Here is a 72,089-nt window from a genome sequence, read left to right on the forward strand (position 1 = left end):
ACGTAATCGATATGTGTCAAAACTGGCACACAAATATTGTTCCTCTCTCTCTCTCTCTCTGAAAAATTGTGGGCCAAAATTCTTCAGGAAGGACAGCCCAGAATATTTTTCTCACCCTATTGAGCTGGTCAGCGTGTTTGTCCAGGACGTTGCTGACTTCACCTGGGTTGTTGGAGCCGTAGGAGTTTGCAACCTCCTGGTAAAGCTGGCTCAGCGGCTTGACAGAGGGAAACAATAATATGGTTGTCATTTCTACAGTTCATAATCACAGCACACAAAGTTTTCTTTCTCATAGTTATCTCTAGTATTCAAGCACAAGAACGAAAGAAAACATAATCATACATTGTATTTTCTTCATACTGTCTTCATATCGTGGTTCATGCCTGATGTCACAGAATAATGTAGTCTTCTCACCAAATGATGACAGCACCGAAACTTCAAAAATTCATAACTTTTCAATGGATAGTCAAATTTTCCTCAAACTTTGCTTATGTATTCTACCGATATTGCTACATTCTCTCAATCCACATATCAATTTTGGTTTCATTCTCTTTTAAAGAACATTTTACATTAAACTATAATTTTAACAAAGCTAGTTTTCTTCACCCAAACATGACATTTTTCGTATTCTTCCATTTTCTACCCCTGGTGAAACAACATTTTGCTTCAACAAAGTGTTTTTTATTGGTCCCAAGGCTGTGCAGCAACGAGAATCTATCTGTGCCTGGAAAAGAAAAGATTCCTTACCTTGATGAAACGGTTGACCACTTGTGACGTGTACTTGGGCAGGGTGGGGACCTTGCCATGCTGTATGAGACAAACGAGGATGAACTTCTTGTAGGCCTCCAGCATGATGTGGCTTACTGCCATAGAGGGCGTCGTAATGGCCTGTCAGAACATAAAGTAGATTGAAGAGTGTAGTTTGTTAATAGAAAGGACCATATTCATCAATCACTTTGTCTCTGCAAAAAGGGTTAAGAAAGAAAATCAACTAACTCAGCTGACAACATATACATTTACTTTCTTTCATACATCTTTGACATCAAAAGATTGAAAGGCACACATGCATATTTATGACTGACATTCTTGTTTTCTGAAATATAACCAACATATCTGAAAAAAAAAAGCAACGGCAGAATGTCTGGACATGATAACTACTTGGTATGCTTCCATCAGACAAACTTTTATTTTATTTTTTTTTCAATACAAATGTACTTCCTTCAGATCACACTTTTTCTTGTCTCCTGTACTACGTGCTGTAAACATGACAATGTGATATGAGATATGAGATATGAGATAAGCCAAGTCCTGTAAACTTCACCAAATTTAATGCCAAACTCCATGAGTCTCAGACACACTATGGACCAGGCATGGGAAAACTTCAAATAATTGATCTGCTCACTACTGCTGTCACACAGTGCTTGCAAACAGACTCCTATTTCATGCAACTAAACCATCCACCATAGAAAATAAAACCAAAACTGACAGAAGTAGACAACTTGACCGACATATACGAAAACCAGAATCATTAAAATCTTTGGCAATTAACATCAATGTTTGGAATGGTCACATACTTGCACACATTGAGGATTTTTGCTCTTCACCCTCGTGCACGTATGGAGGGATGTAAAGACATTTATGGCACCTGTAAGAATATATACATGACCATGTGACAACCTGTTACTTACCACTTCAAAGAAATACGCTGCTCTATCCCAGTTCTTTAGCGCTGTGTAGATCATGCCACCGTAGTAGTAGAAGCACAGGAAATGTGTAGCATCGAAATGCCCGCCCTGGAGTAAAACAATGCCAGAATTGATGATCACTGCAAAGTCATCTTCTCTATAACATTATCGAGAGCTAAAAGGGTCTAAAGCAGTGCGCAATGGGAGCATATGTGTGCTTTCAATGTTCTCGCAAGCTAAATCCTGAATTCCGAATTCAGCTTCCCCATAGAGAGTGCACATGCAATCAATGAACTTGAAAAAACTTGAAAAATCCTTATGGAATTCACTCACCTCTTTACTAATTTCAGTGATGTCTGTGTCCAGAATGGGTAAGGCAGGTTTCATACATTTGGCCACCAGACAGAGCTGTCAGGAAGCAGAGACAACAATGACATAGATACAATCTATTCAAGAATCACAAAGGACATTTCACTGCTAGCTGTTATCACATCTTTAAAAAAATACACATGAACAGTCAGCATGGATCAGTTTGATGATGATGTGTGTGGATAAGTACAATGCTCAGCATTACTCTTAAGTGGTGACTTTCTTGACACACTGTAATACTAATGATACTATCTGATGGCTGTCGTATCAAACTGTACTCTCTGTTGCAGTATCTACGCCTTATGACTGCAAACATTCTGAGATGCTAATATTCCAACACAAGACACGGCCATTATTGTTGTATACAATTACAGTCAGTTTCAAATTTAACCTAAAGTGAACTTCACGGTGATTATGTAGTAAATTCAAGCACAGACAGTGTTTAAGTTTAAAAGTTTCCACACATTTCTTCCACTCCCCTGACCCTGTCACTTTTTTACTTTCAATAGTACAAGTGCTGTCTACAACATGCTTTATATCATCAGCATCATATAGGCACCCTACATCAATTATCAAATGCTTCAACATTGTATATTTAGACTAATTTTGCACATATGTTGTATGTGTCAGGGCTCGCCACTAACGTCTTTTCCTAGTGGCCCCTTTGGGCCACTAATATCTTTGAATTTGGAATTTCGGTGGCCTGAATATTTTAAAGAAATGTGGTGGCCTGATATAAAATGTTTTATGGAAAAAATTAATTCTGAATTTTGTCTGCCCAATCATGGGCCTCTAGTGTGGTAAGACTTAGGACTGAGCAGGCAGTAGGGCAGCTTTCTTCTCACTCACCTGGCAGAGGTCTGCGTGTAAGGATGTCAGCTGGCCCGGGTGGATCTGGATGCGGGGGATGGCGTTGCGCAGGATGGCGATGCCCCGGATGGCCTGGTTTCTCTGGATCAAGCCCTTGGTCAGATGGTGAGCCAGTGATGCATCTACAACCACCATCACCATCACCACAACAACAACAATGCAGTTACAGTGCACTCCAGTTATAACAAAAGTTCCTTCACAACAAAGTAAGCTTCTGGCCCCAAAATAATCATCTGTATATTTCATATACTTTATCTCTTCGGGTCCAGCAAAATTTTGATACAATCAAAGAAAACTGCAGGTCCCAAGGACTTAGTTATAACGGAAGTTGTCTGTACTTATTGCTACTATATTTTGATCCTGTTTTGGTTTGTCATATAAAGTTTTTTATATCAGTTGGTGAATTGCGTGTTTGAGGCACCTGCTTGTCTTGGTCAAAAATTCAAATATCATGACAGACCTTGTTTCAAACAAGAATTTACTTGCCCCTTGATACGCTTGGAACTGTGAAACTTAATATGTGCCATGGAAATGCTTGTTGCAAAGACAGAGGTTTTACAATACAACAAATATCATCATGAACAACAACAACCATTTGTATCTGAGGATTCCTTGTTGCTGACATGGCATATGCCAACATAGTCTTGTTCTACTTCCTTCTGACACCAGCACTAGAAAATATCCTATGTTAGGCTTAATCCCATCTGATCAAGACAACAACAACAAAATATTGAAACCATGTATTACATTCTGTTAGTAGAGATAGCTGGCCTTACTAAATTAATAACTATACCTTGCTTATTATGATTATGCCAGCTCATGAAGTGCTCATCAACATTTTTTTTTTTTTTTTTAAATCTACCAATATGCCAACAGTATTTATTTTTGTAATTTTGCAACATGGATTTGAGTATGTACCACAGTCTATGACAAAATGATCACTAACAATGCAATCCATGAATAAGTTGCAAGTTGAGGAATCTTTTGAGTGAACAAACTTACAATTTTCTGTCGTGAACCGCACTTGTTCTCCATTGCATGTTGAGAAGAAGAGTTGTGTCTGAGAGAAGAGGGTCTCAAATTCTGTAACTGAGGGCGATGTGGCTACCTGAAACTTGACATTACTGTCATAAAAAGAAAAAAAAAAGGAAAGGCAATAGACGGTCACAGTTGTGATACTGAACATTCAAAGGGGAATAAAACCACAATATGTGGATTGCGTGAATGCAGCAACATCAGCAGAACACATCAGTGACATTTGAGGGAAATCACATAATCCGATGGTAGATCTTTAGTTGGTACACCAAGGCATCACATACTGCATCATGTGATGGTCGCTCAACAATAATACAAAAATTTGGTATCAATGACAATATCTGTATGGTACTGAAATGTACTGAATTTGCTGAAAATCGATTACGGGCAGGGTAAAGGGTTACTCATCTTAGAAGATTATGAAAAGTAATGAATCTCAGATAGCATGATACTTAACTTAGCTACTTCATTTATCCCTGCATCTCCTTTTATTCGTTATTCAGTAATGCATTAATTTATTCATTTTGTGTGTTGGATTTCTTATCTCAGTACATATCTATCCATCCATCCTAAATCTATCATGTACTTACATTTGAGACCCTGCACCATAAAATCAACCAAAAGTCGCCAGACATGTTTTTTCAGTTAAGGGCATATTCTGAAAGAGCAGACTGCAAGCTTTAAAGTGGTGTATAACTCAATTCAAATGGACTCTCCTAACCTATCTAAATCTTGGAAAGAAAGCACATACTCTGTAAATGTGTGAACTGAGAACAGAGGCTCTGAAGTACAGGGTCTGCTCAAGCGCTTAATCTTTATCAAGCCATGCCAGCTGTGCGATGAATGAGACTAAAAACAGAATGTAAACCATCGGAGCGACAACAATGAAGAGATTATCAGATTAAGCTGAAATTATACATGCTTTATTAACACATTCTGTCCTTGATTAATGCCAACTTACAATACAGTAGCATTATCCTTTCAGAAGCTATATAAGAGCTGAAAGTGAACAGCGTGCAAAGGATTTCATTAAGAAATGAAAAGGGCCTCTATGACATACCTGATCACACTTAACTCTGACAAAAAGGGTTGTAGAAAAACTGCTCATGATCAATTTTCCCATTCATTTTATGATCCCAATCTTACGACTGATGTAGAGGAAGAATAGCTCTTTCAGAAAATACTAGTAAAACTCAAAATTGACTTGGTTGACCCATTTTACCCTTTCTGAGTCCTCATGAGAAATCAAGGGGTGTGACTTTTAGTTGGTTTTGTGATGCACAGTCACGTGTATGATTACTCATCAACTGAATACTAATTTAACTGATTACTCACTAACTCCTACAATGAAGACGATAAACTTACAGGATAGCTAGAACTCCGATTGAGTGAAGCTGCGGGTCAAGTGTTTCCAGGATAGTGTCAAGATGTGCTGCATTCTTCCTCAAAAGGTCCAAGTATTTTGTGACCTCCTCACAAAGCTGTGAATAGTTTCCTGGTTCAAGCCATTGCCATTTAAGACAAGTGAAAAATCAAATACAGGCATGATTATGCTTGCAAAATTCAACAGACACATACAAAACAAAAAATAAAGACAAACAAACAAACAAACAAATCTCCAGATTTCCAAGATGTGCCTTTACTGTAGGATCTACGATACGGTATACTATTGACGCAAATCACCCATGATTTGACCATAATGCCATCCAAAATTTGAAAGCATGCTACATGTAGAAACCTACTGTATACGCCCTTATTTTCACGAATTTCGCGAGCTTCGGGCTGATCGCGAAATTAAAGACACGCGAAAATATTACCCCGTCATACCTTATGTACAAATTGATGACAAAATGCATCCAACGCTGGCTGGACCAGAACGCGGCTGTTACACCGCCCAATACGTACGCTACGGTGCGACCGATTGTGGAAGTGCAGTACAATGCTAAACATGCAAAAAAATGTGCAATCTCTGTGCTATATTACCCTACGCGAACGAACACCTGCTCAATGTGGTTGGGTACAGTGAGGCCTAGGGATGCCTGTAGCCCGACCAGACGCTGTGTGTGCAGGGCCGTGTATTGGTTAGGATGCATGTTAGCCCGACCAGACGCCGTGCGCTACTAGCGCGAAACTTGTGTACAGCGACAGGGCCGTGTATAATAGGATGCATGTAAAACTTTCGCTAGCACTAGCGCAGCTTGATCTGAAACTTTGTCGTCTATTTGTTGCGAACAGGTAGGTACTGAGTACTTGCGAATGCCATAATTGTTTCGTTTTTATAAATCTTGTACTGTGTCTTTTCTATTTTCATTGAAGTCACAATGCGAATGGAAAAACGTTACGAGTACATTAGCAAGTGTTTCTCGGGCTTGGCAGTAGACCCTACTGTACTAATACTAGTATCAATCGCGAATTTAACAACACGCGAAAATGCCACTGATACCGTGATTCGCGAAAATATCTGTACGCGAAAATATTGGCGTATACAGTACTTTGAATGTGATTTCTGCACACGGTCAAGCCTAGACAGAAAAATCCATCTGTCCTCCTGAGTCTCTTATTTTGTTGACGTTATCGGCTCTCCTCCGTAGACAAACGGAATCAAGTCCCATATATGTCACTGTACTTCTACTTCTACTTCTATGGTGCTTCTCATCAAAGCCTGTTCAGCAACTGGATGAGGGTTTGTGATGTGGTGCTTTAAGACAGTGGATGCCATTTGTGCTTTGTGCTCTTTCAAATGTATACAGGTGCTCACTGTGCAAGTAAAAACAATCTCTGCCATGCTTAGTTGGCTTCTATGGCTCTCTTGAACAGCTCGACAGAGGGCAGTTCAATGATGTAGTGAGACTCTTAAACACTGTTCCTAATAATCCTAATATGGAGAATTGGGTGAGGGTGAAATACCTCACCCTTCTTGATTGCATCTTATGCACACTAAATCACAGCCACAGATCGGCAAATTTAAGCTTTTAAAGAACTAGTAAAATCAAACTTTCATGAATACAATGCCCTCACCAGTTGTTTGAAATATTAAAGACTTGAGTGGAATCTTCATGGAAAAAGACACGGGTCCCATCACCAGCTCATCGCCACGCTAATATTAGACCTCTAAATACAACAATGAAAGCTAAATTTATATAATTCAAGCAATTGTGTGCACTTCTATAAAATTACCGTACTCTTTCTTTGGTGATAACTGAGCGTGGCAAATCGGTTTCCGTGATAGAGCATCCCTTGCTTGCACAAATTTGAAACATGCTACTGTAAAAGTGGATATTTTCGCGTGCCTAATTTTTCGCACTCAGCGGGCTGAGAAGAGTGTCACATGTTTTTAATTCCGTGGAATCAAGACATCAACTACTGGAACATATGGCAAGCAAAAATATTTGCGTGCTTTTATTTTCGCGCTAGTTTCGGGAAGCGCGAAAATTTCAACACCGTGAAAATTTCCACTTTTACAGTAACATAAATAAATATGTGGTGATAACCAAAGGATATAGAAGTGCACGCACTTTATGTGCGCGTGCGCTTTTGTGCATTTTGGTGATAACTGACTTGGCTGATCACTGCGAAACACTGGCGAATCTGTTTCTGTGCCGTAAAAGTAAATAATCTCCCTACACACGCACACTCTCAGGCTACAGTAGACAGAAAGATCCGTCTGTCCGAAGGACTCTTTTATACTTTGCCATTAACGCTGTCCTCCATAGACAGATGGAAGGTTTCAGTACCCATTGCTGTGTGGATATTCTTAACCACTGTCTCTATGGAAAATTGGGTGAGGTACCTCACCCTTCTCGATTGCGTCTAATTCACGGCCCAAGGTCGGCAAATTTAAGCTTGTATAGTTATATCAACTATCCAAGAATAGACTACACTCACCAGATTAATAAATAATCCAACATTTTAGTAGAATTTTCAACGTAAAACACAGCCTGTCGCGTCGTCACGTTCAAACTGCAGAAACATACACTATGAATCTATTAGCCAATCACATGCGAGGTAGTTTCTACAAGTTTGTTTTACTAAAACACGTACCTCGCATGTGATTGGCTTACAGATTCAAAATGGCGACTTACTGCTTGCGAACGGCGATGTTGCAATATTGATACAATTTCTGCGTTATAACCGAGTTTATGTGAGTTTTTCGATTGCACAATGTGAGAAATTTATCCCAAATATTGCTGCATAATCTGTAATGTCATGTCAAACTTGTTTGAATGTAAAAAAGCTGTCTGAAAATTGGTCTCGTAACGTTTGATCTGAGCGCGACTGCTCCACACAGGAGCCGCAATCATTGACTTCGGTCTGTATACGGAGGGGATCCGTGAAGCCAGACGCAGTCTCCGCGGAACATTCCCCGACGGACAGATACAGACCGATCTTTCGGTCAAAGGCTACAGTAACAACCCATGCAGCGTAGGACAGCATGAATGTCCAGCTGAACTAATTTGTGTTGACTATTGTTGGCTGATGACACCATGTTTTCTACTAACAGTTAGTACAAAGCAGCTTTTTTGCTCAACACAACGCACATCAGGTGATCAGGAATGCCGACTAACCAGTTAAACTACAGTACAAAATATATAGGCACAAGAAGCCATCATAAATGTCAGTAGATGGGACTACAATATCCATTTCGGGAGGGTAATGGTTCTTATAGAAGAGTTTATTTCAAAAAGACACTCATAATCTGCTTTTCAAACCCATACATGCGTTTATATTAGATGCTATGGAAATGAAGACATATTCTCACCATCTGTAGAACACGAAACGACAGAATTGACAAATCCTTCGAGTTGTGAGGCCATGTTTCACTAAATTCGTAACTTCTTAAAAGCGCCCTCTACAGTTGCAATCTCCAAATTGTCCCATTATCTTCACATCCCATTGCTATCCACCTCCCATGCATACATCACACCGATCACACTAATGATGATGCAGACGATCCTGGATGATCTGCATCACAGGGGTGAGGTCAAAGAACTATGGTAGATGATACCAGAGGATGTTGGGAGATATTGTCAACTCTCAAAGTTACTGTGCTGCCTTGAATTCAAATCAAGTTGTTGTTGGGTTTTTTTTCCCTCCAAGCTGTCTGTCGAGAGAAGATTCCATATTGCGGTGTGTAAAGTATTTCCACACCTTTTCTTTTAACGTGCGGTTAAATCTTTCCACTATACACGCCTTGGTGGTATTCTCTCGTGCAATGTTCATTTTTTTTTTCTGCCTCTTAAAAAAGATTGGAATACCCTGTTGGTAAACTCAGTCCCTTTATCAGTTTGAATGTGATAAGGTTCTCTGTTCGATTTCTTCATTATGTTATCGAATGCTTTGATCAAACTCTTCCCAATCTTATATTTCTAATGGGAACGGCCCATGCATATTTTGACAAGACATCGATACACGTTAACAAGTATTTATATCCCTTATTCTGCTTGGCTAAGGAAGACAAATCTACCAAATCCATCTTCCACACATCATCCATACCGTACACAGCAACTCTACTCCTAGAAAACTTACGCCTTACTGGTCGATGCAAAGTGTATGTATCATTTCCCTCTAACCAACGCTTAAAGTCAACTGCTTAATTCCTCGCCGAGTTGCATTTTGCACACCATCACTCTTTGCACTCTGATACAACTTTTCAACACCGGAAAAACTCGATTCGTGCGATGGATCAAAAGATATTTCACGCAGATATTCATCCATCATCGCATTAATCTATACGACAGTCGGACAAAACCAGTCACACACGCAAGCACGCGCAAATCTGGAATGAGAAGTCACACACGCATACTACCTGTAATATAAGACGCGACAATTAACATTTTTTTTGACGAATTTCCAATTGTGATTTCACTCCGCACGATTAAACTTTAATAAACTCAATACATGGTTGAGATAGATTCAAAACATAGCGTAACTTCAAACGAATTCGAAACATATTGACAAAGTTATAGCAAAAAAACAAAACAAACAAAAAACTACAAAACGGTATAGACAGTAAATGTACAAGTTTAGCCATTGGATTGCCCCCCTCCTTCTCATCTCATCTCTCCCATTACTGTTTTACTGCGTTTCACAATGTTCTTAACTTCCCTTTTCGGAAGACAGAGATGAAAAAATTCTGATGCCTCCGCCAAGTAAACCATTTTTTCGTCTTCACACATTTCTCTGACATTATAAACGCAGTCCAAAAAGTGGAAAAATCGTTCTTGCGTTAACCTGTCCAACGATGCCTCAAAATACTTGTCTACAACTTCGTCCCACAACAGCCACAAACAGTCCTCGTGGTCAATTTGGCTGTTATACCCTAACTGACAGCCGATGCATGACTCTCTCACAAGTTCGTTTATAGTTCATGAAAGGGCCTGGATGACCATACACAAATCTAAGGGGCTTGGTTACTTAAGTTAAATTGTTGATTAACTAGCATCTAATAGAAAAGCATAATCATGTGATCTTGTGACTCATTATTCAGGGAGCCTACTTTCCCCACCCTCCCCAACATCTCAACGTGATCACATGTTGAATTTTGTGCAGAAAAAAAAAATCACGATGATGCCTGAACGGTGCAGGATTATCATAAGACCATATTTGGATCATATGGTCTGATATAATTTCGGTATACATGTACAATACTCATTAACAGGACGCACTGACTTCTCTTTAATAGCGATGATGCAAGATGTTGAAATCTAGAACATCTGACTAAATTCTAAAATAACATAGACCTAATAATTGTGAAATCAGTGTTAAAATGAATTATATATGGGAGTGTATTACAGTACCTCGACGTGTGTTGTACTTGTTTATATCTGAGCGGTTGTTTGCGAAGCAATAAAGAGTGTTTTCTTTTTTGCCTCCGTATTGTTTGTTGCCTTTTTCTTTCCAGCATGATAAAAGATGATCCAATCAAACTTAAAATTTATGTGAGATGTAATTGTGAATTCTATAGGTCTTTCAAAAAGCCCCTGATTTTTTTTTTTTTTGTTTCGACGATGTTTTCATACATTATGTGTTTTTTTTTGAAGGATGATTGTGGAAGACTATGGACTTCCTGTCGAGATGGGATCAGGAAGTGTTCTCCTATGTAAAGAACCATTTTGAGGTTTTTTTCGGGTTTATGCTTCGTACTTCAAGCTTTCTGTGTCGGTGTGTGTGTGCTTGAATTGAGTGTGTGTATGTGTGTGTGTGTGTGTGTGTGTGTGTGTTTGAGTGTATGTTTCTACAGAAATGCCGCTGACGGTCTCTCTTTAGCTTAAACATGTTAAAGGACAAGTTCACCTTCATAAACATAAGGATTGAGAAAATGCAACAATATTAGTAGAACACATCAGTGAAAGTTTGAGAAAAATTGGACAATCGATGCAAAAGTTATGAATTTTTTAAATTTTTGTGTTGAAACCGCTGGATGAGGAGACTACTACAGCTTGTGAGTCATATGCGTACAACAGCATAAAGAAAATGTAAAAGAAAATTCAACATATTTTCACTTTTTTTCGCATAATAAAAGAGCACTTGACTTGCCTCTTTCTAAAGGCAGGGGGAATAATATTACCCATAATATTTGTCGGTAACGAGTCAGGGGAATGTGTACTTTTTTCAAAAGATGGAATTTTGTGAAATTCTCTTTATATTTTCCATATATTGTTGTACGCATGTGACATCTAAGTTATTCATACACTGCAGTAGTCTTCTCATCCAGCGGGTACTGCACAAAAACTTCAAAAATTCATAACTTTTGAACGGATTGTCTGATTTTCCTCAAACTTTCAATGATGTGTTCTACTAATATTGCTACATTCTCTCAATCCTTATGTTTATGAAGGTGAACTTGTCCTTTAAATGCAACACAAAAATACTTCGAAGACACTAGAAAACTCCTAAAATATGAATACCATACGAGGACATAAAGTTCTGTTTGATTCTTTTATATTTACATCATATCAATACCACAAATCAAACACATCCAATCTTCTGATTCTATCTCTGTTTTCATATTATTACCTCAACAGTTTTTGCATTACTTCGGTAGTTTCAAACAATTGCCGTCCATGCTTAATATGCATCGCACTGATTACATTATTTTCTCCACCTCTGGACAATAATTATGTTCTGCTAACTATCTAACATTTTCTTAGTAGAAGCTGAATACACCATAGCCTATGCAGTAACGATGAAGATGAAAAAACAACAACAGCAAAAGGCTATAGCCAGTGTCTCAATCATTTATCACAACATGTGACTTATTAGCATCAAAGTGAACGCAAACATTAGTCCAGTCATATTTCTATACAGACTAGGCGAAACCTAAGTACCTATAGACATGAGCTATACATCAAAAGACATCATTATGATACTTGTCATCATTCCCGAATTCTTCCTAATAATGTATTTAGCTATTGAGAGAGGCGTGAATGTATTCTTTACAGACTGAAGTGAATGGCTTTTTGAGATTAGTTAGATGTACAAAGATGATATAATGATATCTTTACATAAAGTACGTTATTCAGACAAGAACTCTCATGAACAACCACAGCCTGGTTCGTGTTGATGTGAGTGTGAAGAGCAGTCTAATTGGCTATCAAAATTCCGATTCCGACACTGTGGTAGAAGGTTGCTGATGACGTCAGAGGAACCTGGTTCGAACCACATGGTGGCGTCGTTCATCTTGTAGTAGCGACCTTCTTGGAAGAAGTAGACGAAGCCGTCGGCGAACAAGCTTGCTGCTTCGATGCCGCTCCGAAGTGCCACGGGTACATTGCTGAACATATTCGTGATGCGAGCCCGTCGTAGTAAGCTGTTGGTGCTGCTAAACTTGTAGGCAAAGCTCCCTGCAGACATTGGAAAGGAAAAATAAAAACACTTTGATGATGAACATTTACCTGAACATTCTTATTCATGAACTTTGATTCAAATCGCAGGAAAGGTTAGAAAGCGCCTATGAAGACACAGATGGTGTATAATGATTATGATTCAGATAACAATGGTAATAATGACAATAAATCAGTACTGAATACAGAAGAAACTAAGTTTAGCAACATGGTACACGGGATCACACCAGGGTCGAGAGGAACATCATGGGTGATAACATCTCGTCCGAATGCGTAAGCATTCGAACTCGGGACATCTGTTTGAAAGGAATTTGTTCAATAGACATTATTCCCACACTCGTACCTCCAGAGTCGCTAGCATTTTCTTTTTATAGTTCCAAGTAAGTTCCAGTAACCAGATTAAACAGATTAACATAATATATGAGATTGCTTATTTATCAGGAGAAGCCGAAAAATGACAATATGAGTAGAACAGTAAACTTAAACTTTGCTCACCTTTGAAGAAGTATTTGTCGCCATTTCCTGACTGGTAGGCGGCATCGATGTTGCAAGGAAGGCCGACCCATCTTCGGTTCGTCGGGAAAGGCTGCTGGTTATGATTAGCGACCGTCTGACGATACACGAAACAATCCTGTCAACAAGATCAGAAGGGAAATACTATACTAACTAATCGAGTCAACGTAATGTGCATTTGGCACCAAGGAATATTCAATAAAGTTTTTTTTTCATACAATGCACATAAACTCGACGACTAAACGAATGATTATTTTGCTTGTACAAAACACTTGATCTTAATGAGCAGGAACTGAATTGGCACTTCGGGCCATTGTTAATGCAAACGTTGATTCCTTAAACAGAATATCATGTCTAAAGAGAAGCAGTCATGAACATAACATTGATCCTTGCTACAAATTGACTTTTTCTTTTCTTTCTTTTTTTCGTGATATACCTATATGTACATACCTGCACTGTGCGCTATGTACGTATACTACAATCATGAACAACTTTTTCATTACAGTTCCTGTCTATACAAAATAATTGTGCTTTCAACATGGGTCAATAAAATAAAAGTATGACATCAATATTTCATGGTTGGAAATTGCTTATAAGCACAACGGAGTCAAGCAACTTACGCTGAAGAAATATGAGAAGATGCCATCTTGGAAGCTAGCGTCAAGAGCTGAGGGGAAATTCGTGCCAAACCTGACGTCGACTCGTCCCCACGTCGCTGTCGATTCGTCAAGTCGCCAGTAGTAGGGTCCTGTTAAAGAGAATAAACACAAGAAACGAAATGATTAACCTACAGAAATCTGAATCATTGTAAAGTTGCGAAATTTATATTTTAAAATGCTATTGGAAGATAAAAACTTCTGCCAGCAAGCGGACTTAATCATAACATCCGTATAACATTAGATAAAAATCACGACAAGATTATTAGTGAGGAAGAAATGTAATCGTGACAAGCATATTCGTAAGGTTTTACTCACCACTGATGGCAAAGACTCGGCCCCTGACATCTCGGATGACGGATTGAAAAGAACCGCTGCAAACTGTCCTGGGAGGGGGCGGGCTTGTGGGTGGTTGGCGTGTCGTGGTGGTTGATACCGTGGTGGTCGGTCGACGGGTTGTCGTGGTTGTTGGTCGTCCAGAGCCAGTGTTCGCTGATGATTAAACGGAAAGAGAAAGAAGAATGTAAGCATGGTAGGAATGCATGCTATGGTCAACATTAGCACGTACTAATGAGCATGCAACAAGAAACTAAACGTAAAAAAAAGAAGAGATACAATATCCCATACATGCTGTTGATTACATGTATTTCGTTTTTCATGTAGATCTATAAATGGCTGTATCATACATATTATATTCATGCATACATACGGTATAAGAAAGATTAATATCAAAGATACTCACGTCCATACAGACTTTGAATTCCAAGGATGTCATCCCGATCGAGACGAAAATTGGGCTGGTAACCACGATAGTAGGGGTACATGAGGGCAGACGACACGTCCGAATGATACAAGCCAAGACTGTGTCCAAACTCGTGGGCGGCAACTTGAAACAGGTTGGTACCTGATTGATAGAGAAAATATCAGTTAACACTTGAGGATTAGAAGGCAGAAGGGTGAGTTGCATCAAATGTACTTACGAGTTGATGTTTTAAAATCTTCACCGAAATGAACAAGGGAATAATATAAGACATGTACTAGGGCAATAAGCAACTCACAAATTAAAAAGAAAAAATGAGTTCACATATCGGAAGACAACACATCGAATGCGACAATTTATTTTGTTGAGCAACTCACCCGAGTATGTATTCATAGTCCATGTCTCAGACTCGTCGAAATGGGCGTCTCCGTTTCGGGGAAGGAAGGCGTGAGCGAGTACACCACCACGACCGTCAAACCGGATACCATCGCCGTGCTCGTAGCTGCCGAACAAGATCTGGATATCGACTGAACCAGGTCCGATGACTTCCTGGAAGCTTAAGCCTGACACATCTTCCCAGACCTGTGAAACAAACAGCGCAAAGGAAAGTCGATTTTAAACAGACGTGCACACACTCGATACTGAAGTGATATACTGAAGTGATATCAGTGACTGTTTGTTGATTGCATGATACTTTACCAAGATACAATAAGGGACCAAGGAAGAGTGATATTTTCGTTGTTGTTCATTCATTCATTCATTCATTTATTTTTCATTTCCAACAAAAATATATAAATTTATAACAGAAATTGAATACAGTGCATAAATTTCATCATACAAAGTAAAGGATAAATTTACAGAAAACTTGTAGGTATAGGAAAATGTTGGAAATGGGGAGGAATGCTAAAAAGCTGAGCTTGTAGGCTGCATTCCCCCAACACGTAATACAAGAAATTATATGATCGATAGACTGATAAGCATTGAAAATGGATGAAACAAAGAAACTAAGACAAAAAGACCTATAACCTAACTTATCCGAAGCAAAAACCCTGAACAAATCCCTACACTAAGTCGCTGTCATGCCGGAAAAGAGAGGAGAGAAACAAAATAGTATGTGTGTGTGTGTGTGTGTGTGTGTGTGTGTGTGTGTGTGTGTGTGTATGAGAGAGAGAGGGGGGGGGGAGAAAGCAGCTTAATGCGTGGAGTGAAGATAAAAGACACAAAAAATAGAAGGACACGAGAGGTAGTGGATGGATGGAGCCGCTTAGCTGTAATTCCAATAAAATATAAGGTTGGATTTTACACTTCTTTGCAACCAATAAAGAATCAACAATACTTATAACTATTCAAAATATTTTTCTTCAGATTACTCTTAAAAGAACTTAAACTTGGAGATGTCCTCAAACTGTTAGAAAGTTTGTTCCAATATTTAGGTCCAGCAAATGTAAATATAGATTGTGTAAACATTGTTCTAGTTAAAGGCAGATGGAATTCATTTGAGTGACGAGTTGGATATTTATGGAACGAGCGGTTTCTCGCAAACATGCTTGTGAAGACAGACGGCAACAAATTATTAGAAAGTTTATACATAAATTGGCCAAGACAATAATAATAAATATCAGTTATCTTTAAAATTTTGTTTTCAGAAAATAAAACATCGGTGTGGACTCTCCAAGAAACATGACAAATTATTCGAAGACCTTTTTTCTGGAGACGGGACAGTCTGTCGAGATATGTTGGATGTGTGTTCCCCCAAGCTATGATGCCATAATTCAAATAAGGTAAAATCAAAGCTGAATATAACATTAAAAGGGTGGGAATAGAAAAATAATATTTAACTCTATTAATAACACCAATATTTCGAGATATTGTGTGACAAATACTATCAATATGTGACTTCCATGAAAGTTTATTGTCAATAACCAAACCTAAAAACTTCATTGATGCAACTTCATCTATAACTATATCATCTATTTTTATATTATTAGGAAGATTATTTAAAGTATTACTAAATAATATACATTTAGTTTTAAGAAGATTTATAGACAACTTATTTGACCTTATCCAACATAGCAATTTCTTTAATTCAGAATTTAACAAATCCACCAAAATATGAGGATCTGAATGAGAAAGAAAAACATTAGAGTCATCAGCAAAAAGTACAAAAGATAAAATATTAGAAGCATTTATTATATCATTTATATACAAAATGAATAAAAGAGGTCCCAGTAAACTACCCTGAGGAACACCATAGGTGACAGATTGGTTGCAGGAGTTTTGACCAGATAGAAAAACGTACTGTTTACGATCAGAGAGGTAACTCCTGAACCACTACAAGGCCTTGCCACGTATAACATAGTGACATAATTTATGAAGTAATATTTTATGATCAATGGTATCGAAGGCCTTGGAGAGGTCCAGGAAGACACCCACTGTGTGATGAGCCCTATCTACTGCTTTGGCTACTTTTTCAATAAAGGAGAGAATTGCTTGAGAAGTGATATGTCCTTTGCGGAAACCAAATTGTGAATCAGAAATGATATCATAAAAATCAAGAAATTTAAGGAGTCTAGAATAAACAACTTTTTCTAACAATTTTGAAAACGATGACAACAATGAAATTGGTCTATAATTACTAATATCTTCCTTATTACCTTTCCTATAAATTGGGATTACTTTAGCAATTTTCATTCGTAGCGGAACAACACCACTGCTTAATGACAAATTAAAAATGTAAGTTAAAGGTTCAACAATATTCTCAGCTATATTTTTCAAAATAACGTTATCAATACAATCAGGTCCCGAGCTTCTTTTACTTTCCAAACTCATAATGATATCTTTTACTTCATAACTAATAATCGGGTCAAAAAAAAAATGAATTTGAGTTGGGTAATTTAAGAAATTCATACAATTTTTTTTTGACAAGCAGGAGTTTTATTGGCAAGATCATGTCCAATCTGCGAAAAGTAAAGGTTAAATACATCTGCAATCATCACAGGGTCTGTTATTTCCTTGTCACCAGAAACAACTCTTGTAATACAAAAATTATCATTTTCTTTATTTATAGCACTGTTTATTATTTTCCAAGTTTTACTCATGTCATGCTTACAAAAGGATATCTGATCCGCGTAATACTTCTTTTTTTCATAACGCAATATTCTTGTAAGAGTGTTTTTATACATAATATATTTACGATGAGATTGTTCAGTACGTTTGATTTTGTCTGCATAATACAATTTTTTTCCGGTTTATAGATCGTAGAACAGATTTTGTTATCCATGGTGATCTAGGATACTTTTTGTAATCACGTTTAACTTCTACCAAAGGAACATATTTCTGTAAATGAGAATTCAAAATATTCATAAAAACATCAAATGATTTATCCGTATCATGAGTGCTATATACTTCTCTCCAAGTTTCTTCATTCAGACTATTCTTCAAATTCTGTAATTTATCCGGTGTGACTTTTCTAAATACTTCTCGAGTGGGACTAATTGGTTTCGTGGTGACTGGGATGGATGTGAAAATTGGAAAGTGGTCTGATATATCTGCTAAAATGATATTCGATTTAGGAGTAGGCGTAATATTACAAAATATATTATCAATAAGTGAAGCTGTATTATCTGTCACTCGGGTGGGTTTAGTAATAAGTGGTAAAAAAGAAGCTGAAAACATACTATCAAGTAAATTCTGAGAGGCATTTACTGTGTGGCATTTCAATATATCTATATTGAAATCGCCCATAACAAAGCATTTTTTATTAACAAAAATTGGGTTATGGATGAGATCCTGTAAGGCTTCTAGAAATAATGCACTGCTGGAGTTTGGAGGTCTATATATCAATGTAATCAAAATATTGTTTCACATGAATGAAAGGGTGATTTAAACATAAAGTCTGCTTTAGAAGTGTTTACATATCATTATTCATCGTAAGCCTAAAAAAGAAAACATGCACATATGATAGCAGACTATTTTCATCGAAATAAAAGAAACTCAATTCGATTGGAAGTTAACAGGTGAAATCTATGAAACGTCCAACTGCCAAACAGTTAATAGCATCGTCTTACCTGGAAAGCTCGTCTTATTTCGCTCTTCACCTGGGATGACGATGGGATATCGGCGGTGAGGGCGCCAAAGCGGTATGTCACACGACTGTTGAGCCACTTGGTTCTAGCAGCCACGAAGGGAAGCACGTCAGGCACTCCGCAGCGAGGTGTGTTCAGAATCTCGACGGTTGCATTATCAAGTATGCCTGTCAACGACAAAGAAGAAAAAAGATTGAGTAAATAGTTTTAATACCAACTTATTGTGTACAGCGCACGGCGTTAAAAAGTAATGACACGTATATACATGTAGGTGGAATATAAAACGAGGAGATGATGTACATTTTCGGGGGAAAAACTCCAGACAGATGGGTCATTATTTTCAGTTTGTACAGATACTTCGAAATCGAATCCTTTTTGCACTAATTCTAAGGTACAAACGATGATACACGCTTGTACACTAAAACGGATGTGCGATATAATATAAAAAAACAACAACATGTGTAAACTCTCTGTGGACTAAAACAAAAGGGAAGAAAAAAAAAATGTGTGGCTTGATTTTCCAAGTTCCAACTATAATATACCAAAAGCTATCCTGGTTTAAGACGAGATAATAGTGAGTGACCTCACCTGTTTGAGGAATACTAGCGTTCCTCTGGAAGTCCATTAGAACCGTGGTCAGATTGACTTCGGTATTTGGGTTGAAGGAGGAGCCTGGTGGCAGATACCCGAACTGCTCAAGTTGACTCTTTGTGGAGAGAAGGAAACAAGAAAATAACAGAACAATGAAAACCAATCAACTAAAATTTTCTATACTCTAGCTTCGATTACTCAGTACTTTGATAGATTGTGGTTTGATTGCCAATTTGCAAACTCGTATTTTTTTTTATAGTAATATCCTGATATCGACAATATACAGATAACCAAACGACATTTGTCTAACATTTTCTTGGAATGATAATATAGGTTTTTAAGACCAATGCCAAATGCCCTGTCATATACACTTTCATTTAAGAGTCATGAATTTTAATCAAATGCGCACAGGAATTGAATTATCATCATTCAAAATCGTTTTTCCTCGTTCAAATGTAATTATGTCGCAGCGGATTTCGCATTTGCGCATTCTGATTCATGATTACGCTTACTAAGTATGTTTTCGGCAATGGTTATTCAACTTCGTCTCCACCTGTTCCCAGCTCATTCAATACGGGGAAACAAGTTCATAAAAGGAACATCGAGAATAAACCAGTACGATGTCCATTTTAAAAGTACATGACTTTGACATTGATCTTTCCCTAACAACGAATATGAAAGCTCTAAACGAGAAATCGTTGGACCAAAGTCTTTCGATCGCTTAATCAACCATACGAAATAGAATGTACATAAAATGAAAATGGATAACAACTTTACGAAGTCTATGATTCCATACAAAGGAGTTCAGTATAACCATGATAACTAGCAACGTTAGTTTTTGAACGCATTATAGGAGTTGACTCTACATGCATATAAATCAATGGATCATCGTTCAAAATCAAACTTTTGTAGCAAGTTGTGAGGCTTACTTTGAGTTTCGTCACTTCTGACAGTTCGATGCCATCTTCAACAACTACCATGGGTGATCCGGATGGCTGTGCCGTCGTCGTGAGAAAATCTTGGATGTCAACGTCGCTCTGGATTGAATCAGTTGAAGCTTTCGCCACGGTAATTGATGTCCACAACCTACACAGGGTAAACAAGGTGATCAGAAAGACTGGTTTGTCCATCGTGGATGTGAAGCTCCTAATGTGTTGATTCGAGAAGGACTGATATTCTATTCTCCAAAGTTTCCCTTGGTTAGAATGTGATTAGAACCTTCCTTCTCGGTCCCATTAAAGGGTCTCTCCGAGAGTGACGACATAAAGAAGACTCTGCTCTTCGCTGATTGGCTAGCCAATCAGCAGGTGCCCTCTTAGAAGCGAGCGTGGATTGGACGTTCATTGCTGCTTTGATTTAATACAAAAGAAGGGCAGCCAGGCCTTGTAGTATTGTTGCTGCTGCTGTATCCGGGTTTTGCTTTCAATTTGTCCATGGGTGTTAAGGTGTAGGTGTATTAAGGGATTAGATAACTGACACCTAGCTCACCTGAAACCAACTTCTATTCTTCCTTCCCTCTCCTACTAAGTAGCTTCAAATTAACTTGAAGTTGAACGTGTTTCTATCTCCATGACAACGATAAACATATCAGTACTTATTTTCATCTGCATGGTGTTAGAGTTGAAATTGTCACAAAGCCAATAACATTCCCCAATCAGTACATTGCACAAGTTTGAATTTTTAAGTTTATTCCCCAGCGAAACACATGAGGAGAAAATGGCATGATCATACGGCAAATAAAAATTACTCTCATAATTATACGTAAGATTTTTGCTATCAAACAATTTGTATCAAACACAATCAGGTGCTCGTAATTCTTCGAGAAATATTGTTCATGACTTCCAGAATGCCAAGGAATATCAAAAACCAATTGGAGATGCATTTCAAATCCTAAATAAGTGATGACTAGAAAAATAATGATGGATCGTATGTGATGTATATAAACCACGGAGGTCGTACCTGATTTTATTTGTGATAAAGGAATCGTGCATTTTCATTGGGTTTTATTACACTCTTTTCTACTTACAATTTAGTGATCGTGGAAGAAGCTATGACATGATTACAGTCATGATTCCACACTATATGAGGGTGGTATATGTAATGTAATGACATGATGTGATATCTTGACAGTCAAATAATTATATTCATCCCCGGCACATGTACCGTTTTTCTACAGGAAATTGGCATTGAAATTGAATAGATAATCTATCCCCAGTATATACACCGACATTCCAAACACATACTTTCCAGGTATTGTAACTGGAATTGAATAGATTCATCCCCGGCTATGTACCTTTTCAAACACCATTTGTTATTTAGGGGTGATATTTAGAATTGAATTCAATTATATACTACATACTTTATTGATGGTGATGGTGGCAGGTTTGTGTGTCTCGTTTTTATCCATAGGGTTTTTTATATCTCATGTCTAATTACTTTAAAATTGTTACACTAGCTCTGACGTAGGGATGCTAAATTATGTTCTGAGAATCATATGTTAAATTTCGGGGGGGGGGGTATGTTTTGGTTTGTATCAAGTACGTTGTATGTTTATGTCTAATTGTATTTAAGATGAAATTCCTGTGGTTTGTGATAGTCTTCCTGTGGGATGTTTTTATGTGTTTATCAGGGGCGGATCCAGGAATTCTGTAAAGGGGGGGGGGGGGAGGGCGCAACTAATATTTCTGGTTTCACTTCATTTTTTTCCTTTTTATTTCTATTGCTTTTAACGAAAAATAAAGGGGGGGGGGGGGCGTGCGCCGGTTGCGCCCCCTCTGGATCCACCACTGTTTATGTACAGCAACTTGAAGCAAAGAGATTTTCCACATTGGACTATTATAAAGATGAAATTGAACCTATACAGAATAATATGTTCGGTAGATGAATAGGCCTAAACGATTATTGTTCCCTGAATTGACTCTATTATAGTGTTACAATATAAACCTCATAGAACGACTATTTTTCTTTATACCAACCTGAAAGAACAAAAAGAAAGCAACACTTAATGGTGAAACAAATAATCAAACAAACAAACAAACAAACAAACAAACAAAACAATTTTTATGTTTAGGGTAGATGACGATGTTGTTGTTGTTGCTGCTGCTGCTGCTGCTGCTGCTGTTGTTGTTGTTCTTGTTGTTGTAAGTCTGCTTATTTGTTTGCCACAATTTCACATGACTGTGCAGTTACCATCTTCTTCTTTTTTCTCATTAATTGAGCTGAACAATTTTAGAACACACACTCTTATCCCACCAGACAGTCTCAAAATTTTCAGTCATATAAATGAGTGTAAAATATTGTGACGCTTCACTACTGAATTCTTCGGAATAGCGAACCCTACCTTATTTTCGGATCAACGAACCTTCAGAATAAAGCCACAAATGTTCGAAGCAACAAACCTTTCTTTTTTCGGATCAACGAATCTCTATAAGGTAAAATGAGGAGTTTGTGTGTTTCGGAATAACGAACCTTCGGAATAATGAACACCATTCTGCCGGATGGTAATCCAGGCGAAATCTTGTGTGAACAAACACGATTAACCTTTTCTGAGAGCAGTTCAACCCGCTTTTCCTTCCTTCTATCCCTTTTCTTTCTTCTTATTTCCTTTCTTCTATCTCTATAGACGTATATGGAATAGTATGCTCTAAAATCTCTATTTTATACTCAAGTCTCTCTTCCTCTGTATTTTTTCTCTTTGCATGACTGTATATCATAAAGGGCTGCAAGCACAAGTTACACTTGAGACTTAACCCTTCTGTTATTATCTACGATTGTGCAGCGCATACGTTTGTTATGCGACATTGTAAATCCAAATGGAGACGAAGCTCATCATGTTTATATACTTTCAACAATGTGTGTAAATGTACAATGATGATGCAGAAACAAGAATTAAAATCAAATGAAACGTCTGGGTTCGACAGCCATTTTTCAGCAACGTGAGTGTCCAACCAGATAAGGAAGATGCACCCATCTCGTTGACCCATTCCTTTAACACTTAACAACACATTGAAAATAGGCACAATGAAAAGTATAGGTTTAGCCTATACAGGTGTAAAATAAAGTACAGGCCATGTCGTTTCCATGGATGCTCCTAATAAAGGCCTGGGGAAACAGGACCTGTTATAAAGCTCGGGGAGTGGAACACTCATTTCTTCAATTTCAAGTTCAAATTCATTTCGTTTTCCACGGTAAAATAATATCTATAAACATAAATCTCACTTTCTTCCGCGTCAGAAATAATGCATGTAAATTTGTACAGAGAAAAAAATAACTGAAAACTTACAGTAGGGATACATTGCAGTGGTTGCTGGGGTAACGAAAGTGAAATAATTGTCAATGTGCACTGTGTGATAAAATCGGAGGGACCCACAAAAGACAAAGCTTGTTGAGCAAGGACCTCTCTTGGATTAAAAAAAAAGTAAGATGCAAAGATTGATTAAAACAGAACAAAACAGCACAGAAGGTTTGACAGCCCCCTGAGAGACAGAAAAATAGTTACACACAAAACAACAACAAACAAACTCATGAACATGAAACAAGACTGGGACAGCAACAGGACTACTTGTTGGGATAAATCTGGCTTGGCGACACGAATTCTCTATCATTTTTACTGAATAACATTTTTCAACAACACGCAAGTCAGTATCTAGATATGTTTGGATCCACCTGCGACCTGGGCCCCATTTCATAAAACTTGTTATCAGCGACAAGTTGTCATAGTTGTTATAAGCTACTGAAATCCTTGCATCTGATTGGTTAAGAGCAAATTTGTCATAGAAATGTGGCAGTTGTCACTGATAACAATTTTTATGAAACGGGGCCCAGGTCAGCAAACGTTCATGACATTTTCTTACCCCTGTCAGATGCACTTTTTTTCGTTCGAAAATGTATCCCTGCCATATTTAATTAAAAGGAACCGTATACGACTTGAGTCTGACAGCTTGGAAACTTCGCGTGGTCGTGGTATACAACAAGAGGTTGCCCAGTAACCACCAAATGTTTTCTTTGGGTAGGCCTAATAGCCATGCAATGAGAAGAGTTCTGCCAGGTGTAACCTTCTTTTATCCACTGTCAATTATTCCTACCAGTAGAATTAAGCCTTACTGGACGATGCTGGATTATAAAGGAGTGATACCCACGAATCTGTATAGGTCATCACCACCATTCAGACATAATAGAACATAAAGAGATCACGTTTTAATAGTGGTATGACTACGTGTCCGTTGATTGGATCCGGGTTTATTGTGTTTATATTACAATGGGATTCCCTGGGACAGGATTGTGGTCATGTCCCAAACAACTGACAGTTTAAGGAACATTATGAGGTAATTAATCGTGTCTGAAAAAGGGTAATCAGCAGCAATCTAAAGCCAGCCATCGTCTATAGAATCTCCCAGGCATCTTATACCTGTATACAATTAAATAGTTTCGTACGTATAACGTGTATTGCAAATTAATCATTAAAGACAAACAAGTGAACTATCAAAGCAACGTTAACATTTTTCGATGTTTGATGTTAAGTTCCTCCACTTTTCTTGCAAGAATCTGCAAACTATCCTTACAACCACTGGATGCACAGCACATCATTAACATTCACAGACTTTGCACGCTTGATTCCCTTTCTCTGTGTTAATCGTGCATGTGCACAATGTATACTAACCCGTGTTAACGATATTAAAGTCATTTGTATTATTGTAACACGATCTTAGTCCGGGAGAAAACGGATTTTTCAAGAAATTCTTCCGTCGAGATATTTTCATTGCAACTGATTGACAAATTGCCCTACATCGACGTAAATGAGCAAATACATTTATTTACGTCGATGTAGGACAATTTGTGAATCAGTTGCAATGAAAACATCTCGACGGAAGAATTTCTTGAATTGATTACGCAGTACCCGCTGCATGCTGTAAGGATTAGATCCAACACTTACTGTTGGGCGAAAGCTCGGTGGTCTAGTGGAGATAACGCATGTCCGGTGATCAGGTCGTAGGTTCGAATCCTGGTCGAGTATGTACGCCCATGACTTTTCATGATGGCTACTAAAACACTGATCAATTCAGTGCTTATTTACGTCGATGTATAGGGCAATTTGTCGATCAGTTGCAAAAAAAAAAAAACCCAAAACAAACACGGATTTTAATGGTCAAAAAGTCATAAGTTCCATTGCTTGATTTTTTTTAACGAGATACAAAATGCATCAACATTAGCCACAAGAAAAATCAGTAAAGATTTGTACTCAATCAAAATAAAAGAAAACTTGTCAGTAGAGCATCTTTATAATCATCTGCAACATCTCTACAAGATGATGATGTGGCGGTGGCGAACAATTATGTTTCGTGACATAAAAGATAGAATTGCACGATTTCACGTTTCTGATGACTTGTATTTCTTTTAATTATAACTTAACCTTTTCTTTTTTTGGTAGGTTGATTTCTTTCTTTCTTTCTTTTTTTTTTTTTTTGCTATTGAGGCTCAACATTAAAAGTTAATTTATGATGAAGTAAACAGAGTTCAACTTTAATTCATCGCAAACAAAAACTCTTGTACATATTCTGGACCAGGCAAGTCTGACGCTGAGTGGTTAACCAACGCAGAGGCTATCCACGTCAGGCATAATAAATATTATAATCGCAAACGAATGTAGTATCCTCTACTATATCATTAGCGTATATACAACCAAATTGATAAAGACAAGATTAATTACATGAGAAAGGCAGGAAACCAAAGCACATGAAGCTCAGAAAAAGAATGACAAATATGTATACTCATGTCAAGAAAATTCAGAGCGTAAAAACATTCAGCCTAGAATTACACTTTCACTATATAAAGGCCCTGATATAGGCCTACATGTATTACAGAATTTTCCTCTATTGACAAATTTTTATATCTTGTCTGCGGCTTAGCTTCTTCTTCTTCTTCTTCTTTTTTTTTTGGGGGGGGGGATAGTTCTTAGGATAAGATTTAATGACTTTTAATGAAATTACTGTTGACGCACTTATCTCTTTTTTATATTTTTTTTTCAATGGGAAAGTAAATGGAATTTTTGATTTTTTACAAAACGAAATCAGAAAACAAAAAAGCAGAACATCGACTGATTATTGGTCCGCCCGGAGTGTGAAGTTTCTATAAACGTTCGACATATATATATATATATATATATATATATATATATATATATGTATATATATATATCTTAAAGAATTGATATAAATGTTATAATGATTGTTAGTGTTAAATATTATTGTTGATACTGGCACATTAATATCATGGATGTTATTTGTGTTGTATATGTTCAATGTGTACCTGCAATTATCTAAAGAGATAATTGACCTTGTTATGTATAAATATTTTCTTGAATAGAGAAATGATTCAATCAAAAAAATCTTTCAGCATGTATTGTAAACCTCGGACTTTTATCTTTTTTCTGCACGTTTTTACCAAAAGGAAACCTTATAACAAAACCATTCCAAAACGTTCTATTTTCACATAGATTTTGATTTGGGCTCTTGTGTTCTCTTTTTTGCTTTGATCTTTAAATGACAGCTGTTAAATTGGTATTGATCTACAGATTTGTTCTTAGAGAATTAAATAACAGGCATGGTTACTTTAGTTGTTGATTAACTTGTAATAGATAAGTATAATCATGTGATCCTGTGACACATTATCTAGGGAGCCTACTCCCCCCACCCGAAACATCTTAATGTGATCACATCAGTTACAACAAGAATAACAAACAAACCGACAATCTACATCAGACAATGCAAAAGCGTCACCAGCGTTGAACATGTACAAACACAATCTTCAAAGATAACATTTATCTAGTCTAAATTCCATGCTAAATACTTTATAAAAAAAAATGATCATGTATAGGATGAGGATCACTGAATCCCACGATACCATTTCTGCAACGCATATCAAAACCTTATGATGCTACCCAGAGATCACAGTAGGCCCGATTTTTCCGGCTACCTGGATAGATTGGCGTCATAGCAATTCATTACCTTACCGAAATAGCGGAAAATACTTGCACAGAGCCTACACACCAAGAATCCCTGACGCGGGGATTTCCCGCACCAAGCCATGGCGCATAGCTGCGAAGGTACCCAAGAAGCGGCACCAGGGGGAAGTGGGTACAAACCACACGTACACTGGGCCAGAGCTAGGTTCACCATCCACAACCCACTGTCGTATCTCTTCCCCAAATCTGCCGACTCTCGAGCTACACCCGCCGTGAAAATAACGTCGTCGATTGTGTGACTAGTGGCACGACATATTATGATGAACAAGTTGTGAATTACCTGCGTGAGATAGTTCAATTTAAGTGCAGTTGCGTTACGTCGCTCAAAAATAGATCGACCATCATTAACATCAAAATCAAAAGCCCGCAGAACCAGGCTTGGTGAGTTGACTATAATAATACATGTGGTATTTTACTGTGCCTGTGGGAAGTATGGTTACCAGGGGGGCATTTCATGAAGGAACTTGTCGGATGAAATGTCCGACAAGTCAATTATATCCGACAAGTTCAGAGAAATCAGCCAATCAGACTAAAGAATTTCTCAAAACTTGTCTTATAAAAGAGACTTGTCAGATTTTTTATCCGACAAGTTCCTTCATGAAATGGTCCCCAGGGGGGCATTTCATGAAGCATTTTTGTCCGACAACTTGTCGGACAAATTTGCTCTCAGCCAATCAGATGCAAGGATTTCAGTAGCTTTTAACATTTTGTCAGACGAAATATCTGACAAAACGCTTCATGAAACGCCCCCCAGATCAGCGCATAAACTTGTTAGTTGTATAGCGCAAGCAATAGCTAGATGCATAGCCTTTAAATACTGAACCCAGGAGTGGGTATGAGTGGGGAGGTGGGGAAAAGACCTCCATATACCCTTGTAAATGATCGAGTGATATGTGTGTCGGGAACAAGCCCAGTATTGCAGTAAAACGTAGAGAAGAAATCAGAGTTTGTTTTGACCAGTTGTGTATTGGTTAGTTATGTAAAGCACTGTCAAATCTGAGCAACATTTGCTAGCTTACACACATCATCAGTGACAGTGATTTATAACTGCACTAAATGCAGAACTTGAATGTTACCGAATAACCTAGTGACCTGTACGGAGTTGAGCCATTTTCTTACCTCTGCCAAGGGAGGGGGTTATGTTTTCATCGGCATTGGTTTGTTGGCTGTTTTTTGTTTTTTGGGGGCAGGTTTGTTTGTTTGTTTGTTTGTTTTTCTGTACATGTGCAAAATAACTCAAAAAAATTGTGAATGGATTTGGATGAAACTTACAGGAAAGATTAAGAATGACCCAAGGAACAGATAATTGAATTTTGGCAGTGATTCGGAAACTTTTATGGATTTTATGAAGGATTTTCATTATTTTGGCAGGTAGGGTCAATAAACATGGGAGTTCAGGCTGTGTATTTTTTGAGGTTTGCATAAATGCACACAAAAGTGCATGCTTTGTTTCTGCTATCTGCAAGGCAGACTGTGCAGATGGAAGCTGATGACATAACAAAAGGCTTCTGCATTGGAAAATCGGGGAGATTTTCAGCGTGCATACATATTTATGAGTGGAAATCACTGATCTCTATGAAACAACAAGATCAGTGGTGGAAATAAGCTGCTTGCCGGAGGTCTGCGCTGTCAGAGTGCTTCTCTAGTTTCTTTTCCTTTTCTTTTTTTTTCTTTTCTTCTTCTTTTTCTCCTTTTTCTTATTGTTCTCCTCCTCTCTTCTTCTTTTTTCCTTTATCCTTCCTGTTCTTCCTCGTCTTCTTCTGGAGTACATGCCTGTCATAAGAGAAGAGTACTGTCTTCTTCATCTTCACTACATGTACAGACCACTGTTGGGTGTATTCTAACACCAGGCTGCTCTAACCAGAAACATAATGTGTTGGGGTGGCCGATGCAGTTAGGTGTATTCTTGTACTGTTGTGCTGTGTAGGCATATGTGCATTGTCTTGGTTTTAAAAAAAATGTCTACAAAGAGCAATGTGTGTCTTAAAAAAAAAAATCATCTGTATCTGAAGGACCTCAATGTAGGCCTACATGGCCAACAGTATGCAGCTGCAGTAATTAGAGCTGACTGAAGGTGAAGGTAGACAACAAGTACTGGGAAGGTAGCTCTGATGGAAAGTGAACATTTGGTATTTTTGCCGAAGTTGTAGGACTGCATCCTCTGCAAGGCTGGCCCTGATGCTGTATACTGTAAAAGTGGAAATTTTCGCGGTGTTCAAATTTTCGCGCATTTCGCGAAACCAGAAACTAGCGCGAAAATAAAAGCACGCAAATATTTTTGCTTGCCATATGTGCCTGTGCATGATGTCTTGATTCCGCGGAATTAACAACACGCGAAACTCTTCCGACCCGGCCAAGCGCGAAAAATTAGTCACGCGAAAATATCCACTTGTACAGTATAGCACCAGCCCCAACTATGGATAACTCTAATAAAGAGTAAAGTGAAGCAAAAGATATGCCATGCCATATGAATTCAAATGGATGTATTGGGTCTGCTCTGCATTGTTAAAGCAAAAACAAACAAACAAACAAACAAAAAATAATTCTGTGTTCCCTTTCCAGCCTCTGTGTTGAAATCAATTATCGTAATACTACCCCCCCCCCCAAAAAAGAAAAAAGTTCATGTTAGTCATAACTGTAGAGATGGAATGAGAAAGAAGTTGATTCATGATGATAAGCATGCTTATTCAATCAATCTGAACAATATTGTTCCTGAATCAAGATGAAAATTTTTAATGCTGAAACATCTTTGACACTCTCTCTTCATGATCGGAGACAAAATAAAAGTAATCTTCCCCTGCCATCAGTGAGAGTACATTTAACTCTGTTTCAACCTCTTCGTATGCCAACAATGTTTAAGCCAAAACAGGCTTTATAAATCTGACACTTTGTTTTGTGTAGATCAGGATTTTAGTATGGAGACCAGACACAGGCAGCTGGGCTCTGGCCAGCCCACTGAGGTGTGCTCCCCAGCCCATCATGCAGTTCTTCAGAGAGACATAGAGGCCATCAGAGACCCTGCAGTACGAAGGTATTTCTGCCATCAAGTTTGCATCATGATAACTGGTATTAGTGTTGTTTTTTTTCTTCTTCTTGCAAACTCTCTTTCTGAAGTCATCAAAAACAAAACACACACAAAAAGTGGTGAAAGCTGTTGATTCCTAGGGAAGGTTATCTAATGCAAATTATCATGTAATTGTGGTTATTAGGTGTAATATCTGCTGTTTGTAACAATTTACATGGTAATCCTGCAAAAAACTCTCAACCCCAGTTTCAATTTCTACTCTGATAGCTGTTACATTGTGACCGACATGTTTTTGGTGGGCAGGCTACCAGCCATCAAACTCAGTGGACCTTCAAAAGGTTTTTTTCTTGCATTTTCAAAAAATAAGATACCAATATTACTTAATTACATTAGGCATATTTTTGTTATAAAGTGCATATATGCTATTATGTGTTTAGATGGGGATAAATGATTGAAAACAAAATGAAGGAGGTTGTATGGTGTTTGAATTTGGAAAGAGATCTAATGAGGACTGGTTTCATTTGCAAGATAGTTGTGCTATGCTTCACATGAATGTCAATGTCAAATGTCAATCAGGATGTTACACAGAATTAACTTGCTGGTTCTTTTTTTTATATTTTTATTTTATTATAATTTTTTATTTTTACAGCAAACCAGTCTATAAAGAAATCTTTAACCCATTGAGGACAGTTTGATTTTGCTATGACACTCATTTCCCATCAGACATCTGCCCAAGTATACTGGTGACTCGTCCTCAACGAGCTCATGTAACATGTGTGTCCAGGGTGGTGGTTACTTCTAGACTGATCAAGATTTTTAGAACTGGAATCAAATGAGTAGACTTACACTCTATGTTTGTTGAATCATTTCAGCTATATCAACAGTCAGAACTATTCTGGAGCAAAAACCCCACTGCTGTTGGCCATTGAATGCATCTCGAAGTCAAGGACAGTGAAAAGCAGTGACAAAGATTTCATTCAACATCTTCTCAACTTTGGTGCATCTCCAGACATTGGGGATGGAAATGGAGAAACTGTTTACCATTATGCTGCCCGTATACCAAGATATGGGGACCACATTGCCAAGGTAAAAACATGAATACATAAACGAAAAAAATATTGCGTCGGAACATAATGACTTCATGCAAGTTTCATTGAAAGAACCCCAAAAGGTCAAATGAAATTTGTATACGGGGAGCACAAAGTTTATAGTCATGAGAATATTCATGGGCAACTCGACTTTTGACGAAACTGAATTTGGAGCTTGCATAAAGCATAAGTTAGGAAATCATATCTATGCATCAGTGTGTAATGAAGACTTCTGAACATCCATTGATACTTACTGCTGTAAATCATGGGAAAAGGGCAAGATGATGGCACAGTTCTATGAAATCGCTATGCTTGTCATTTCAATCATTTTGTTCTATTTAGGCATGCTGTATGAGAAATAGACCTGTATGGACAGCATCAGAAAGTGTGAGGTGAAGTACTGTAAAACCAGAAATGTTTGCATGCATGTTATCTTTGCGGATTTCAAGAGAGCCAAGATTTGTGAAATGATTATGCATGCGAAAGTTCTTGCCTACATTATATCCATTGAATGCCAGTGGCAATTTGCAAAACTTTCATGCAGAGAAAAAGGCCATCGGCTCCAATTCATTTAAATTTCATGCTGCAAAAATATCGTGCCTTACAGCACATATCATAAAGATGAAAGTCAAACTCTTGTAGGGTTTACAAAAAAGAAAATGGTGTGACAAGTAATGGCAAATGGCAGACAACAAGTGTGTACTACTATCTTAAAAAATGCTACCTTGTGTCCAGCTCTTGCCCCCAGACAGGGCACTGCTGGACAGACCCAACCAGTCTGGACTAACAGCCCTGCTACTGGCCTGTCAGCTGGGGAAGTTTGGCACGGCACTCGTCATGGCCAAAGCAGGAGCTGCGGTGGACGTTACGGATCACATCGGCTATCCTATTCATTACGCCATGAAACACAGTCATATGGAGTGAGTATAGCCATGTGGACATTAGAGTCTGACTGATTGCAGATGCTATCTGGTCCTTGAAAGCATAAATATCTTCATTGATTCAAGATGTTGTGATTGGTGAAGCTGAAAAAACAAAAAACAAAAATGTGATATCAATACTTTTCAGTATATTGATGGGAATGAAATAAAGATGGTTTATGATGTTTGTAAATGCCTATGAAATGGAGGATAAAACAGGGGGTGGGGCGGGGGGGGGGGGGGGGGGGGGAGGGGAACCACTTCACTGGATTTGCACCCTGGCTTTTGCAAGGAATGAAGCACAATGTTTTACGTGCCTTGGTTATGGCACCCCTACACCTGGGACCTTCAATTTTATATCCTACCGGAGGGACAAAATGTTTTGCCTCTTAATAGATGTTGTCATACACTATGCAGTGCGTAAAAAACAGATTTTTAGAGTCATATCTTTGATTTGACATCTGAAGTGGGGGGGGGGGGGCATTTCAGGCAAGACATGATACAAATATACTTAGTTCATATTGTTAGCAAGAATGTCAGGGTAAACTTCAGGTAGAAATATCCTTATCTTATTAGTGTTTTATCAACACGTTATGTAGAAAACACACAGATATGCTGAAATGAAGTGTGAAAATGATAATTTTGAAAATGAATGTTGAAAATTAGTTGTCAGTAGATAATGCAGTGTTTTGTTTTTTTAATGAAGACAGCATGTGCATTACAAACTCTGTTTTAATAGTACCTGGATTTTTTTTTCAGACAACAGACACTAAAATAACCAATTGCCAATTTCCATCTCACAGTTTGGCAACAGTCATCTTTGATCGTCACCGCGAGCACGGCAAGAAGGCATGTTCCAAACATGGCGGTACTCCCTTACACTGGGCCAAGGACTCCAACTTCGTCAAGCTAGTCCTCCGACAGGACTACGACATCAACGCCATGAGCAAAACTGGCGACACTGCCCTCCTTGTCATGATGAAGCGCAACCGACCTATAGAGTGCCTCCGTGACCTTCTGAAAGCAGGGGCCAATCCAAACTTTTCGGACAGAGATGGAAATTCCCCCCTCCACTATGCTGTTAAGGTGAAGCAAGGGTTTCACCTGTCTTTCAGTTTCTCCCCCATTACAGATTACTGACCATCTCATCTCATTCATGTGGTATTCACTCTTCATTCCCACACTAACCATAAACAGTAGTGGTTTTAGAATGTAGCCCAGTGGGTAGTGAATTGGGCCAGCAAAATCTCCCCCACGCTTCTGGGTCTATAATCTTCTTCATATAGACATGCAGAGTGTAGATGGTGAATATTAGAACTCTCTCTTCTTTTCGTCTGAAACATTATTTTTATGATGGTAATGTTTGTTCTTTTTGTCAGAAAAGGGATCGGAATATCATTCGACTGCTCGTTTCCTGTGATGCTGACGTTAACAGGCTGAATCATGACAAGGAATCCCCTACACACCTTGCTGCCAAGAACGTCCAAAGAGACGGTAATATGTGACAGTCAATGGATATGAGGATTTACTGTCAAACCTGTCCTAGAGACTGCTTGTGTATAGTGGCCACCTGCTTTGTGCCAGCACATTAAAGGGACATTCCAGACGATTTTCATAATTCCACGTCATGTAGTACATAAATCGACAACTCCGTGTATAGATTTGTGGAATTTATTGTGGTTCTTGAGCAGAGAAACAATAATTTGAAAAACCTTAAACAAATTACACTGAACAAGGATGATGACATAGGAGGTTCACATATTTCAGAAATGCAGCAGTGTAATTCCATTACAATACTGTTTGCTTGCGAGTTAACCTGTGTATTAATCTATGCATGCCTTCTTCTTTTGTTCTGCTTCCTTGAGCCCCAACTCATGCATTCTTATGGTGACTCTGCCATGTCATCATCCTTGTTCATTGCAATTTGTTCTAAATTTTGAAAATATTCTTATTCTTCATCCCAATTATGACAAATTCTGAATCTCTGTCCTCAGTATTACTAATTTATAGTTGTTCACATGTAAAAATCTGAAAATCATCCGAAGGTCTCCTTTAAGTTTCCTTGGTGAAATATTTCATGTCAAAAGACCTGAGCTTGCATGATTTGTCTCCTGCATGGTGTATAGCAAACAAAAACTTGGGGCTGAGATCTGTCGATATTCAAGTTTGAAGTTTGTTTGTTTGTTGTTATTTTAAGCTCACTAAGCAAAGGACTCGATCAAGCTATTGCAATCACTTTCAATCCGTTATCTGTCATTTGTCTTCTGTAAACCTTGTACATACGTCCTTCTTAAAACACACAAACAAATTTCCACTGTACTTGTAAGGAATCATTCTTTTTGAGAAGAGGATATAAAGTCTTTCAAATGGTTCAAGAGGCCCCATTTGGTACCCTGCAACAGAGTTAAAAAACCCTAAATGTGTAGATTTTAGAGATCTGTTTGTGCAGATCTAGTTGCACAACAAAGTGTGATTGCATTTATATGCTCCTAGAGGTAAAATATATCAGTCATTCATGACAGTGACAATATCCGTGGTGTTCTAGTTGGGGACATATACATGTATGTGTATGTATATGTACCTTTCTATCTTTCTTTCTTTCTTCTTTATTTATTTTTTTTTTCTTTTTTTTTCTTTCTTTCTTTCTTTTTAAATGCCAGTGATTCTGGATCACCCCTCATTGCCATTATGGGAAAAAATGCCTATAAATATTAAAGAAGATTGAAATAAAGAATACTGTATATGCAGAATAATTGGCAGTGTTTTTATTTACACAAATTTTGAGAGTCAGGTGCTATTCACATTAAAGACACATGAAAAAGTTGACGTATACATCGTCAGGAAGTCCAGATTCGTGAAAATGTAAACTCGCTAAATATATGGCGTATACAAAAGATCTTCACATTTTAGCCGGAAGTACATGTAACTGTCCCAAAATACTTCCATGAATATATTTTGTTCCATGCTCTGCCCATAATCCCAGAGCCACCACTGCAACTTAAAATTATTGCATGAACTATCTTTATCACAGATGTGCAGTCTGAGATAATAGAGCTTCTGCATGGTGTTGGTGCCAGTCAATGCAAACCAGGCATGAGGGGATGCCAAGAGGGTGGCAGGCATGATGTCACCGACAGGAAAGATGTTAATCAACAAAACCATGGTGAGCATTAATGTTGAGCTTAATATTTTCCAGTCTTCATTTCATCATTTATCATTTATTTGTATCCTTCTATTGTCTATTTACCTCCATGTTTCTATATACATGGCCTCATCTTTGCAGAAGTATTTCTTAAACTGAATCTGTATATGTTTAACTGCTTAATGAGGTTTCACCACCTTTCTTCTTTTATCAATGTTTTATGCAATATTGAGTGCCACCTGTTCACCAGATTTATAATTTTGCCATGCATGACTGCCTGGCTCAAAACCCACAAAAAGTCGCAGATTAGGATTCTCTGTAATGGACCAGAATATGAAATATAGAGTGACAGACTAATTTATAAAATTTTGTCTAACCTGGGAGATCTAACCTGGGAGAATGATTTTTTTTCTACTTGCTGTTAAATTTTGGTAGCTTAAAACAGGACTGAAATCGAGATATGAACAGTTTTTCTGGACCATATTTTTTCAGGCAGGTGCTGCTTTCACTCTATAGAACTTGCTCTCATTGATACTCCTGCACAGCACACCAGAGTGACCACTTTTCTCCTTTCCTATGAAACTGAATCTCTTAACTCTCTCTGATTTCAATCACTTTTTGAACGGGCTAGGAGTTACATATCATATTAAAGCTTTAACTGCTTAGAACTTACTCTATTAACTTAAATTGTTGGAAATTCATTTTGGCCTCTTTTTTGTTGGCTTTGGTTTGGCAATATCATAAACTTTGAGTGTGCTCAACAGTATAAAATTCAACATTTTGCGGAGAAGTACCGATGGCTTTGAGTGGCATAGATTCCTAGACTGTCATATTTGATTATAGGGACATTTTATGTACACAAGACCAATATCAAAGTAATTTACTGGAGGGCAGGTGCCTTCTTGTTATGCAGTGCCTCACCCCTGTCTTATATCTTTGCCCTTTGAAAAAATATTGGTTTAACTTTTTGACCCTCCTTTGCTGATTTCCTCCTTTCAGTTTTAGACAGACTCTGCCGAGTGAACATCAGCAGTCCACTGGGACGTGGTGAGGATGCAGTTGATGGTGCTGCCATAGCAACAAATGAGAGGGGGACACCGCCAAAGCCTCGCTCCAAAGATGCTGTCCTCTGCCTTGATGGAGGAGGGATCAAGGGACTTGTCCTAATAAAGCTCCTGGCCGCCATCGAGAAATCCTCCGGAAGAAGAATCACAGAGCTGTTTGACTGGATTGTCGGCACCAGCACGGGGGGCATTCTGGCCATTGCGCTGTCACAAGGTAGGCCTAATGATGACAGTGTTGGAAGTATGCCAGTTGAAACATGTACATTCCCTCTGTTATATGATGTTACTGTATTTAGAAGATAGCAATAATGACAAGCTGTATCTGCAATGATAAATGTTTTGAAAAAATGGTGATTTAAAGATCTTTTTTTACTGAAGTAAGTATGTAAATATGTAAGTAAGTGAGTAAGTAAGTGGGTAAGTAAGTAAGTACGTAAGTAAGTAAGTAAGTAAGTAAGTAAGTAAGTAAGTAAGCAAGTAAGTTGTTGCAAATCTTTAACAGATCCTTTAGTTGAAGTAGACTGCATGTACCTTTGAGGCTGCCCTCAAATCAATGAGCCACAATTTGAATTTTGAAATTCATGTTAAGTTTATTGACCATGGCTAGGAGATTTTCAAGTCCAGTTGTCTATCATTATTTGCTTTATGTTTTATCATTTTGTTGTAAACCGGGTTAATGATGACGCTGACGATGCCAGTCTCCATGAGTTGAAATTGCAATGATTTATTGAGCAAATCAAACAGACAGTCTAAACTCCGCACTATCCTCAGCTACATGTCGAATACAGAGTGAATAACAGATACAGGCCTATTAACTATTCAACATAGCAGAGCTCATAGAGAATACATTTGTATGTCCATTCTCTCTCAAGTGAAAGTGAAGAATCAAGAATCAATCAAATCTGCGTCATTATATTCACATGAAAAATAAAAGTTGCGTTGTGCCCATGCCAACCACACGCACACTGCGCCATTGGCATGGACACAACGCGCCTCAACGTATTGACGCAACAATAACATACCGCATACTTCCATTTACCACAAACTTCCCCGCGGTTATATAACACAACCATGTGTTATATAATCCCAATTACATCATATTATTTTCATACCATTACACACAATAATATAACGAAAAATTCCCCGCTCTTCACATCAAATCATATACACTTTACAGCAATTCCATACAAAGCGGATTAACAGTAGATAATTACAAAAATATATTTCAGGAAAGCGTGTGTTCCCCGCTTTTCCAGTCAAATATACAAACGCGGAAATACTACAAAATCGAACATTATTTTTGAAATCTGCCAAAAGCTGAAACTCTTGAACCTTCCAAATTTACAGTAAATCATACAAACTCAGATACATGGCATAAAGGTTCGGGCCAAGAGAATAACACATCAATATGTTACAATTTTCTTCAGTTCCGTTTCGATGTAGAACTCAGCCGTCCCACATTGTCAGTTATGTACAGAATATCCGAGAAAACAATGCATAAAAACCCGTCAAACATGCCGTAACAGAACATGTTCTATACATTGTATATAAAACCATACATCAATGTGTATAGTTCAAATTTATCGAGACGCAATATATAGACAAGTCTCTTAATACACATGCCAAATGCATACAACAACACAACAACTTCCCCGCGATTATATCATACGACCCGTATGATAATAATCGATTTTCTAAAAGTAATGTATTTCTCAATGAATCAATATAACACATATCACGAAATTCACAGTTAAAACAAAGTGAAGTCACAGAATGTTAGAATTCACTACTAACAAAAATAAGCTTCTCCGCTATGATATACGGTAACTTCCCCGCTTTATGTGTCATATCGTCACAGTCAGCGATTTGCTCATTTACAAAACTTCACACAAATTAAGGGATCATTCAAAGCATGAATTCTCGACCAACTATATCTCATTATCAAACGTTCCTGACTCAATGAACAACCACTAACATTGTCAGAATGCCATGTTGTTCAGCTTCCAACAAAACAATGAAAACAATGGCTATAGTTCCTTCATTTTTCCACGTAGTAGTGATTTCAAATACTTTCTTATCTCTATTCCTATATCTCATCAAAAACTTCTTATCAATCACATATCAAAACAACCATTGGTTTCTCGCATCGATATTGGATCTCTGAAATGTCCATAGTCCCTAATTCCCTGATACCCGAGATGGTACACAAGTTTCAACAGTTATGAACGTATACACTGTAAGTGAATCAACTCACAACAAATTCCATGAACGGACAACGAATTTCTAACCTGCAGCGACCAAGCTTTCATGAAAATTCGGTCTCCAATTGGACTCCCAGGGCCCCCATACTGTTCCCTGAACATGACATCCATGCTTCCACATGTTACAGTTAGGTATGCATGCCTCCCTTGTTGTTACACTATTGACAACAATGTTACCGTGAGAAATATTCTCCCCTTTTGGAATTGACCGCTCCTTTGGCACTAAGTGAGTGCTCAGTGGCTGCACTTTTGCATGCTTTTGAACATCCTGACCTTCATGTGATAATTCGGGACCCCTCTCGGTACCCTCTCCCACAGGTTTTGCAATTAGAAGCACCCCAGCATCTAAATCCTTTGCATCAACCTGTTCATCACAAGACTCACGTCCATGTCCCCCAGCATCAATTTCTGCACCACCCTCATCTACATCAACGCAACCCAGAATCTGCGATCCCCCACCCAAAAGAGTAGATATGACATCCTCCTTCTCCTGTCCAGCTGTATCTGACATGTCTGAGGAAAGATCTAGCTGCTGAGCAACCGGGTCAGTGAACACTCCTTGTGTTCCAGTATCAGCACTCCCAGTTTTCAGCCCATCTCCCTCAAGCATACAGTCTTCACGGAGAACTAACAATGCTTCTCTCCTAAGCACTTCAAATCGGTCTCCCCTATTTCTCATGTGCAAACGCCTTAACAAAATTTGTTCTCTCTCATCCCGTGTTCCACTGACAAACTGATTTGACAGAGCTTCATCCCTAAGCTGCCTCAGAGCCGCAGCTTCCTTCTCATCGTCTGCAGCATCTACCAATTTGGCATAAAGACGCATGAGAGCCCTACTGAAGTCTGCCAAGTCTTCACTATCATGTTGAACACGATTATAGAACAAGCATCGCAAATAGTGAGAATTCTCTCGACTAAAACACAGACGGAGAGCTTTTACAATCTCTGTGAAACTCCTCCGCTTCTTGTCAGACAGACAATAAAGAATCTCCTCTCTTGCTGACCCCGTAAGGTTGCTCACCAAAACCCAAGCCTTCTCCTCATCATTGAAATGGAAAGGTTCAATAATAAAATTGAATCCTTCCATCCAGTTAGAAAAAGGTGTTTCAGTGCCGTCTTCACAATACCCACTAAACTTTTCAATCTGAGCATGGCCTAGAGCGAGATTTACACACAACCCTATTGCCTGTTGATATGATGACGAAGAGCAATTATTACTTTGCACATCCTTATAAACAAACTGTTCACACATGACTAATTACGCAGTTAAACTGATAAATTAAGACACATCATTTTCAAACATGAAACGTAATGCCCAAATGGCATCATAGGTCAAAATCTGCTTAAAGTCCAATCGGTTTAAATGAAAGTTATCAAATACTTGTTCAGTGCATGAGATGCCAGCTCCAACCGTCACATCCTGATCGATGTCCTGCTGCTCCTGTGGTACACTCGCGCTGATAGACATCTACGGCAAACTCTCGATGCACCATTTGCTCCAGTCTTCAATCTGCTACCGACGAGCCTGATCATCTTGAAGTTGCCTCACAGAGTAGCGTTGCTCTACCAGGGCTGATCAACGTACACCATCAAGATCACTCCTGCATACTCCTGTCCGCTACCAAAGTGTCGTCAAAACAGCAGGTCTCCTCGGAGCGAAACATGGACCATTATTCCATCATACTCGAGGCTGTTATTCGTCGATCAGGGTTCTTCAACTGGATGAAGTGGATCACTCCGTCAGGCTGTCATCATCCCACTCCTGACACCATTTGTTGTAAACCGGGTTAATGATGACGCTGACGATGCCAGTCTCCATGAGTTGAAATTGCAATGATTTATTGAGCAAATCAAACAGACAGTCTAAACTCCGCACTATCCTCAGCTACATGTCGAATACAGAGTGAATAACAGATACAGGCCTATTAACTATTCAACATAGCAGAGCTCATAGAGAATACATTTGTATGTCCATTCTCTCTCAAGTGAAAGTGAAGAATCAAGAATCAATCAAATCTGCGTCATTATATTCACATGAAAAATAAAAGTTGCGTTGTGCCCATGCCAACCACACGCACACTGCGCCATTGGCATGGACACAACGCGCCTCAACGCATTGACGCAACAATAACATACCGCATACTTCCATTTACCACAATTTGAAAGAACCAAATATGTTGCCCTTGTCAGTGTCCTGGCATCAGTTTGGAAGATAGATAGAAAAGAGGACGGTAATCACAGACTGACATTCTTCCATTTTTATCAGGGTATTCGGTGGAAAAGTGCCGGAAGCTTTACTTGGATCTTAAGGACAAAGTGTTCGATGGCCCAAGACCTTATGATGCAGGCAAGCTTGAACAGTGCCTCAAGGATTATCTTGGAGAGGAGACACGTTTGGATCAGATCAAGTATCCAAGGTAAGTGGAAAAATTTAGATGAATAATGATACAATTGCTTACCTGTAAGTAGTTCTCTGACTCTGAGCTGCTACTGACATTACATTTAGGCAATTTCATTTTCTTTTGCAAATTTATAGAAAATGAGAGAAAACTTTAATGAAGTGACAATTTAACAATTATGGATTTCATCATGATCGAAATTAATCTTATGTATTGTTCCTAGTTTTATGTGATCTAGCTGAAAGCTGATAAAAGTTCTCCATCAATATTTTCATCAGTAAAACATTGTATCATTTATGTGTGCAAACTCTCTCTTTACATTTATTTGTTAAATATATGTCTGTATTTTGTGTTCTGTTGATTTATCATTAATAATAAATGTGCACAAATTAAATAGATTGTTGAAAAGTTTTGATATGCTTGTAATGTAATTTTTTTTTTCTCTAGGGTGTAAAACAGGCTTGGCCGTTGAGCTAAGAAGACAACACTATTACGCATAATTATGACTGTCTTCAAAGAGCTCATGTGATGTCATGGATTTGTTGGGAGCCATTGTCCACCTGGATAATCTGGACCTATCATCCAATAGAACATCAAAAATTGTATAGCTTGTAGATACATCAGTTTGCAGACATTAGAAAATTAAGAATATGAATCATATTTTAGTACAATTCTTATGTCAGTCTGAGAAAAATAATGAAGTTCTGCATTATATGTTTTGTACAAAGCACACAATGTTTCTGGTGAGATTTTGGCAATATACACAACCATGGGAATGCTTTCACCTCCTCCTCAGAATCTTGGTCTCAGGAACTCTTGCTGACAGGAATCCAGCTGCTCTCCACTTCTTCCGCAACTTCGAGGCCCCCGAGACGTCGTCTGCAAGGATAGGGGCCGATCGACCCGGGTTTGATCCCATACAGCCACAGGGCAAGTATCTATGAGTATAACGATGCTCATGCCATGCTATTTTGATCATGTCATCTCATATTTCTGTAAGTTGTGGGCTGTAATTGTAAAACATGTATTTTAATATATGTATTTTTATGCGTGTGGCAGACAAAGAGACAGAGAGAAACACATATATTTAAATTAACGTAAGATAAAGAGACTTTTGAAATTATCAACACTCCCATTGATGAGAGGTCAGAAGTTGAATTCTTCTCCAACTCCATCATGGTCGATTGTTCAGTTAATCAATTGATAATTGATTGTCCTGGACATCACCCAGTGCCCCAAGATAATATTTCTCTTGTTAGTAGTGGAAATCATATGTTGCAAATTTGTAATATGTTAGTTAAATTGGCCAACAAAAGAATCAGGTTTTGGGGACCCCATCCCTACAAGTCACTATAATTTCACCAAATCGAGGCTTCTGCCCCTAGCAATTTGCTGTATAGATGATTTTTCAGGACATGCAGTATGTTGTATTGAAGGGAAAAGTGAATATAATCCTTGAGACACACCCACATCCCATCTGTGTTCTGAATTATCCCCTCTGCCGGGGGCAGACTCCAGGATGGAGTTGCAGGTTCAGTCTGCTCTCTCCTGGTAGGTGCAGTAGGATTAACGCAGCACATGTAAAACGCCATGGTTACAGGTTTTTAGGACATCGTAAACCAAGCTTTAGCCATGATGCTTTATGCTATGGAGAGAAATATATCACAAAAAATGTATCAATTTGTACCATACAACAATTGAATGCATTCATCTCTCTTCTACTAATTACATACGTTTTCATGGAATTCGATAACCCCCTCCCCTTCCTTTTCTTTCCTTCAATGATATAGAGGGCTTAGCATGGTATGCGGCCCGCTGCACGGGGGCAGCCCCGACGTTCTTCCCTCCAATGGGTCGGTTCCTGGATGGGGGTCTCATCTGCAACAATCCCACCCTGGATGCCTTGACAGAGATTCATGAGTTCTACAAGTCACAGGTTAATTCATAACCTAGCCCAGTTCGGGTTTAGATTACTCGCAGGAGATCTAGTTACAAAAACTACATGAATAAAACAGTCTTCACACAATTATCTTTGGTGTTAGATTCTTCTGCAAAGATATTAATTTATTTTATCTCACTCTCGACCGCTGTGTCGAGTTGAGTAAAAGATAATGACACCTTGATATGTGACTGAAGGTGTGGCTTAATGTACACAACTGAGTTCACACAATATTATCCACTGTTACTTCAATTTAACACAGCTATTAACAATTGACGTTCACAACTGAGGGTGATTTATAATATAAACTTCTCTTCGGACGAGTCAGCTCAGTCGACCAGGGTGGAGAGCGTTGCCTTGGCGACGGGACAGAATAGTGGAGACCCACAGTGCTACACTCAAAACCAGGATGGCTGTTTCGGGAAGATAATACACCAGCTATGAAAGCTATTCACTGTTCAAAACTTAGGGATCTTTGACAGCATGTGAACAGGCGTCTACACCCACTGGTGTCAGAATGTGCTCTCAGTGAAAGAGAGGAATCTCCTCCCCCCCCCCCCCCAAAAAAAAAAAAAAAAAAAAAAAAACCACACACACAAAAAAACAAGCAAAACCACTGGTATATAGAAACAGCTGCTAGGCTGAGCCTCACCCTCACATTCCAATGTTAAGGTTGGAGGTCATTCTTGGTAATGTTGCAACCTACTTGATGAGAGTGGAAAGCTTTATACTCATATGGATTTGGGGGGGGGGGGTACCGTATGTCCCCCCCCCCCAAAAAAAAAAAAAAAAAAAAAAAAAATACAACGGAACTCTCCGCAATGATAACTTTAAAAGTAGTGAATCAATCCAAATACAATTTCAGGGTACAAAACTCTAACTCATTGCCCACATTTTACAGAAACCCCATTCAATTTGCTTCAGTGGTCAAAGAGAAATGAGGAATTTTGTAGAGCATGTTGGGAATCTCTTCCCTCCAAGTTCTGTCCATTGTGTTCACACACAAGAGCATCCAAGTGCTAAACTTGGAAGAATCAGACTCATGACATGCTTTATAACAGTCCACATTTCTGCTGAACCAAATTGAATTGGGTTCTCTGCAAAATAGAGCTAAGATGTTATATTTTAAGACCCTGAAGTAGCATGTAGACAATTTAATCATATTGGGTGTGATCAATGTGAAAATCTGATTGTAATTTTTTTTTTTTACATATAGTGCACTCCTGTTATAACGAACATGGTTATAACAAAATTCCGGTTACAAGGAAGTAAAAATTCTGGCCGCTAGATTATCCACTCTATGTATTTTTATTTTCTATTTGTTCGGTTATAACGAAAGTTTGATATAACGAAAGAAAACCGCCGGTCCCAAGGACTTTGTTATAACGGGAGTCCACTGTACTGTATAATTGTTATTTTCATATTTGGGCATGCTTCACTATGTGTGTTTGTTTATATGTGTGAGAGTGAATGTGTGTGTGTAAAATAAAAATATGTGTGTACCTATGTATGTTGATTAATTCTTTTCATTGCCTTAAATAGCTTTTTGAAATAATTCATTATTATCATTATCAGTGTGAGCCTGTGTGTAAGATTGGTGCTGTCGTCTCTCTTGGTACCGGATGGAGACCGCCCTTGCCTGTGGGGAAACTTGAGATCTTCTATCCCACAGAACCAGTTCACTTTTTGCAGAATCTACAAGGAGGTATAAAACTGCTGGATCTCATGATTAAGCAGGTAAGTGCATTCTGTTCATGGCATTTCTGATAATCTCCTTACTTTTGCTGTATACAAAAGTTTAGAATCTACAAATGAGATAATAGGTGTGTGTGTGGGGGGGGGGGGCAGTTATTGGGGTAGGGGTTTGGAGGACAATTTGGAATGATTTGATGAATACTTATTGTTATATTGGATGGCTATGAATGGGATACCAGGGAATATTTCACGAGTTAGGGTCAATATTGCACAAATCGAAGATGAGTGCAATATTGATGCTAACGAGTGCAATATTCCCTGGTATTCCATGAATCAAGGCCATCCAATATAATTATTATCATCTATACAATCAAGGAGAGCAAGCATAAACTGCACAAAATTATCCGGCTGCTACTCGTCTTTGAAGTTGACTTGGCAGTCCCATCCCAGAGCTGAAAAGGGGAAGCCCCTAAAACTGCATATGAAACAAACAACTAGCAAGATGTTTGCGCGCTTGTGAAATGTAGCAAAATTATGCGCACTATAGTAGCAAGCATTTGCGCATTCAGCAAGCGCTCACGCAAAAGACGAGACAGAATTGAATATGGTGCTATCTTGAACGGCAAGAAACAACGGTAGCCTATGGAGAATTAATACGTTGGCCTATGCGTTTCGTTCAATATGCTCTGATATTGAGCGGACTACAATACGCCTTTTTAATGCACCGCTAAAACGTCCTATATAGATGATAATGCATGATATTGCATGATTAAGAAAATCAACTCCTGGAGGTTTGTCCATGATGACCTCATTATACTGCACTCTCTGTTGAGTACGATATTCAAGGGGTCTGAGGTTGAACAATAATTATCAGTAATTTAGAGAGTGAACACATCACCCCAAACCAATGGGTTGTATGGTTTCCCCAAACTTTTTGTGATCCCCAGCTCAGGAATGTGTATTCCCTCAGTGAGCAGGTCCTGTTTCTCGCCCCCACAGGTGTGCGACTCCGATCTGCGAGCGGTGGACAGGGCAAAAACCTGGTGCCATACCATTGGGGTGCCTTTCTTCCGCCTCAGCCCCGAGCTCAGCGGCCACATCGCCCTGGATGAGAAGGATGATGCAAAGCTGGAGCAGATGATGTGTGACACCATGAGATACGTCACTGAGAAAGCAGATGAGATTGGGACCCTTACCAACACAATCAACTCTCTCTGAGTTGTCCACGGCAACTTTCTCTCCATATCCCTCTTCGATCATTTCACCGCTTTCCAACAAAAGAGAAAGATAGCTAGCTGGGGAACATGAGTAGGTGCCTGTGATGCTGTTATCTAACCTTGTTAGTACCACTGGCAACTTTTTGCGTACAGTTACAATGGTATTTGGAAATAGTGGTCCTATGTTGGTGAGTATAGTCAATGTCGGGGTTGGGGGGGATTATGTCCATTGAGTTGGGTTAGTTAGGGCTAGGGAGAGTGGTACTCAAAGGAATAATCTATAGAGATGACACTTGTTGTCAGCTGAGCCACATCTTTGAGATTTAACAGTTCCATCTGAAAGTCCAGACAATATCTCTCCTCTCACCAAGGAAAATTCGGGTTGACTTGCTCAGAAAAAATTCTAATCTTGGAAATAGTTGGAGACATCTCTTTAATTTCATGGAACCATTTATTCCTGAGACTCCTTTTGATCCATCCTCCTCCTCAGCTCTCCTTGAACCCATTTCTCTCGGGCACCATGTACCAATCTTTCTTTCAGTTAGCTTTCTTTCAGATGCTCCATCTTCATGTACTGCTGCTCATTCCATTTGAGCATACAGTAGTTCAAGTGTTCTGCTATGATAAGGGAGTTTTTATGGACATTGCCCAGAATTTTCCGAATTGTTAACCACTTCAAACAAATCTGAGGGATAACAATTCATGTATGCAACAGACTCTCAGTGTATATAGGTTATACATTGGATAGTGGCAAAAGCTGGGGTCACACTTACATGCATAACATAATACATTATTTTTCGTAATCTCCGTTGTTCGTTAATATGAGATCCCACTCGTACGCATGCGCAGACAATTCATTCGTAGCGTGTGTTTCTTAGCGGTCAAGTCGCCATTTTGAGCTCTAAATTTCGCTGATTTTCTTCACTTTGCAATCTTTCGCGTTCTAGTTTTCGGGGTTTCATAGGTTATTTTACCTCCCCGATCGTTTGTTAGTATTTTTGGAGAGTGATGGAAGCGAATTCGGGTTCTTCCACGAAGCCGAATTTCCCGCACGAGAAGCTGGTTCGTGATGCGGGTTCCACCAGCATAGCCAGCGGACCGCGAGCGGGTCCCTCCCCCGGCAGCGATCCGGGGGGAAAGGGTAAGACGGCAGCGGCGAGCTCGGCTAGCCGCGGTGGTAAAGGCACGGGGAAAGCCAAAGGCAAAGCACCGGCGAAGATTACTTCTCCTCCTCCCGTGATTGCACGGAAGTTCGCCAAGTCGGCTGCTACCTCTGAGGTCTCAGACCTTTTGATTAAGAAGCCCTCGATCATGAATGACTCTGAGATATTAGCCAAAGATTCTCGGGCTGTCCAGGACTGCATTCGTGCAGATCCTATTTCAAAGAAGGACAGTCAGGCCTGCATTTGTGCAGAGCCTCCACAGACCACGACCTCGAAGTCGGGACCAAGCACTAGTGTTGGTGGCTCAAATTTTGAACATCGTCTGAATAAACTGGAAGAGATGCTGGGAAAATTGGTGGATCATTTGCCACTTTCTCATCCACAGACTCGTAGTAGTCATGACACGAGAAGTCTCGGAGATGAGGATGATAATCTCCTTTTATCTGACTATGAGTATGACTGCGATCAAGATGGTGGGCCTTTTGGCTGTAAACGTACACCAGCGTCTGACTCACAGACTTCTGATTTCAGTGCTGAAACAAGCACTGAAGATAGTAATGCTACTCCTGCCTCTGGCAAGAATGTAGCCATCCCAGCTATCGCAGCAAAATTCGCAGTGCCTCTCAGCGTGGGGAAACCCTTAGATGAGGATATTGCTGGGTCGGTATCCTACCTTGTCAGCCACACTCTTGAACAGGCTGCCCTAGAGGAGACTGGTAAGAAGTACACTAGCCCAGAAAACTGTCCACTACTTGACGTGCCCAAAGTCAACTTGACAATTTGGGAGAATCTCAACCCTACTACCCGGGCTAGGGACCTGGAAGCTACAGCGTATTCAGAGCGCTCTTGTAAAAGGCATCACTGCTTTTGCGCAGACCCTTTCTGCTTCGGAGCTGTCAGAAAAACAGCAGGACGCTCTCGGACTCCTGTGTAGCTCAAATTTTGAGCTGAACGCCTTGAGGAAGGACCTCATTAAACCTGGCTTGAATGCAAAATTTGCACACTTGTGCAAGCCTCAGAACCCTGTGACCAAACAGCTGTTTGGTGACGACTTAGGAAAGAAAGTCAAAGACATCCAGGAAGAACAAAGAGCAGCAGCCGGTGTTGTGAAAGGCTCAAAACCTTTCTCAACAGGTAACTCCCGTCAGCGTCCATATTCGCAATCACAGTCTCATTATCACCCTTACCGCCGACAGACGGAAGCTAATTACCTTAGAATGAGATCAGCGGGGTGGACCACGCCAACCGTACAGGCTGGGTCGGTACAGCGGCCTTTTTTAGGCCAGCGTTCGTGGAAGCCACACACTGCCACCCCGATGACCAGACCCAACAAGGGCAGCGGCCGACAGAGCCCTCAATACCGGGGGTTTGCGGGGGCCCGCAAGTAACTGAGCATGTTAAACCAACAGTCTCCTCATCCTCTGCAGAGGTGAGTACATGCCCTCTCATAAATCTTGCTTGTTCAATGGTGGGTGGACGACTGAAAAATTTCTATGACAAATAGAGAAGCCTGACTTCAGATCCATACATTTTGAATGCTGTCAAAGGATACAAACTCGAATTTGATCCTAATGAATTCCCTACTGTAAGAGGGAAAGAGTTGTATAGTTTATCTCGCAGTTCAGAGCTTAACAGTCAAATAGAGGAAGAGATTTCTCGCCTCTTAGCTAAAAATGTGATTGAACTTTGCGAACATGAGAATGGAGAATTCATCTCCAATATTTTCACGAGACCCAAAAAGAATGGTTCCTTTACGAGTTATCCTTGATCTTTCTGATCTTAATACAGGCATCCTTTATCAGCATTTCAAAATGGACAACATACATACAGCCTTGTCACTGCTCAGCCCAAATTGCTACATTGCATCTATTGATTTACAAGATGCATACTATTCAGTTCCCGTCCATCCATCATCGAGAAAGTATTTGCGTTTCTATTGGCAAAGTAAACTGTACCAATACAAGGCCTTACCTAATGGTCTCAGCTCGGCTCCCAGACTGTTTACAAAAATGCTGAAGCCAGTGTTTGCCCAGCTTAGAACAGAAGGACATGTAGTTATGGGTTATCTTGATGACACTTTGATAATTGGGAGATCTAAGGATGCTACCCAAAGGGCTGTTTCAGCTACCACTAAGCTTCTAACAGAGCTGGGGTTCTTAATTCATCCTGAGAAGTCAGTACTTAGCCCAGGCCTAGACCTAGAGTTCCTTGGGTTTCATTTGAATACTAGGTCAATGCACATTACTTTGCCAAGGGAAAAACAAGATGACATTTATGAGGTTTGCACCTCCCTCTTATCCCTTGCCACCCCATCCATTCGAAAGGTTGCTAGGGTCATAGGGAAAATAGTTGCCACGTTCCCTGCAGTACAGTATGGCCCACTGCATTACAGATATCTAGAGAGAGACAAGGTACAGGCCCTTAAGGCAACTTGTGGTCATTTTGATAGGCCCATGATTCTTTCCATGGAGGCACGACATGATTTGATATGGTGGAAAGAACATATTCATGAGTCATTTAATCATGTTGTCAGACGAAAGGTCAATTTGGACCTACGTACAGATGCCAGTGCAGAGGGATGGGGTGCTACAGACTTAACCTCTCACACAGGTGGCAGGTGGACCACAGAGGAAGTACATTCAGCTCAAACATCAGGTATTAATTACCTAGAAACACTGGCAGCTGGACTGGCTCTGAAATCCTTCTGTGCAGATAAGAGAAATGTACATGTCCTATTGAGGATTGACAACACTACGGCTGTTGCCTACCTTAATAACATGGGAGGGCTGAAATCAGAAACGTGCAATCAGGTAGTGTTAGACATCTGGCATTGGTGTATAGAACGCAATATATGGCTGTCAGCAGCTCACTTACCTGGGTGCCAGAACAACGAGGCAGACTTCATGTCTAGACACTTTAATGACAGAGCAGAGTGGATGCTAGATAAGAATAGCTTTGAGAAGATTGTGGCTAAGTATGGTACACCAGTAATTGATTTGTTTGCATCCAGACTAAATGCTCAGCTACCTAGGTACGTTTCATGGTTGCCAGATCCCAATGCAGAGTCAGTTGATGCTTTCACACTAGACTGGGGAAAATTTGCACTCTTTTATGCCTTCCCTCCTTTCTGTTTGGTAGCAAAATGCCTACAGAAAATACAAGAAGACAATGCACATGGCCTGCTTGTGGTACCAAATTGGCCTACACAGGCCTGGTTCCCTCTCTTGACAAGTATGATGAGTGAAGAACCTTTGATCTTGAAAAGAAGCAAATCCTTGCTGACACAACCAGTATCTAAGGCTACCCACCCACTCTGCACTAAACTCGATCTTCTTTGTTGCAGGATTGGCGTTCACAGTTCGAGATAAAGGGACTACAGGACAGGACTGTGGACGTGTTGTGTGCATCTTGGAGACTGTCTACACGCACACAATATGGAACTTACATTAAGAAATGGCAAGAGTATTGCAGACAGGAAACTTTGAACAGTCACTGCACTGCTGTAGAAAGTGTTATAGAATTTTTGAGTTATCTGTTTCATGTACATAAGTTGAGTTACAGTGCTATTAATTGTGCCAGAAGTGCTTTGGCCTCAGTGGTGCTGTTGGAGAACAGCAACTGTACAATTAGTACACATCCTTTGGTGACAAGATTCATGAAAGGTGTATTTCATTTACGAACTCCGCTGCCACGGTACAACCATATCTGGGACGTTAAAATCGTGTTAGATCATCTCCGCAAAATGTCACCAGCCAGTAAGCTATCTTTGTGTGAACTTACTCATAAGCTGTGTATGTTGCTCGCACTCACTTCGGCACAAAGGGCACAGACTTTGTTGTACATTCATATTGATGGCCTGGTTTGGAAGGATAATAGCGTAGAGATTCATGTCAGTGACTTGGTAAAACAGAACAAGACCTCCGACAGAGTAGGGAGTACGACTACAATTGAAGAGTATCCTTCAGAGAAGAGACTCTGTGTGGTACGCTACCTGAAAAAGTACATTGAGCGTACAAAAGTGATGAGGGATACGGAAAGGCACCTGTTCATATGTCATAGGAAACCTCACAAACGAGCCAGTAAGCAAACCATCTCCAGGTGGATAAAGGAGACAATGAGTGCGGCGGGTATCGACACTAGAATTTTCAAACCGCATTCTACAAGGGCTGCAGCAGTCTCTACTGCAAAGACAGCAGATGTGCCCATAGCGGACATTCTGAAACAGGCCGGATGGTCTAATGAGGAAACCTTCAACAGGTTCTATGATAAGCCGTCGATCAGGGCAGGACCTACATGTAGGTTCTCCATGGCGGTACTGGATAATCATTGAAGAGAAAGAGTATTATTGGTGAGCTACTATGTCATTCTTATCACCATACATTGCTTGGTTTTTGCAGAAATGCGACCACTTGCTTCAAAATCTCATATTAACGAACAACGGAGATTACGAAAAATAATAAATAAATTAAACGAGAACTTACCTGTTTGAAGTTTGATTTTTATTATTTGAGTAATAGGAGTGTGAGTTAATATGCCCTCCACTCCCACCCTCAATTCAAACTTCAAGGTAATGTTCTTACTCCGTCAATTTACAGTGTATTTCCAGATTGTGGGATTGTGACAGTGGTCGCATTTCCTCATGGATCAGGCAAATCTCACTTGACCCAGTTGGGTCTTTGGTTCAGTTCTCTCACCTAAGTTGACATTATGTATTAGACGTCGGAAGACAGTCCGATTTCTTAGGTGGAGATTTGCCTGGGCGATGAATATTGACTGCGCATGCGTACGAGTGGGATCTCATATTAACTCACACTCCTATTACTCAAATAATAAAAATCAAACTTCAAACAGGTAAGTTCTCGTTTAATTTATTTATTAATACCGTAAAAGTGGAAATTTTTCGTGCATTTTGCCCAACCAGACACATGCATGAAATAAAAGCACACAAATATTTTTACGTGCAGTATTTTCCAGTAGTTAAAGTCCTGATTCCGCAGAAATTAAAAACATGCGAAATCTATCCTACCCACCCGAGCGTGAAAAATTACTCGTGCAAAAATATCTACTTTTACTGTACATGAAAGTCTATCCCCTGACCGTTGGGAATGCAGGGGTAATGATTACAAACTGAATTGCCCTCACATGTTCAGGAAGAGTGTCTTTGAAATTCATCCTTGTGATACAGATGCACTGTCATTGTCGCTTTGTTATGGTAACCAATAATCATGAACCTGCCATTCAGGGTTATAAACTAATTTTCCTTTCATATTTTTTGTTGATTTTATTCATGCACTATCACCTCTACCAAGCTTTTACTTATCAATGTTATGCAGGGCATTTGTACAATTAAGCAACATGTGAGGTGTATGATGGAAGTCTTGCTTACATGACAGAGTCGAGTGATCCCAAGTTCAGATAGTGAATTCATGTGTATTCTTAATGAAAATTCCTTTTATCATTGTGTTAGCACGAACTTTTTTAAATGTAAAACACATGCATAACAACTGTACATTTATATTGTTTATTTTCTAAATAGTATATTGTTAAGTTGGTAGAATTGATGGGTGATTTTTTGTTGTTGTTGATAAATGCATTTCTTTTTTTCTTTTTCTTTTTTTACATAGAGCAATCAGAGTAACACAGCCAAATCTATATCATGTGGTACATTTTCCATCATGAAACAAGTAAAGGATATCTTTGATATTTAAACAGTTGTTTCTGTGATGTGATGATATTCTGTAGAGCTAAGGCATGATGAATCAAGATAAAATATGCAATGGGGTAAGCTATATTTTGGTATGTAGTACATCAGTCTTTCATGATATTCGCAAAAGTTGATTTGATATGTTGGATTTTCTTTATGGTTGCAGCTCAAGCCAAATAAGTGATTTTTACTCATTACATGCAATATTCACTTGTACAAATTCTAACTGATAATTTATTTGTGTGAGGTGTTCATATTCATTATAAATGTGACTCTATCACATACCGCCAGATATATACTATACATCCTATATATATATATATATATATATATATATATATATATATATATATACACATGGAGTCCTTGATGGATCTTGAGATGCCCTTATCTTCTAGAGTAATTCACAAAATTTACAAGCTATGCTTTTCTTGTGAATGCCTCCATTCCATGTAGAGTTACAAAATAAAGTTGTATTGCTGACTTGTCTATTTATTGAAAAACAAATTTGATATTATTATCAATAGGCGTTTTCACATCAGCCCGATGTTTCGAAATAGCGCGCTATTTTCTGACTTGGGAAATTAACCCGATCACGAAATTGCGCGCTATTTGATAATGTGAACACAAATTACCGCGCTAATTGTATCGCTCTGTTCGAGAAAATTTCCCGAGTCCAACTCGGGAAATTTCTTAAATAGCTGGATAGTAGCGCACTATTTGATAATGTGAAAACGACACGAGAAATTAGCGCGATGCATCCCATCATGCCTAGCGTGTGTGACCCAATCGATCGAGGCAAATTGCACACAAATCATGTGGAATTATTGAGAGGGCACACACATTACTGATGCTGTTTGCACATACTCAGCTGTCGAATTAGCTCGAAAAAAATTCGGGCTGATGTGAATAAGAAATGAAATAGCGCGCTAATTCGCAATTGCGAAAAATATCTCGAGCTTTGATTTTTATCGGGCTGATGTGAAAACGCCTATTGTGTCCATGGTTTGTTGAAACTTAAGTGATTCAAAGTTCCTTAGAATATTATGTACTCATGTTAACGTTATGTATATTGCTTTGCATTACTTTATGTGGAAATAAAATCACTTGAATTGAATATGAGAAAATAGCTTTATGTAGGCAGATATTACATGCACAGTCAATCTGGCCTAGGTTAACCTTGCACAAATTTGAATCATTGGCTAAGTTGAAGGAAAATTCTGCATGGGAGGGATATAAACATTTGTGAATTCCGTTGTGTAAGTCGAAATTTATGTAAGTCACAGGATATTCCCTTGTCTCCTTGGATTCAACTAAGGTGATGTGGACTGTATGTCTGAATTATGTATTGCTTGCAGTATGTACTACTTGCACCTCCCTCTTTAATGCTGGAGCATAATAACATTTTGATGATTTATGAATATATCTGTCACATGCAGTCATTTATGAGTTTGTAAAAACACTTGAATGTGAACCTAGCTGTAGTAGAGAGACATTTGTGGTACTGGCTAAACAACTCCTTGAACTCATGTATGCATGTCAGGGTTAAAGAGTGGTTTATGTAACTTGACTGTTTTATGTACATGATCATTCACTTTGCCCATTCTATCACAGTACTAAATTTTTGTAACGAAATTCTCTACTTATTAAAATATTCCCATTACATATATATAATATATCAGTCATGTGCAAATGTAATAGAGTAAATTGAGTAAGTTTCAAAGATCACACACACAGACTGTTACTCCTCTATCATACACAAAGAAGGACATAGAGTTCATAAAGGAAAGGAGGGAAGGGATGGAGAAGAAAAAAGATGAAAGTAAAGGAGAAACTGAAGAAGATGATAAAGATGGGAAAAGAAGAAGAAGAAGAAGAAGAAGAAGAAGAAGAAGAAGAAGAAGAAGGTAAAGATAAGGAGAAAAGAGATTGGAGGCCACACCACGATGAGTTTGGTGTGGACAAAACCTTTTGCGGGAATTTTACTTTGGCGAATCTTGGCTCCTCACGAAATTCGCGAAAGTTCACACGATAATTTTTGGTTTTACAGGACATTGTAGCAAGCATTTTGACACCTGCCTGCTTTGAGAGCCCTTTCCCTCGTCTGGGTCTAGACAATAGAACGCTATTGTCTGGTCTGGATTTTTGCTGAAGTATTTTAAGATTTTCTGTCTCTCATGATGTGTATGTAGTAGCTGTAAAGCTCAAGATCATGCTAACAAATTCTCGTAGAACTTTTTATGTCATTGAGTGCGACGAGTGTAAATGACACTGAAGTTGGCTCAGAGATACTAGGATGTAGTATGGTATGCAAATCATTGTGTATGATTATCGGGGAAATGGAAGCGATGTATGATAATGGTGACATTGCAATGACAAATTGTCATTCAAGCAAGGGGCTTCAAATACCAATGTAACTCAAGGAGATCTATAATCTTTGCCCTCGTAAGCAAAATGTCAATATTTTTTTTTTTTCACGTTGAGATTTAGAAAGGCTGAATGCTTCACATTTGAGAAAGTAATAATTCAATGTGATTAACTTTTTGAATGATTTTCTTCTATTTTCTTATGAGAAAAATAATGCCCAACTCTTATAACTTTTGTAACAGATAATAAAATAATATGATATATAAACTTTTGTTGTTGATTTTGTTTTGTGTCCTTGTGTAGTTCTTTTTTTTCTTTTTTTAATGCACCTGTTGATATGGGTGCTTTTCAGAGGGAGGAAAGTGTGTTCTCATAGTGGTATATGTATATCATAGGAGTATATGAATCGTCTGATAAAGGAGGTATAAAGGGTGCCTCCTTGGTTTGATGGTACCTCTTTGATGGTATACACACCTTACTGACAAAACACTATATACGGACCAGTACCAAATGGCATTGTAACTAGGTAAACGGGGACAGGATTAATGGAGAAATGTAATGTATGTGTGTGTGTGTGTGTGTGTGTGTGTGTGTGTGTGTGTGTGTGTGTGTGCGTGTGTGTGTGTGTGTGTGTCTCTGTGCCTGTGTCTATGTATAGGTGAGAGGGTGTGTGGGTGTTTGATTTGCAACGGTCAGTATTATTATTGATTTAACATTTTAAGGTGGTCAAATATTCTGTATCAAAAGCGAAAATATGGAACAACAGAAGAGAAATTATGACACCACATAACATCAGGTACTCCTTTTTTTCGAAACACCAAAGCAAAATGTGAGGATGAAGGCACCTGCACGATGATATATTATATCAGTAGCATGATCAGTAGCTATGAAAACATTCAACTATTCGACTAATCAGCCGCCATGTTTTCATACCCGTCGCCAGTCTTTGAATGAATGATTGAATTTATCTGTTTTGTAAGAAAGCATGAAATACTCTCTAAAAACACCGAAGCATGGACTCAAAAGAAGGAAAAACAGTGAGGATATAAAAAGTAGCTAGCCGAGGGCATAAACGCTGCAGCCATACAGGGGAATCCAACCAGGAACATTGAAATTCAAATAGTCTGCGGTCTTATCCACTTTGTCACAGTATCTCCTGGCAAGCGTGTAAATAAAAGTTACAAACATGTTTGTTTTTCATATCATGAGAATGGTCTAAAAAAAATACATTTGCAAATTTTGTCAATCAACTGGATGATTATCTCTTCAGAATGTACAGGACAGGAGACTAATCCCGATGTATACGTATTTTGTCAGTTCCGTTATCACAAAATTATGTTTTTGTTGTTTTTCATAATAGTTAGATGACTGTACATATATGTAAGCTCAAACTGGGTAATTCTATTCAGATAATGATTCATGGCTATGACCCGTGTATCATGTTCCAATCTGCTCAAACTGTTTAAGCATGCGCAGTACACGGCCTAAATGTGGCCATGACGTCACCAACAACAGCAAGGGGGGGGGGGGGGGCGGCGGCGGAATGGAACGCGGTTTCAAGGATCAACATTGCCAATCCTCCCCGGAAAATCGTGTAATACATTACTTTGGGTATATTTGTTGGTATTTTGTAGACAAGATTCTAACGTATTTCTTTTGTAGTTTGTAACCACTTTGACAATTATCGTGTTTTTTTAGTTTAGTTTTTTTTTTGACAGTCCAAAGTTTGTGTTTCTTTGCGACCCCTCCTCTCCCATGTCCCGCTGCTCACAAATCGCGCGTGAGTGTGTTTAGTCCTCAACGTCATTGTCGAAGCTGCACGTTTCTGTTCTCCGAGAAGTTTTGGCATTGAACTCTATGTTTTTATCTCTTTCTATTTGCCATAGTGGTCAATAACATGGCGAGTAGTCCTTGATCTGATTGCTACAAGTGTTGTTGTTCTGATCCACTGGGGAATTTCGACACAGAACGTATACGATGACGTTAAGTTTTACCGGCCTTGACGTCACACAGGACATCGAAAATTAAACGATCATGACCCGTCGGTGGGTGATTTGAGATAGATCGATTTTAATCGGTAATTGCCTGATGAAATACCGATAGTGTGGATACAAAATGCAATTTACCCCAAACATTTATGTGGTTCCCGTGAATGCGAAAAAAAAAATAGAAGAACACGTCATGAAGTTAAAGACAATCAGACAATAATTCATACAAATACATGTATTACCTTTTTTTATGAGCCATATGCCGTAATATATTCTATTGCTGATTAAAAGCCTGCATAATTCGCGATTGTCACAGTTTTAGAAAACGGTATAACTGTATGAAGAGAACTCCACAATATTCAACTTTTTTTTTTTGAAAACTTGACATTCCCTCGTCTTATTACTCACATTATTTAATGGCAGGGATGTGTTAAAGAAGGAGAAGAAACAAGAGTGTCTCCTTTGTACCCATGCTCCGTGCCACTGAGAAGTTATGCGCTTTATATAGCAGGTGTTAACAAATATGTTTTGACAGAAACAGTATTTCTGTTTTACGTATATGCGTCATTCCTAATCACAACAAACCCCGGGCGAGCAGCAGTTCGCTGTCCCTTTTAACTTTTTTTTTTTTTTTGCAGCAATTATTGTTTAGTGTGTAGAGAGTATAGGACACGCGAACGAAAATCATTAAAAATTTAAGGTAGTTCTTTACTGTAAAATGCTATTAAACACGCATTAGCCAATCACATATTCCAAAAGATTTCACATTCAGGTATATTATGCACAAAATGTGCGCAAGATAGTAAAATGGTAACTTTTTATTTTTTTAAAGCTTTTCACAAGACACACTAATATTCCTTTTTTTCAGTCCTGCATAGGGTATAGATAACCAGCTGGAATTGAAGAAAAACTGAAAGGAATTTTCCGTTACATATCTCCTGAAATCGTAAAGGATTTCAACGATAATTCATCGGCAATACCGCTTTAATTGTTAAAATCAACAACCTCTTCTTTGATCTCCATGTCAAAACTATAAAAAGAGCGGCTTGGAGCATGGAACACCAAAGCCAGTGGAATGCTAGGCAGTCAATGTCATAATAATTATAGAACCTATATAAACTCAAAAATTGGAAAGAGATTCTACTCCTCAATCACTACCTTCTGAAGGTGGTAGGCCCTTCATGTCAAGTGCTCTTTCATACTATGCTATATTAGGAAAATAAAATCTGAGGAATTTTATTCGTATCCTTCCACTACTATAATGATGACATCACGAACTATTATGTCATACGTAGCCTCTTCATCCAGTGATGGTGGCACCACTATCTACAACATTCATAAAATATACCTTTTGAACGGCTAATGCTATTTTCCTCAAACTTCACAGATGCAGTAAACTATCCATGATAGGCCTATATATTGCTATACAGTGCCTAAATGCACATTAATGTTTGGGGTTAAATTCCCCTCTTTACGTCGAAGGCACATTTCAAGTTATTCTCCACACTGAAAAGCGCTATTGCCAGATCGACGTACAGAATAACATTACAAACCCTGTGGTAAATCTAGCCTACTTGTTACTTTCTGGGGACCACGAGTACCACAAGGTATACATGGCAACGAAGAAACGAGCTCTCATTATCGATTCATATATTGATCCAACCTCGGTGATAATCCTCCCACTATCTGGTACATAGTAATGCAGCATTCCACACTCTTGCCATTATGGATATCTCCATGAACGACTTAAAACCGCACCTAAATTTATCAGACAAAACAACACAATGATTAATAGACTATTATGCTGATACGAGATCATGGGCATCTACGGACAGACACGGGTCCGAATGTCTGCACTATAAAATCAAACACCCATAATTAAATATTGTAGTCTGTAACACTGCATGGTAGTCGAACAATTTCCCCTTTAAAAGTTTAAAAAGTGGTCTTTTCTCTTTCACACAAGAAGAGACAGTTCATAAAAGGTTGGCAATACATCGTGAAAGTATTGATAAATCTTTTCGAAATTAAGCTAGTGTCATGGGACCAATGTCATGTTTGTCAATAAAATTGTAATGCCTACTCCGTGACACAGGCCGTATAACAGAATCAATGCATCGCTATACCGTAGAAAATAGATGATTATTGTTGCATGCCATTAAAACGAGTTTCTGCATGTGAAACGCCTTTTGAGATGCATTTTTTCCTCAATCACAGACCAATTACGATCGTACTATTTATGAGCAGATGACAATGAGTGCTAATACTCGAACCAGATAGCTCAATCTGTGCACGAACGTTTTTCTTTGGTATCTGCACACAAACTGATTTCTTAATGCGATTTTGTTCTCCTGAAATCCATCTTAAAAGGAATATAAATTATGATTGCATATTTATTGCGTGCCTACGTGAGCGAAGGCACGCCATGATGTTTCATGATGAGTAGTTAAAACATGGCTTTATGATAACACAGAGACTCCAACCCCAAGCACCTTCTGATCTGGAGATTCTCCCGCCCGAAACCCCTAGCAAACGGGAGACTCCAAGTTGATGTGTGCGAAGCGCGAAGTTCCTAGGATTCTAGATGTTCTCTGATGCTATCTAAGGCTATTTTTTCAACATACGATAGAAATAAGTAAGAAATCCTTTCCACCGGGAGACACAGAGCCAGGGCGGGAGAAATCAAATCTCAAACGGGAGAACGGGAGATTGTGCAAAAATGGGCTTTCGGCGGGAGACTCCCGTCGAAAACGGGAGAGTTGGAGTCTGTGATAACACACATCACTGTTGTAATGATACACCTTATTTTATTGTGCCATTAATGATTGCCAGCTGATGGATTTCGTATAATACGTTGCCCTTTTGCTAGTACAATAGTATTCTGGGGTTTCACGGGGAACTCATGCCGCATATAAATGCAGGAATGTACATTCAATGTTTATCGACACATTATTGCTTTTCTCAAATTGGAACATCGTTTAGGCCTACATAGTTATAGCAGTGCATTTGACGAGTTTGAAAGCAAAATCAGATAAGCGTCATTTCCAAAGTGTTTAAAAGTTAGGTCATAATCAAATTGAATAGAAAAATGGTCTTTTCAATAATGTTCTGCATTCTATATACGATATAAGAAATATTTTCGAAGATGCATTGTTCATTAAAATGATCACATACCCACATACCTTGCAACTTGTATTGTTTGTATATACCTTGTAGTTTATTTCTCCGAAGACCTCCGGGAAAGTTTACTCAGTGAGGGCTGGACGAGAGTGGGGATTCACTTTGCCATTAAATAAATACAATGTGAGTTTTTTGCGCCATTAATTTGGTTTTGAATACGTCTAAACTGTTAGAAGTTACAGTTTCTTTTGAAAGGTTGTTCCTGTGGAAGATTGCGTCTGGAAAGTCCGAGTTTGCCAGCTGGCTTGCAGAGATGAAATTTGATACGACGTTTTTTTTTGGTGTGAGACATATATAAGTTGAGTACTTCATGGATGAGGCATGATGAGGTGTAGGACAATGTTGTATTCTCTTCTATATATTTTGATTATATTCTTTGTTTCCAACAGGTTTAATCTCAAATATTTCAAGTTGATATCGTTTTAGATATCTGTTGATTTTGCATTTAAACATTAACTTTGTACTTGTCATGTTCAGGTCAATTTCAAGAGGCAGAAGAAAAATCGAGCAAAATGAACGATAGAAGTTTCGTTCAAATACATAGAACGTTCAGTGAGAAAGGTACCACGTGTAGCAAAGTAATTTTCCATTTTTAAGAAACAGTGACATAGAGTGGGTCGCAATCACGATATCAAATGAGATTATAATATCGGTTATGATAACTGTTATAATGATTGGGTATCTGTCTGTGTGAAATGTAATATAAGAGTATAGGTCATAATATATCTTACAGATTTGACGTGGAAAAAAAAGAACGCAACAAACTGATGACTGAGATAATTATATTGGAGAGGCGTGTACAGATCCTGATTGACATGATAAACGATTTAAAGGGAACCGGAACCCAAAGAGCAATGTGGATTGAGTGAAAGCAGCAACATTAGTAGAACACATCAGTGAAAGTTCGAGGAAAATCGGACAATCAATGCAAAAGTTATCAATTGTTAAATTTTTCTGTGTTGGGAGACTACTATAGAGGTTATGACGTTTGTGTGGACAGCGATCGTCACCCATCTGCTTTATCAATCTCTTGCTTTTGTTGTTCAGGATTTAGATATTGCTTTCTTCGTTGATATCATGTGCTGTATTTGTTTGTAGTCGTAAAATATCAATGAGAAATAAAATCGCATCAACAAATTCACAAATCCACAGTGAACGGGACTGAGTCTTGAACAGTTCACCCCGTTCAATACAGACTAATGTGGCAACACTATTATGCTCATAAGAGTCTAATGGCAAGAGCAGAAAGCGATATCTGCAGTGTGATATAATGTTTCATCAAAATATTAACAGACACACATAATTAGGCCTATAGAAAATTAACTTGTGGAATATCAAAGATTTACAGATAACTGAATACATGCACACCAATTGGAAGAGGTAATGTCACCACCTTTATTTAACACTATGGTTTGAATTTTAAAAAAATGGTTAGAATCATGTGTTTGGTTCTTGATTTAGCAAGTGCAATTAGACAATAAATACCTCTTCCCCACCCCTATATAAATTCCCAAATGCTCCCCTTTGGGTGTGAAGCGAAGGATAGTCTTTTTTCTTTTACGAATGATACATATAAGAGTCGAAAAATAGAAATCACTATTCAGTGAAGATTTCTTTAGTGCCATTCAATTCAGAAGCCTCTATCATTCTGTTTCTATGATTATAGTCTCGTCATTAAACGAACATGATGTTGAAATTAACAATCCACTTTCAAGTATTAATTTGAAAGAACGATCGAATTTTTTTAAAATCGTACTATAGGTATCAAATTTGTGTGCGGATCAAAGGACCATACAGGCGGGTGTATAGGTACTTTCCGGGGCAGGCGATACGTTTTTAAAAGTGCAAGGGCCCAGTTTATGGATTTACCGATGGTGCCACCAAAGATCGTACTACAATCTTTGGTGCCACTTCCGGGTCTTATCGACTGACCGGAAAAAAAAAAGAAAAAAAAAAAAGAGGGCCCAACATATTTCTGGTGCCAATTTGTTGCCACTCCGCCTCTGACAACTTTGGCTGTTCATGAGAAGCAAAGATAAACAACAAAAAGTCAAACCGTACTTTTTGCATTTTTTTTTTTTCAAAGTCGGGGGGGGGGGGGGGGTGGCCGGTGTGGACAAGTCACCAAAGTGGTAAGACCCTATGTATTATGCAAAGGAAAGAAAAAAGGAAAAATGAAAGGGGAAGACCCCCACCCGGTTGTGCTGGCTCTGCTTCTGACAGACAGATCACATGGCCGGCGGAACCGGGGGCAGGGGGCAGGGGGAAGTGGAAGGGGAGAGATGAGCTGAGGACATTTTTTTTTTTTACTTGTTAGCTCATGAAACCCGGAAGTGCCCCCCCACACTTTGAAAACGCCCCTGGATCAGATGGACAGACAGACAGACAGACAGACAGACAGACAGACAGACAGGCCATAGGTCCTCAAAACAGAGAGGGGAGGGGAACCTTTGAGAAAAAAAAATGAGTCGCAGCAAGTATTTGCATGATATAGGGCCTGTATATTATATATGTGCTCATGTCATCAATTCCGTCACAATCAATGATTTAATATGTGGGTGTGTGTTAGGAGAGGGGGTGGGGTTGGAGAGAAGACAGTGAAAGTGCAGAGTTTTAGCTAAGTCTGAGGGGGAGAGGATTGCGCAACAGAGGAGGTGAGTAACTTCTGACATGCCAGTTTGTCATATTGTTGTGTGTTTTATTCTGTGTAGGCCTACTCAAGTATAATTCACAGATTATCGCCTAATATCGGTACCATACAGCCCCGAACATTTTTTTTTTTCAATTATTATTTTAGTTATGAAATAATTTGTTGGAAAACAACATTAAAGTGACGCATATTAGGCCCTGACTAATTTGGTCAGGATTTCAGCTTATCATCCTACAAAGGATATTCATACTCACATGGAAGGCTCGAGAAAATTCATCACCACTTCTTCTTTTTTTTTTTTTCATTAGAGTTTCCAAATTTTGCGAATTATCGTTTAGGTCTAGTCGTATCATTACAGGTACACAGGCCGGCCGGTCGATCGTGTAAAGAGCTGTGTCGACGGTGATGACCACAGATTTACTAACTGAATGTTGTAACTTGTACAAGGTGATGACGAATGTATGCACGTGAAATAGTGCGCCCTCTAAGTTGACCTTCAAGCAGGCGTTGTCCACCATGCTATGCAGAACCAATGTACATACATAGGGCTAGAGGACAGCGGGCGGCGGCGGCGGCGGCGGTGAAACGATTACGTTACAACAAGCAGGAGCAGCACGGACGGGCGGCGCGGACGCGACATCACCAGAGATAGATAGAGACGTGCAATTTGTACACTGTAAATGATTGTGTGTGTATACCAAAGGTTGTGAGCATCGCGTTGTACCTGCCCATCCGGAAGCCCAAATACCTATGTAAAACATTGGCGTTTGCCGATTTTGTCGTACACAGAAAGGTATGTTTTGCAGTTCCCTGTGGTGTGTGAATACTAATTTTTGTGTAGAATGGGATATTGATGAACTTATGTGGTATCTGCCTGTAAGAGATCAAATTAGTTTTGGACACATCCGGTGTACCGTTCAGTGAAGTCATGTTTAGAAACCATTTGCCGGTCAGCAGAGAGTGGTGTGGGGTACGGTGGTAATACTATATCGTACGACCTTACCCCTTGCTTGCTTGGTACTCTCTAAGTCGTTAGAGTGACTACTTGTCATACTAGCTAATAGAGAAGTACTCAGTAGATTGAATGACTCGATTACATGCTTCCCCAATTTTTGGCAATGCGAGTGGTCGTCGTCACCATGTCGCGCGTGTAGCTCTATCACTGTCTATCGCCTATGCTTATTGACTGAAAGATCGGTCTGTATCTGGTCGTCGGGGATATGATCCGCGGAGACTGCGTCTCACGCCGTCTGTTTCTGGCTTCACGGGTCCCCTCCTATCAAAAATAAAAGACTCCTCCGAGCTCCGGACAGACGGATCTTTCTGTCTACTATGCTAACTAGTATTTATTTGACTCTTCGTTTGATCTGACGTGATGGCTGAGGAGAGAGGAACATTGTCATGCACTTTCTATTCACACAAAATTGCAATCCTGGACCTGTGCTTGTGATGTGATAACTACAGAATATTCGTTGGCTGTTGTTCAGACACAATAGTTACTGACAATAGACACAACATTTGTAAACCTACTACTTTCTAGACTCTGACATTAATTCTCTCTCTCTCTTATCTTGATAAATCTGGCAGTTTAAATTTTTGGACAGCATGTAATGATGTAGATGAGATGTGTACACACTATAAACACAACTCTCTTTCAAAAGTCAGTTTTTGGGTGGGATTAGGTGTGGAAATTATGGTTGCTTGTATTAAATGTGAAGAATGACTCGGCAGAAAAATCCCTCTGTCCGAAGGATTTTTTTAAAATCATTTTTTGGGGTAAATTTAGACTTCTATTATTATTTTTTTTTTCACTCTCACGGCTTACCTCCATACATAGGACTTTTACTTTAGGAGGTGATTCCGTGAAGCCAGACGTAGTCTTGTTGAACATGTCCCCAACGACAAGATACAGACCGATCTTCCAGGCCAAAGAATGACATGCTAACGTACAGCTGTAGATCTAGAATTGTCTAATGTATGTTTTTTTTTTAAGGATATGCAGCATTTTATAAATGTTTGATTGCTGTGACAAAGAGCATTCTCATTCTCTTGGTCTGGGGAGTGTTTCATCAAGTTAGTCAGTGCTGACAAGTTGTCAGTCTCTGACAATAACCATAGTAACAGTCAGTGACCAGAGCATCTCAGCCAATCAAAACCAAGGATTTTGCTGAAATTGTCAGCGACTGACAACTTGTCAGCGCTGACTAAATTGATGAAACACCCCCCAGATCCATGACAGTAGTCCCGAGAGAAGCAGAATTGGCCAGATAGAATCTACAATCTACACAAAATAAATGTTGTACCTTCCCAGTAGGGTCAGTCAGGCCATGTGCAGTTCTTTGTATACATGTATGTGTATTTGCAGTGATTGCACATAATTTTCTAACCCACAGAAGAATGTTTTTGTTGGCACACACATTTTAACAAGGAACCTAGGAAAATTAATCTCATTCCTTTGACTACATTTCAGTGAAAATACTCATGTGTTTGTGATATGCAGTGTGTACACAGCAAACTTTATTTTGAATACCGGTACAGAGGTTTTTCTTTTTTATTACAGTTCCTTTCAAACTTGATTTTTTTCCCTTTCATATCAGGGACACACAAATAATTGCATGACCCTGTTATTGCTTTCTGTTTTGTATATCAGTGATAGTAACTCATCCTGTGATGTGGCTAGCTGTTTAAATACAGTTTGCAGTTTGCATTGCTGAGGAAGGTCTACTTTTATTACAGATGACATGCATGCATGTACACAGATTTGGACATGTTGGCGACAGCTAGGCTACACGTATATAAATGCAGGATGAAGGAGTGGAAAACCAAGGAGCTTCAAACACAAAGCTCCTTGGGAAAACAAAGAGTTGCTTTATAGATGGTCTTATATATATGTAATAATTTACAAAGCATAAGCCATTATGATTTGACTTTACAACAGTCATATTATCAATAAAGGTCAGCGATATTAATGAAAGTAACGTGAATATAGATGACTGTATGAGCAAAGGAATGTTCCACATCACGAGGATATATGATGCTTACTGCATGTACAATGTAAATGTATGCACATGCCATTTACTTTTCCAAATTGGTAATTGAACTGCATGACTGCACATTCACTGGCTTGTATTTGGACAGTGAGGTGATATGATTAAATGTAATGGCTTGAATGTTTATTTTTTCTTCCAATACAGGAAGATATGTCAGCATTGATGAGGTGATTTAAGGTCATCAGGGGGTTTTTGGTTTCAACAAAACAGCTTAACATCAATTCTCACTTGCTTGGGACAGCTATAGTTGGTGTCTGGTCACAAGGTTCAGAAATTTGAATCACATTTTTTTTGTGGTGGACTGCATGTAGCACTCGCATCTAGTCGCTATGGCAACAAGGCGCACCATCAAAAACATCGTGCACAACTACACAGACGCCCAAGTCAAGGTTCGGGATGCCACCTCCAACGATCCATGGGGGCCGTCAAGTTCACTGATGTCAGAGATTGCACACCAGACATACAATGTGATGGCATTTTCAGAGATCATGAGCATGATATGGAAGCGGCTCAATGACCACGGCAAAAACTGGCGGCACGTCTACAAGGCACTTGTTCTCCTGGAGTACATCATCAAGACAGGGTCAGAACGGGTGGCGCAGCAGTGCCGCGAGAACATCTTTGCCATCCAGACGCTGAAAGACTTTGAGTTTATCGACAAGGACGGCAAGGACGTTGGCATGAACGTGCGCGAGAAGTCCAAGTCCCTGGTGGCACTGCTGAAGGATGAGGACCGGCTGAAGCAGGAGCGTGTGCGCGCCCTGAAGGCACAGGAGCGGTTCGCACAGGCCTCGCAGGGTATTGGCAGCAACTCCAGCCATGGTAGCCCCAGGGAGTTTGAGTCCAGCCAAGATAGTAGCCAGTCTGAACGTAAGCAAACCAATCTCCAGATATCGTGCTACTTGAACTACCATGGGAAATTGCATTCAGTAATCTGGCATGTGATATATCTAATTTTGTTTACAGATCATGTATTTACTGTAAAGCCAGAAATATTTGAAGCATCATTTTGGGGGAATTGGAACTGACAAGCCTTCTTCATGTGATGAAATTTTTATGAATTGCCACTGGCATTCAATGCATAGTGTAGACAAGAACTTTCACGTGGGATTTAATTCATTTTAATTTTATGAATGTGAAAATTTCTGGTTTTACCGTTTGTGGTGTTACTGTCATTTTTTTACTGAGCATAGATTACCCGTAGCAGTGCGGTATATGAAGAGAGTCTGGCCAACTCGGTTTTCAGCTTGTGAGTTTTGAAGCCTGCGATTGGTCAATAGCTGGTCCCGTGATCTACAGGCGCCATGGTGTTACCAAATTCAATAATGCCCTCGCAAGCAGAGCTCACACGCAGTGCCCATTGTTAATTACTGCAAACTTCACATGTCGGTGTTGAAGTTGCCAATCCTATGTCAAAAGAGCAACACTATCCTTGGCAAAAATGTTCACAGTGCACATCTGAAAATAACCTTTTAATGTTGCCAATGTTTGGCGATGTCCTTACAATGTAATGCAGTACTAGAGCAATACCCTAATGTATGTGCACATCTTACAATTGGATGTGCATTATATGCAAGTTGTCCATTTACAGTAGGTATTACTGTATGACATAGATACATGTTTAAAGTGATTGTCAATCTGTATTCCTTGCTTGGAGTCATTTGTTTTTCTTTAAATGCAGAATCTTTCAAGCACTTGGTTGTAGTTACTCAGTAGACATTAACCCTTGCACACGTTTGACAGGGAAGGGACAAAGTCCATTTTGATGTCATTTGTAGCTGACATTTGACCCCGATGTAAGTGATGGAAACATGCATATCCCTGATACTTGTCTGTGCAGCAGCAAACACTACATCGCGGACACCACCACGGTCGCTGTCCACGGATATAGAGCAGGCTCGTCCACAGACGTCAGGTGAAGAAGAGCTCCAACTCCAGCTGGCCTTGGCCATGAGTCGAGAGGAGGCGGAGCAGAAGGACAAGGAAGCCCGCAGCGATGACATCCGATTGCAGATGGCCATCGATCAAAGCAAGACAGAGGTAGGCAGTTTTGCCCTGTCCAGAAAATGTGTGGTATCCCACAGAATTTCAGTGTAACTCTTTTTGTTCAAAGGGGTCGTCACTCTTTGTGTTAAAGTTGGCTGCAATGATCAGAGTTGGGTCACAAACAGAACAGGGAAAGTTTCGTTGATATCAGACCAAAAGAAGCTGCCTGCTGCCTACCCAAGAACCTAGGATATTCACGGGAGAAAACTAAAATCATATCAGGATCTAGTCAAGTAGAAAGTGTGGAACTTTGAATGCTTCTAGGGAGTATAGTTTATGTTGATGTGCTTTTGTATGCTATCTACTTAACATTTGATCATCTGCTTGATATATTTGCCAAGACGTGCAATGTTCTAACTTTGACAAGGTCATCAGATTTTATCATTAGTACGATCAGTGTGATTTTTTTTCCCCTGACTGCAGTCACATTTCAGATGATGCTAATGTCAATGTCATTTCGAGCAGGCACCAGAGGGAGGATCGACCACCTTACTGAATCTCGCCTCAGAACCAAAGTGGTCCTCGCCTCCGCCCCAGCAGGATCCGTGGGGTGGTGCACCTGCTGCAAACTCCTCTCCCGCTTTCAACAATGCTCCAGCATCATCCAACATCACCATCAACGATCCCTGGAGTGGTGGGTCACCGGCCCATAAAAATCCTCCACCAGCAGTGAGTGACCCCTGGGGAGGTTCACCTCCAGTGTCCAAGCCACCACCCGCTGATCCATGGGGGGCGTCAGAGCCAGCACCAGCCCCTGTTCCAGCGCCTGGCCCAGCACAGCCTGCCGCCGATCCCTGGGGTGGGCTTGGTGCGGCTCCAGCAGTCTCTGCGGCCCCTGCAGTGTCTTCAGCTCCCGCCAGTGATCCCTGGGGAGCTCTCGGGTCAGGAGCCGCTCCCATGCCGAGCGACCCTTGGGCCATCAATGGAGGTGGCGCTGCGCCCGACCCAGATGCAGAGTTCGATAGGCTCAGAGCGGACGGTGGCATTGTAGCGACAACAGTGGATGATGCCTTTGCCTCACCGCCAATGGCAATACCGCAGCCCAGCAACAATGCGTACGACATGTCTGGTATGAATGTAGCTCTGTCAGGCACTCCAGAGAAGAAGAAGCCCGAGGACTTCCTTGGCAAGAACTCCAAGCTCGTTAACCTTGAGTCACTAATTGGTCCGACGAGAGAAACAATCGGTCAGCCTTCAATGCAGGGCACCAACCCATTCATGATGGGTGTGACCGCACCAGCCCAGCCGCCGGTTAACAACCCTTTCCAGCAACAGCGGCAGCCGGCACCATCCATGAACCAGATGAGGGCGCAACCGGCCGTTGACATCAGCACTGGGATGGGAATGGGCGTGGGTGTCGGTGTGGGCATGGGCGGATCTCCTGGCTTGCCTCCACCGCTGTTACCCACCAGCGGGGGCGCCCCACCAGTGCAGCAGCAACAGACTAATCCGTTCCTGTTGTAGCAGAATGATGTAAGTGACAGTAAGTTTCAATGAAGACGGATATTCTGCTATTACTCTGTACACTGAAGATTATCTCCTGAAAGCTTGAGCCTAAATTTGACCTGATTAGGATGGGAAATTGATGTACTGTTTTATAAACATTCATATTGGCTTAAACCGTCAACTGTCTAAAGGTCTTAAATTTTGGTGACACATTTGAGACGAAACAAACATCCCAACTGAAAACAAAACAAAACTAGGAAAGCACTCTGAGAGCACATACCTCCACCAAGCAGCTAATTTCCACTACTTGATCTTTTCTCCTGTAGAGATTAGTGATTTCCACTGATACATGCACGCTGAAAATTGCCTAATTTCCCAATATAGAAGCCTTTTGTGACGTCATCAGCTTCCAGCTACATAGCGCCTCGCCCGAGCAGAGACCGCGTTTAGTTTGAACTCTCAGTTCATTGTCCCTATCTGCAAAAAAGATAAAAATTCTTCAAAGATCCATGAAAATTCCGAGATCACTACCAAAACTGAATCATCTGTTCCTTGTGTCATTATCAACATTTCCTGCAAGTTTCGTTAACAAAATCTGTCATTTTGCAAACAGACAAACCAAGGCCTTTGATCACTTAAGCTCCTTCTTCCTTGGCAGAGATAACAAAAACACAAATAGATGCATTGCTTTGACAGGAGAAGCAGGCCAGATTCACCAGGACCTACTCTGCAATGTGTACATACATGTATAAGGCTGGTGTTTTCCTTGCCTTTGGGCCAATCTGTCTTAAACCAATGGGAAAAGGGTGTTGCTGAAATCTGCTCTATAACTTTGACTGCCGTCCTATGGTCACACTCAGGAGGGCCAAGAATGGCCAGTTATGTGGACTGAGGCAGCACTTTATGGCTGTCTTTGGGTACTTGTGGAAACTGAATAGTAGTTTTGCTTTTCACGTGGCGCTCTCCGGATAGTACAGAGGAGCAAAAATTTGTGAAAATCCAACATTCTACAATCAGGTAACATCTTAACTTGACTTCCAAGCAGTTATGCCTAAATGCTGTACACAAACAAATATCTACATATTTTGTAGACCCCCCCCCAAAAAAAAAAAAATAAAATAAAAAAAACACACAACAACAACAACACACAAACAAACAAACAAACAAACAAACAAACAAACAAACAAACAAACAAACAAACAAAAGAAACAACCAATAGCAACAGACAACAAAAAACCTGGATTATCATTTTATGTGTTCAGCAATTTCAGTCTCAATTTTGCACATTCTTGCTTTTATTGCAGAGATTCACAAGATGGAATACAATTGCATTTAAAGTTTCAGCATTCCTTGCTTAGCAAGCAGTCATCACCTGTTCCCCTGATTGTGGACATGTAGTATTGCAGTGAAAATTTTATGTCAAGAGTCGGAAGCAAAATGAAGAGTTTGCATTATTGCAGACTGCAATATCAATTGTGTGTCACTACAAGATATGGGATCCAATTATGTCAATAAATGTAGTCTTTATCGTATTATTTTCAATATCAATGATTAAAAAAATTTCTCGTGTAACACAGAATGCTGCTTCTGCAAATAACAAAGACCATTTTTTATATCTGAGGAATCTGCAAAGAACGAGAAAAAAAAAAACATGCTAGTTATTGATGCTGAACTGTATTAATGATGGAAAGACTGGAGTCAAGATTGAGAAAATGAGGAAACAAGCAACCCAGTCATAATGTGCTTTGATTAATAAGTTGTCAATGCCAATTGATATTGTCTTAATTAAAGATGTAAAGTCTGTCAATGGCAATTTAAATGTTTCCTTTTGTTACCTGTTCCTCCCTGTTCCTCCCTTTACCACAGTCGCCAGTCATGTGAAAGGATGTGAAGGGACACCAGTATCCAAGCTACTCTTTTTCTTCAGTTGCATCAGTGCGAAATGTAAATGCCAGATGCATCATCGTCTTCTGTTGGTAATGAGGAATATGTATCACCTATCTCATACTAGTATAGTTAAGTCATGGACCAGTTGAGCACACTTCTTGTTTCCCAAGCAGCAAGAAGTTGTCAATGCTAAAAGTGTGTATTCTGTTACTTTCATTTCCCCCCGTTGAGACAAACAAGCGTGCTTCTTAGTTATCTGTGTTTGAAAATGATAAATGAAAGAACTATTTTTTTTTTCTTAGTTGTAAACTGCAAAGTGTTGGTGATGAGCTTGATACTAGATTATGACAGCTATGATGCTTTAATCACTTGATGGTATATCAAAATCACTTTCGCTGCTTCTATGCTTGTGTGCATCTGGTAGACGCTGA

At 39.3% G+C, this 72,089-nt stretch overlaps 4 protein-coding genes and 1 long non-coding RNA gene across 6 annotated transcripts in view; 3 read left to right on the forward strand and 2 right to left on the reverse strand.

Annotated features, from left to right (window-relative positions):
• LOC139740006 (COP9 signalosome complex subunit 3-like) overlaps nt 1-8,802 on the reverse strand; it is a 13,350-nt gene extending 4,548 nt beyond the window's left edge. Inside the window, exons 1-8 of the mRNA XM_071650601.1 lie at nt 8,719-8,802; nt 5,325-5,454; nt 3,927-4,048; nt 2,904-3,046; nt 2,019-2,093; nt 1,689-1,793; nt 748-888; nt 116-217 (exon numbers count right to left, since the gene is read on the reverse strand). Of these exons, the coding sequence (XP_071506702.1) occupies nt 116-217; nt 748-888; nt 1,689-1,793; nt 2,019-2,093; nt 2,904-3,046; nt 3,927-4,048; nt 5,325-5,454; nt 8,719-8,773 (873 nt within the window). The 5' untranslated portion in view covers nt 8,774-8,802. The remainder of the gene's footprint in view (nt 1-115; nt 218-747; nt 889-1,688; nt 1,794-2,018; nt 2,094-2,903; nt 3,047-3,926; nt 4,049-5,324; nt 5,455-8,718) is intronic.
• Nucleotides 8,803-12,491: 3,689 nt separating this feature from the next.
• LOC139739990 (hatching enzyme-like) lies at nt 12,492-20,537 on the reverse strand. The gene is made up of 9 exons (XM_071650586.1): nt 20,337-20,537; nt 19,405-19,522; nt 18,799-18,983; nt 15,109-15,313; nt 14,714-14,875; nt 14,290-14,463; nt 13,936-14,063; nt 13,298-13,433; nt 12,492-12,802 (listed from the first exon to the last, which is right to left on the reverse strand). Exons 1-9 carry the CDS (start codon nt 20,535-20,537, stop codon nt 12,492-12,494), a joined length of 1,620 nt encoding a protein of 539 aa, XP_071506687.1.
• A 9,805-nt stretch (nt 20,538-30,342) lies between these two features.
• LOC139739991 (85/88 kDa calcium-independent phospholipase A2-like) lies at nt 30,343-46,178 on the forward strand. Its single transcript, XM_071650587.1, has 10 exons — nt 30,343-30,458; nt 31,325-31,538; nt 32,276-32,460; nt 33,264-33,546; nt 36,709-36,880; nt 41,194-41,344; nt 42,123-42,256; nt 43,117-43,262; nt 44,841-45,002; nt 45,960-46,178. Exons 1-10 carry the CDS (start codon nt 30,343-30,345, stop codon nt 46,176-46,178), a joined length of 1,782 nt encoding a protein of 593 aa, XP_071506688.1.
• LOC139740007 (uncharacterized) lies at nt 33,844-36,708 on the forward strand. Its single transcript, XR_011711534.1, has 3 exons — nt 33,844-33,954; nt 35,492-35,623; nt 36,602-36,708. It is a non-coding gene; the product is annotated as an uncharacterized lncRNA (long non-coding RNA).
• Nucleotides 46,179-63,927: 17,749 nt separating the features above from the next.
• LOC139740008 (epsin-2-like) lies at nt 63,928-71,999 on the forward strand. 2 transcript variants are annotated; one of them, XM_071650603.1, is made up of 5 exons: nt 63,928-64,022; nt 66,424-67,149; nt 68,120-68,319; nt 68,791-69,798; nt 71,638-71,999. In XM_071650603.1, exons 2-4 carry the CDS (start codon nt 66,609-66,611, stop codon nt 69,787-69,789), a joined length of 1,740 nt encoding a protein of 579 aa, XP_071506704.1. In that variant the 5' UTR covers nt 63,928-64,022; nt 66,424-66,608; the 3' UTR covers nt 69,790-69,798; nt 71,638-71,999. The 2 variants fall into 2 exon arrangements, with proteins under 2 accessions (XP_071506704.1, XP_071506705.1); XM_071650604.1 differs by having other exon boundaries at nt 68,123-68,319.
• The last annotated feature ends 90 nt before the right edge of the window (nt 72,000-72,089 follow it).

The sequence above is a fragment of the Diadema antillarum genome, unplaced genomic scaffold (assembly GCF_040938485.1).
Source record: "Diadema antillarum isolate AM-2024a unplaced genomic scaffold, OU_Dant_1.0 seq00000824_RagTag, whole genome shotgun sequence".
NCBI classification, from domain to species: domain Eukaryota; kingdom Metazoa; phylum Echinodermata; class Echinoidea; order Diadematoida; family Diadematidae; genus Diadema; species Diadema antillarum.

Coding starts and splice junctions, on each gene's coding strand:
- LOC139739990 (XM_071650586.1), bottom strand. CDS start 20,537: ATGGACAAACCAGTCTTTCTGATCACCTTGTTTACCCTGTGTAGGTTG. Junction 19,523..20,336: donor CAGAAGTGACGAAACTCAAA/GTAAGCCTCACA, acceptor CTCTCCACAAAG/AGTCAACTTGAGCAGTTCGG. Junction 15,314..18,798: donor AAATAAGACGAGCTTTCCAG/GTAAGACGATGC, acceptor TTTGTTTCACAG/GTCTGGGAAGATGTGTCAGG.
- LOC139739991 (XM_071650587.1), top strand. CDS start 30,343: ATGGAGACCAGACACAGGCAGCTGGGCTCTGGCCAGCCCACTGAGGTG. Junction 30,459..31,324: donor AGAGACCCTGCAGTACGAAG/GTATTTCTGCCA, acceptor GAATCATTTCAG/CTATATCAACAGTCAGAACT. Junction 33,547..36,708: donor CCCTCCACTATGCTGTTAAG/GTGAAGCAAGGG, acceptor ACACCGCCAAAG/CCTCGCTCCAAAGATGCTGT.
- LOC139740008 (XM_071650603.1), top strand. CDS start 66,609: ATGGCAACAAGGCGCACCATCAAAAACATCGTGCACAACTACACAGAC. Junction 67,150..68,119: donor AGATAGTAGCCAGTCTGAAC/GTAAGCAAACCA, acceptor TTGTCTGTGCAG/CAGCAAACACTACATCGCGG. Junction 68,320..68,790: donor TCGATCAAAGCAAGACAGAG/GTAGGCAGTTTT, acceptor CATTTCGAGCAG/GCACCAGAGGGAGGATCGAC.